We start from the raw sequence: 64,395 nt of genomic DNA on the forward strand, positions 1-64,395 counted from the left end.
GAAGTAATTCCTTCTGGAGATGCCTCTCCTACAACCCTTTCCTTAAAATAATGCAGTTATTTTAAAAGATCGTGCAAACTTCACACTTTTTCTGCCTGAGGAGTTTGAAACATGCAGCAAAAATATTGAAATAGCAGTAAATAAAACCAAAATTTTGCGTGCACAGATTGAGTGCTGTGACTGAGAGACCTGTTTATATCACTGGAGCCTATTAATCACAGTAATAAACACAGCTTTTTCCTTGCTACATCTGTGTAAAATTCATTAAATTTACTTATTAGACAGATTTAAAGGGTGTGAGTTGGGCCACACTATTGAATTGTGAGAATCTATAAAAAATATGCTCATAAACAGAACATAAAACATGTTCATGAACAGACTTTAAAGCCAAGGAAAGTTCAGCCCCCTCTCTCCCACAGCAGAATTTTTTTCCTGAGGACATCAGTACCAGGCAGCACAACCACCCTGTGCTCAAAGCATTCCTGCCCAGACTGCCTAAACAGCACAAATCAAAATACTTCAATTGTCAATGATTTTTCCCTATGGGGTGGGAAGATGAGGTGAATAGTCACTAATGCAGGGGCTGGAATCCAATAATACAGAAACTTTCATACAATATACTTTATTGCAAATCAAATGTTATTGCTTTTAGCACAGCACTTATAAACTGCTTTTTTTTTTCTCCCTCCCAAACTGCCATAACACCTAAAATTGAACCTCTTTCAGAACAGAAGCAGCAGGAAAGAATAGCAACAAATTTTTGGGGTTGGTTCTGAGAATGAATCATTTACTGAGCAAATTATGAATATATCACCGAATGCAGTCCTAGGGAATAGTAAGTGATAATCAAGCTGTTAAATGACATTTTAAATCCTCACATGGAGCTCCATTTCTGCAATCCAAGCCTGGAGGAAACCGTGCAGGATTTAGGAAGGATTCTGTCAGAACCCAGAGAAGTGATAGAGGAACTTTTTGGGTTCATTCCCACCAAAGGATCAGCAGGGCACAGCCTCCACAATCCCAGGAGCCAGCAGGGGAAGCTCCTGGCCCTTGGGGAGCCCAGCCTGGCTTCTGCCCTACCCTAAAACCAAAATCCCACCAAGATCAGCACCCCAGCCTGCCCCTGCTCCCAGTGCTGGCTGCACCAACGCCTCCTGCAAAATCCCAGTTTATTTCCCACTCTTTGCCCAGGTAAATGCAAATCAGCACAAGGGCATGGAGAGCTCTTGATTAAAGCAGAGGAAACTTCAGTCAGGGTCACCCTGGATTTATGATCTGGAAAAGGGATCAGTTCTGCATTAATTTCACCTGGAGTGGGTTTGTTTGTGGCCTGGAGCTGTCCAAATGCTGCTGTTTTCAGCCACAAAAACGTTGTTAAACTTGCTCTGGTTCTCAGGGTGTTCATGGATGTTCCAAGGTCCCTTTTTAGCTTGGCTTTAATGCTGCTCTCTTTTCCTTCAGAATGCTGCCAAGGATCAATGCTGATCCCTGGAACTCTGAATGCAACAGAGGCAGCACACAAGTGATTCCCAGAGACCTTTTCCTGTAAAATTCCCTGTAAAATTCCCTGTAAAATTTCCTGTAAAATGGGAGCTCCAGCTCTGAGCTGAGCTGATTTCATCCACCGAATCCCAGCTCAGAGACTCCAGCCCTGAACCCTCTGCTCCAGCCAGCCCAGCTCCCTCCAAACCGCAGCAAGGAGCTCCAGGAGATGCTTTTGAGGAATCCACTGAGTTTTTTGAGCAGTTTGACCTCCAGCACTGCAGTGAGCAGGAGCAATTCCAGGCCAGGCAAAGCTGACTCCTTGCTCCAAGTGAAATGTTTATTCCCCTCACAGATCCTCAGTGGCAATCACTGTGCTGCCAAGATCACTCCCTGTTCTTAAACTGGGTATTGGCTTCATTAAAATGATCTATTTCCAGTTCTGCTTCCAGCTGTGCTGTAAGTAAAAACCAGAATTAAAACCTCCCTTGCCTTGCCAGGAGCAGTTTGAGAAGAAAAGGCTGTTTGGCTGCGCTGGGGCTGACACAGATTTGACTCTGTTCTCACTCTTACAGCTGATTAGGGACAACTCAGTGCAGCACAACACACAAAAATCTCATCTATTAAATGCTCAGGAATCACATGAACAGAACCCATAAATCACAGAAAAACCAGGCTGGAGGAATAAGTAGCAAGACAAATATTTACACAGAGAATCTCTGAATTTCCCTGTCAGGACTGGTCGTAACTTCCTCAGTCAAGTTCCTTTCAAAGGGATTTATTGTGCAACAGCATCTGCAAGTGTTTCTGATGCTTCTTTCTGAGGGTGCAAATATTCAGATATTTCTAGTTTAGGTCTCAGCATATTCTGCTCCTCTGACCCTCCATCTGAACAATCATTGAATTGGGAATGGTTTTAGGGTAAAGTGCTTCATACTTGAGGCAGTGAACAAAATGCTGTCTTTTCAATTATATTGGTGAAGTGTGCGCTCTGAAAACAGTGATTTGGGAGAACAATCATGGCCACAGACACATAGCAGGGAAATAAAACAGCTTCAGGGCTGTCTGAAGGAAAAAGAGAACATCAAATCAATAATGGAGAACACACAGAGAGTCCTGATCATCCCATTGATTGATATAAAATCCACAAATGGGAACTTGCACTTGAGAGAGGAAAAAATAACTAAAAATGTGGATTTTTTTTCATGTGGAGCTTAAGTTTAAAATAGAATTAAAGCTTGCATGATGAAAATAATTAAAAATAAATTCAGTTGGATACATAGGGAAGTTCTTAACTGTTAAAAAACTCTCCTTTGAATTATATAACAAAAATTATTATGGTATTATAATAAAAACCTAACAAATATGAAGGAATAGTAGTTAAAATTCTACCAATATCTTTCAAAACCCATTAAAACACGCTAGTGAAGAATCAATACCTGCTGCTGCTCCTGCTCTCACTTTTATGAGCATTTGGTTTGTAATTTTGTTTGTAATCAGGCCTGCAGAGCATGGCCTGGTATTATTCACATCTTCTGCAGGAGAGTTTGGTGTTCAGGATGGAAATGCCTTTAACTCCATGGGAAGCTAAAACTCCTTGGCTGGGGGAGGGATGGAAATGTTCTTGGACCTAATTCTGCCATAAGAGACAGAAATCATCTCTGCCTTTCCCTCCCCCTTGGAAAGGCCATTTCTGGTCAGAACTTTGTGTTGTGGCTCCGCAGGTCAGTCACAGTTGTAACTCTGCAGCTACTTTGTTTATTTATTTCAAACACAGACATTCAGAAACACTGAGGATAATATATAATATAACATATATTAATAATATAATATAATATAATATAATATAATATAATATAATATAATATAATATAATATAATATAATATAATATAATATAATATAATATAATATAATATAATATAATATAATATAATATAATATAATATAATATAATATAATATAATATAATATAAATGAACTGAGGGTTCAGAGTCTTTCAGCTGTTAAGGAACCATTTCTCCCTGGCAGCTGAAATACTCTCACTCACACATTGCAGGAGTGAGAAGCAGCAATTTGAGGTTTCAGCAGGTTGGCTGCAAAAGCTTTTTGATTTTGTTGTACTTCCCCTGCTTCCAAAAAAATCCCTGAGCTTAAAAGGTCTCCTAGAGGTTAAAAAGAAGCTCCCCTGTCTCCTGTGCAAAGAAAACATTCACTTTATTGCACTGAGCAGAGAGAAGTTCACAAAGCTCCTGGGGGTCAAAGGTCAGCTCTCCTTGGCTTTTCCTCTCCTGTTTGGAGTTCTCCAGGCAGGATCGATGTTTGCTGGAAAGCCCAGCCCAAAGCAGGTGGATCTGGATGGACTCGGATGGGCTGAGCCCCTCTGCACCCCCCTGCTCAGATCAGATCCTGGGGCTGGCTGAGCCCGCAGGGGTTTGGGTTTGCACCCAGAATCTCTGCTCCCTGCAGAAGCGACACTCCCAATTAGCACAGCATTAATCAGCTGAGCTCAAATTCCTCTCAGTCCCCTCTTCACAGCCTGAGCAGTGTCAGAGCACCAGGAAACTCCTCAAGGACCAGAGGGGAAAACTTGGGAAAACTTCATCAACACCTCAGTGAGTGCCAGGGAGGGGCCATCACTGCCCTGGAGATGTATTGCTCAGCTCAAAGCAAAAAATTAATTATTTATCAATTAAAAAAATTATATATATATATATATATATATATATATATATATACACACATATAGATATATGTGTATTATATATTTATATATATATATATAATTATATATATGTGTAATTATATATATACACATAGATCTGTATATATATACATATATAAAAATATATAATATATTATATATATAATATACATTCTATTCTATAATCTATATTCTATATTCTATATTCTATATTCTATATTCTATATTCTATATTCTATATTATATGCATATTATATAAAATATTTTCTCTCTTCTCAAGCTTTGTCCTGGCAGCATTTTAACCTCCACCCTTTCTCACATTTCTGCTGTTTTGCAGAGATTTTGCTGTTTTGATTGTGGGGTCTCTGGCCAGTGGAAATTCTGAAATTGGGACAAAACATGTCCAAGAAATCAGGCTAAAGGTGTCTTCTGCCACTGAGATATTTCCAGCCCCTGGTTCTGCCAGCCCATCAATCCCCTACTGGGCAAGGGCAATACCAAAACTTCATTGAGGCTTGAGGAAAACCAGAACAGTTTCCTTTTTAGGTGTATAGATCTGCCTTCAGCCGTGCTGCAGAAACAGCTCAGGATTCAGTTCTGAGCCTGGAGCTGTGACAATCCATCTCATTGTGAGCTGGCAAACACGGGGGTGCTGTGCCAAATACACCTGCAGGGTCCCCCAGGGCTGCTCCTGCTCCACCCGGGGCTTTCCCATCCCATTCTGCCCAAATTCCTCAGGAGCTCTGCCCTCCCCTCTCCCTCCCGACCCCGTTGCTCAGTTATTTGTTAAACCATTTCTGTCGAGGTAATTGGACTTCCCAGAGAGGGGAGGGTTTGCTGTCTCTGAATCAATTCCCCTCCTGGCAGCCTCCCTCTAATAAAAACATTTTTCTCTCCTTGCGCTTAAAAGCTCATAAATACCTCTTTGGAGGAGCCAGTCTCTGACCTTTGGGGCTTGCAGCTGCATCTCTGTGAGTGACAGGATGAACTCCCCAAAGCTGCAGTTTTTGGAGAGACAAAGTGTGCATTTCAACAAGTCTGCCTTCAGCATTCCCTTCCTTTCCCCATTTTTCCTCCTTTATCTTCTTCCTCTCTCTACTCCCCTTCCTCCTGCCCAGAGCAGAAGGGTTATTTAAAGCAGAAAAAGACCAAGAAATCATCAGCTGGAAATTTTTCTGAGTTCTGTCTTTTATTTTCCATTTCCACTCTGTATCAGAGGGGTAGATAACTTAAATCTCCTGATTTTGCAGGAAAACATTTTATTTAACAATTATTTCCCTGTGTCCCTACGCCTCTTGAAACACATCAAAACACACACTCAAGTGAAAGCCCTGAAACACTTCAGAAAATTTCCTGTTAGGCATTTTTAAGACAAAATTTAATAAAAACAAGAAATCAAAATCTCCTATTTAACTCAAGTGTTTTTTAAGGGAATAAAAGGATTGAAAGCAACCTGATAAATGTTCCCAAACATGCTTAAAATACTTAATTTGCAAAGCTTGTGTGAATTTTTCATTTGTTTTAGGACAAAAGATTAAGTTTCATTGATTCAGTGGAAAAAACCCCAGTTTTTTGACATTAACCAGTTAGAAAGTAAATAAAGTAAATGTGACAAGTTAAAACAGCAGGAACTCCACAGTGCCTGGCAAAATCTGAGCTGTGGTGATTCTTTAAATGAATTCATGAAATTAGCTCTGATTATGCACTACAGGAGGAAATTTTGATTTACAGAATAAAATCAATGCAGAGCAGAGCTCAGTCTTGAGCTGCTACACAGACCCCTGCAGAGAATCTGGAGCTTTACAGGCAGTGTTTGCCAAAAGAAATCCTTGGGTAATACAGAGCATCCATTTTAATGACTCTCTCTTCATCATAAAGTGGCTCTGAAAGTGCAGCAAAATATCCAGGAGCACTGCTGGGAACCTGAGTGAGCAACGTGAAATTATGATTATGGGTAAGTCTACGAGCAAATTATAAAAATAAAATCTAAATTTAAAGCCAGCAGCCCCCCGTTAAGAACTTTAAGTATGATTGCAGGTCTGCATTATTGGAAAATTAGTATACAAATGACATACTAGTAGGAATAGGAGAAATATTATTTATGGGTGCTTGGTGTTAAGTAAGAAATTATTTCGGTAGGCAAAGCCCTCAGGCTGGGCTTTACCCTTTGGAATAAAGAATGATCCATCCCTGTCCTCAGGGAAATTGTGATGCAAACTGAGGCTGGTTTTTCTTTCCTTTTAAAGGCAAAATGTTTGTAAAATCAGAACTTATTGCAAAGGTGCCGTGTCAGACGGTGTCACACAGAGCCTGTGCTTTTCCTGAGGATGCAAAGTTAAGCCCAGCTTTGGAACAGTCCGGGATAGGCTGGGATGGATGAGGGGAGCTCCAGCGAGGCCCCAAGGATCCCTGGCAGTGCCCAAGGCCAGGCTGGAAGGGGCTGGAGCAGCCTGGGATGGTGGAAGGGGTGGATGGAGGAGCTTCAAGGTCCCTCCCACCCCAAACCCCTCCGGAATTCCGAGATCCCAAAGCTCAGGGTCAGGCACAGCAGTGCAAGAGGAAATCTCAGCAGGTTCAGCTTTGTTTCTGGCCTGGAGCACGGGGCTGCTTCTCCAGGGATGGAACTGCATGAATTCCCATGAATTCCCATGAATTCCCATGAATTCCCAAAAATTCCCACAGATTCCCACAGATTCCCATGGATTCCCATGATTTCCCACAAATTCCCATTAATTCCCACGAATTCCCATAAATTCCCAAAAATTCCCATGGATTCCCACGAATTCCCATTGATTCCCATAAATTCCCAAAAATTCCCATGGATTCCCATGAATTCCCATTAATTCCCAAGAATTCCCATTAATTCCCATGAATTCCCACGAATTCCCATAAATTCCCATGGATTCCCATGAATTCCCATATATTCCCATGAATTCCCATTAATTCCCATGAATTCCCATGGATTCCCAGGGATTCCCATGAATTCCCATGGATTCCCACAAATTCCCATGAATTCCCATAGATTCCCATGAATTCCCACAAATTCCCATGGATTCCCACAAATTCTCATGGATTCCCATGGATTCCCATGAATTCCCACAAATTACCATGGATTCCCACAAATTCTCATGGATTCCCATGGATTCCCATGAATTCCCACGAATTACCATGGATTCCCATTGATTCCCAAGGATTCCCACGAATTCCCATGAATTCCCAAGAGTTCCCATGGATTCAGCTGCTCCCCGCACCTGGAGCAGGAAATCCCAGGGTGTGGGTGGGATTTTGGGGCACAGGACAGAGGCAGGAGCTTGCAGGTGGATCAATTTGTGTGGCAGTTGCCTGGCAACTCTGAGCAGGGGAAAGATTTGAGCCCTTTTAAAGAATTTAAAGATTTAAAGCATTAGGAACACATTTACAGCCGAAACGACGCCAGTTTTGGTCTGTGGGAAGCAGCAGAACCAGGAGTGGGGGACAAACCCAAGGTGGCTGCCCCGAGGGGCCTGGAATGTGCAGCAGAATATCAAACTCAAACATGGGATGGACCCCCTGACATTTGAGGGCAGGTTCAGAACTGCCCAGGTTGAGCAAATAAAGGATTAAATGCCAGTGTGGTTTTTAATTAAAAAGTGCAGCCAAAGGAGGGGAGGAGTGGCAGGGTCAGATTTGGGGTGGGCTCTGCTCCACACTGAAGTCAGGAGGCAGAAATTCACATTTTATCGTCCAAAAGGCCTTTCAGGGTCATTAATTGCAGGCGCACTGAGCTAGAGGTGCTAAATATTTTCATAATGCTTTAAATAAAAGTTCAGTTTCTCAATTTCTTGTGTTTTGTTTGGTTTTTGGGTTTTGGGGTTTTTTTGCCTTGTTTGCGTTTTCTACTGGAGTAAAAAAAACCCTATGACACACAAAAAGGAATAAAACAAATGAAAGGTTTCATTTCAGGGCTTTTTAAACCCAAGTCTGTGTATTTCTTTTCCCTGGATTGATCTGGACAGCTTTGCTTTCAATCCAGTTTAATTGAAAATATGAAAATGAAACATTACACTTTTTCCTCATAAATAATTCCAATTTGCTGCTCTGCAGATGATTGGAGGGTGGCAGCTTCTCTTGTTCTGCCTGTGTAAAAACCAAATATTGATATGATGTAAATGTCAAGTTTCATTTAAAACAAAATAGATCCTGAAGAGCTGCAAAACCATTACAAATTATTTCAAAGTAGCAGACACAGGATTTTAGGAATTTTTTTTTTCCTTAACTCAGTGCTGACTTTGGCACGTTGCTGAGGGGCTGAATTTGAAAATGCAAATTTCAGGTGTCTGTCATGAGGGATGCAGGAATTGCAATGGAGCTGGTTTGTGATTGTCCAGCTGGAATTTCCCCCTGGAAAGGGGAATTTCCCCATGGAAGGATTCACACCCATGAAAGGTGACAAAATCCATGTGCTGGGCTTGGCTTTGCCCACTGGGACTACCAATGAATAAAAGATTGGTAAATTAAAAGTCTGAGGGGGAAATGCCAAAATCATTTGTATAACAAATTATTATCTCTAAGGCATTTACAACATAGTGTAGCTACAGCTGATAGGCCAGGAAACATTTATACTGTGATTAAGAAATAGTTAACTTCTGACTGTGGTGGCGTGAACCATAACATCTGTATTGTCTCACCCTTGTCATAAGACTAAAAATAAAATAAAAGTTTTTAAACACCTCTCAGTTGCCCCATCTGGGTCAGAAAAGGGCAGAATCCAACACCACGGCACTGGGACAGATTGAATTTTGAATACAGTGGGTTAATTAAATACACTGAATTTTGAATACAGTGGGTTAATTAAATACACTGAATTTTGAATACACTGGGTTAAAAATACACATTCTGCTGGGTTAATTCATTTTAGAGGCAGCTCTTTGCAAGGGGATGTTTCCAAGAGAGCAAAACCCAACATTTTCCAGGCTCCTGTTTGAAGATCACTTGGCAAAGCTTGGTAAAACACAGCTCTCTCCATGGACCTTGGGAATGCACTGAAGGAGGATGAAAACAGAATTAAAATCAAGGAGAATTAAAGGAGAATGGAAACAGAATTAAAATCAAGGAGAATTAAAACAGAAAGAGAATTAAAGGAGAATGGAAACAGAATTAAAATCAAAGTTAATGCAGAGTGAGGGATGCGCAGCAGAGCCTGGACAGGACTTGGTATTTCCCAAACAGGACATGAAAAATAAAAATCACCCCAAAGTTCTCACTGCAGCCTGTGAAGGAACCAACAGCTCAGGAAATTCCTTGGGAGGTAATTGGGAGAATTGGGCACCTTCCTCTTGTGCTTCCAGTGCTGAAAACGAAATCTTTGTGTGCAAGGAGCTGCTCTGGGCTCTCATTAATTGGGCGGCTCAGGCCCCCTGCAGAATTTTATTAGAGCAGCCCATTGACATTTATTTAGTAAATCCCCTTTTAATGAGTTTTACACTCAGGTCTACCCCAGCTAAAACTTTGGGCCAGAAAGCAAACTTTTTTGAGGGGGGAAAAAAATAAAATTAGGAAATGCAAAAAGGAAAGAAGTGATTTATTTCTAGGGTTGGCATTATCTGTAAAGATTTCTTTACAAAGCAAACAGAAGAAAGTCAACAACTTCCTCAGCACACATCCCATTTATTGTCAGGTGTCTGTCAGCTTTTCCACAATTTAGAACCATTAATATTTACATCACTAGTTTGTTATATATATATAATATTTATATTTTTATATTTATTTATATTTATATTTATATTTATATTTATATTTATATTTATATTTATATTTATATTTATATTTATATATTTATATATCATAACTTACATTAACAAAATATAGAATAGATTTTTAAAAATTATAAATATATACTATAAATAATATTAAAATATTTATATATATATAAACAATCCATATATATGACATAACTTACATAAGAATATAATATGTTATATTATATTATATATATTATAAATATATATAATTAATTATATATATAAATATATAATAATATTATTATAATTATATAATATATTATATAATTATTATAATTATATAATATATATTATAATTATATGATAAAATTATAAATATATTTTTTACGTTTTATAAAAATACTTTATATTTATATATAAATGAAAACTGATCAATATAAATACATATAAATATAAATATATAAAAATCCATATAAATATTTATATATTTTTTTATTTTTAAAAATATCTGTGAAATTCAGAGTCCCCTGTTCTTTTTCAAAGGCACCTCTCTGTCATCTTTATGAGAACCCCAGGGAAAATTTACTATCCTGAACAGTGAGTGAAGTCTGCAAAAAACACTCTAAAAATGAAAATATTTAGCACCCTATCGGATGGAGACATCTTTTTGAAGGGGAGGTTTCAAAGCACAGAGATTTACAGCAGAATTTGGTATCATCGAGAATTCAGCTCTGAAAATCTGCCTTGAAATGGATTCACCTGAGTTAGGAAATGCCTGCCCTGGGGAGCTCAGCAGCACAAAAACTCCTGATTGAAGAGAGTTTCTGCAGGAATAGTGAATCATTCTCCTCTCCCCAGCACTGGGCTTTGGATTTTTTGGATCATTCTGGGATTCTGCCACAGCCCAGACCTGCAGATGCAGAACTGGCTCTGATCCAAAGAAGTGTCTGCAGACAATGGATGGCTACCAGGGATAACAAAATCAGCTGTCAGTACATTAAACATGTTTTTCCCCTGACTGGCCATCACAAAATATCATCAGATCTGCCCTAAGAAAGGGCAGCCCTGTTATTAATGGGCTGATGAGCTTGGGAAGATCAGATCTGATTTATTTGATCATTATCAAAGCCAATGAAGAGTTCAAAGATGCAGAACTCTTTGTTGTCGTGGGCTTGTTTTCCTCACTTTCACAAAGTCAGGATGGAATTTTTACACCCAGACACAGAATATTTCAGGGGCTGTTGACTGGAAACTCACATTTCACTGACTACAGGAATTCTGAAGGACAACCTAATAAATCCCATGACCTAAAAAACGTTTTGCCTCTAATGAAAAGCTGGAAAAAGACTCTGAGATGAACTTTGCTCAGGACTTCCTGGGATGAATATGGGAAAATAGAGAGGGAAAATAGAAAGTAAAAAGAAAAAAAAACACCCACTGATTTTTATAACCCATGTCTAAAATTCCATATAATCCATCTGTAAATTCATGTATCATTCATATTCAATCCATATATTTGTGATGCCTCTCTCTTTACTTGGCCAAAGAAAATTGTTTTCCATCTTCCTGGAGGATTTAACATTCAAAAAGCTGCACAATATTTAATAAAGGTATTAATTGAGTTTGCAGTGCCTCTCTCTCCATCTGCCAGCAGCTTGGTGCAGGCAGAACAAACTCAGCTCTGGCTGGGGGACACAGGAAAATTTGTGTGCAAGATTTCAACGCCTCCAGAAATAAACAAACCACTCAGACACCTCAAATGAAGTGAATTTGTTTGCTGCCACAGTAATTTAGTAAATGGTTTGATGTTAGAGAGAAATTACAGCCTGCAGATGTTGGATCACTGCTCAGGGCATTTGGACACTTCAGAGATGCATTAAATCTCCTAAACACCTGTAATTAAAGGAGGGATGGAAATCAGGTTCAGTTTTATTTGTTTTTATTGGGAAGTCGGATATATTTGGACATTTTTTATAATTAAGATACTAAGGAGGATGTCAGGGGTTCACTTAGTGATGCACTAAGTCGTTTTCTTCAAAATTAATTCAGCACCTGTTTGATGGCTTTGCTGTGAATATTCCAGTGTCTGGAAGATCCTCAGCTTAAAAACAGATCTGCCCATAAATCATATTTGGTATTTTACAAATATTCATCCTGACATAAAACTCCCATAGTTTTTGCCAGAAATGTTAAACTTTGTGTTCCAAAAGTAGCCCAAAACTCAGCCCTGAAAACACTGAATATGGGCTAAAGAAACCTAAAGAATTTATCAAAAACCTAAGGAATTTATCAAAATTTACCAAAAACTAAAGAATTTATCTTTTATTGCCCATAGCAATTTAAACAGACTCTGCTAATTGGCTCTGGCCTTGATTACCAGAGGGTTACAGGAGGAGCCATGGCCAGAGCTGCTCCAGGAGGATTGTCCTGCACAAATAACCAAAATTATAAAGCTAATTTCAGGTCATACTTTCCCCAGCTGAAAGGGCAGGAAAAAAAATCCATATTTGTGCTTTTGCAAAAGCACAAACTCATCACAATTTGTGTTTCAGCAGTTAATTAATGACAACACCTTAATGAGAGATTCCAGCAACCGTGATCTGAGATGGGAATCACAATCCTGGGCTGAAAACTCCATTTCCACACTTTTTAATTCAAATATTCATCTCTTTGCCACTTTTTTTTTTTTTTTTATTTTGCTGCTAGTATCAATTTTGATTAATTAGAAGAAGAAAAGGAAAGTTTTTTCTCGGAGTGAGCCATGGAAATTTGTAAAACCTTGGTGCAGCCAAGTGTGTAGGACAGAAAGCCAATTAACCCCGGGCAGGCTGGAGGCAGGGCTGGCAAAGGAAAGGATTTTGTTCTTTATTCCAGCCTTTCCTGCACCTTCCCAGCTGGAAATGAAGGCTGAATATTCATCTCTGCCCTCTGAGGAAACTGGGAGGCTGTTGGGTTCCCCACCTGGCTGGGAGCTGATGAATAAATGGTGTTTTGGAGGCCTCATTAAGGCAGGGAAATAACGAGTGAGTCTCCAGCCAGTGTAGGAAATGCAATTTCCTAAAGAAATATGAATTTCTTTCAGCACCTCCATAAGATCCAGCAGGATTTTCCATTTATCCTGACGATGAGAACAGTGGTGCTCAGATAACCAATGCCACTAAACCGCTTTCATCATTTCACATTTTACCCACTACTACGCAAGACATTTTAACTCAATTCTCCCTCAGCTTATTTAAACTCTGGTTTTCCTTCCTATAAAACATCCAGCTCTGGAAACACATTCCTGGATCACCCCCCAAATTGAATACAATTAAAATCAATTTATTTTTAATAAAATCAATTTATTTTTAATAAAATCAATTTGTTAAAATATGGTTTTTCGAATCATTTTCTCTCTCAGTGTTTGAATTCCAAGCCTTTTTCCACACCTTCCACCATCCCAGGCTGCTCCCAGCCCTGTCCAGCCTGGCCTTGGGCACTGCCAGGGACCCAGGGGCAGCTCAGGAGAGGTCATTTTGTTTTAAGTTTTTATTATTTGAGGAAAGATTGGTTGTGGATTAGCTAAGGCATTAATTACGTGTCTGTATTTTTTGCTGGGATTTATAAAAGCCAAGTTTTGAAGTAGATGAGAATGTGTGAATTTATTATTGTATTTTTTTATTGTTTGAGTAAGGTGATTTATGAAAGAGGTGAATGGTTTAGATAATTCTTGTTTTATTTTTGAATAAATGTTAACACATAACAGGCAGCCACAGCTTTTCTGGGAATTCCTTCCCAAATTCCCCCCCAGCCCTGCCCTCTGGCAGTCTGAAACCATTCCCTGTGTGCTGTCCCTCCGTCCCTTGGAAATCCTCTCTCTCCACCTCTTTCAGCTCTTCCAGGTACTCAAACAGTTCAGGCATTTAAACAATATCAAACCTGGGAAATGTGCTTTATTCCTCAGCCCTGGTGTGTTTATTGCACTCTCCACCACCTCTCAAACTCTCCTCACCCCCTAAAAAGAACCTGAGCTGGATTTATCCCAAGGAAACTTTGCAGGAGTCTCACTTTAATCACTCCACCGAACACAGAGATCCTGAAAAAGCTGATTTATTTTTAAACATAATTACATCTTCCAGGTCATTATTTCCCCTTACAGCAAATGTCTAAAGTCGTGTTCCGTGTATCATCCCAGCCCACAGTGGGAACAGGGGGGTTCTGCTCCTTTCCAGAGCTCTGAAAAGCCTTTTGGGGTTTGTTTTGTTGGGCTCTGACAGCTCAGCAGAGCCGAGGAAATGATCCAGGAGCTGAGGCTGTTCCTGTAAATTGAGACTTCAGAGGAACAACAACCTCTGTGCTGCTGTTGTTGGGTTAGGGATGGGTGGATGGAGTGATGCACAGAGTTTGGGCTCTCAGAAGGCAAATGGGAACTTTATTGGACACATTTATACAAGTTTATTAGACACCATGTGTCTAATATATATATATATATAATCTTATCTATAATAATAATAATAATAATAATAATAATAATAATAATAATAATAATAATAATAATAATAATAATAATAATAATAATAATAATAATATGCATATAATATAATAATATAATAATATATAATATTATATTATAATATATATTATATATTATAATTATATAATATATATTATATATAATATATATTATATATAATATATTATAATATTATATATTATAAATTATAATAATATATATTATTATATTATAATATTATATAATATATATTATAATTATATATTATAATTATATATTATGATATATTATAATATATAATGATATATTATGATATATTATATATTATTATTATATGCATAATAATATAATAATATTATGCATATACTATTATTATTATACTACTACTATTATTATTATACTATTATAATTATAATATATACTATTATTATATATCCTTTATATATTATCTATTATATTATTATATTATTTTATTATTGATATATTATAGGATATATTCTATATATTATATAACATATAATATATAGAATATATCCTATAATATATCAATATATCTATATATATTACTATATATTATATATATTACTATATATTATATATTTTATATATAGTGTATATAAATATATAGTATATATAGTGTATATATAGTGTATATATATTTTATATATAGTGTATATAAAATATATATATAATATTCTATCTTTTATTAGACACAAAATATTACACATTTTTACATAGATACATAAAGTTGGATTTGATTGGTTTTTAATTAACACTTTTTATATTACTGGTTTATTAGGAGTAACATTTTATTTTATTTTAAAATAATAGCACTTATTTTATAAGTAAATAATATGTTTAAAACACTAGTTGTAAAGATTGAGGATGGTTTTAATTATTTTTCTGAGTTTTCTCAAAAACTTCCTAGCGTAAGGCTTGGGAAAGTTTATCTGACTCTTTTTGGACCAGATTTTCAGTATCTACATCACCGTACAGACACTTTGAGACTGTAGGAGCTCCAAAGGGGATTTATTTTAGGAAAAGCTCTGAGTTTTCCACAAACTGCAGAGGGAAATAACCCCATGGCAGGAGCACAAATCAATTCCAGCCAGGATGGGTGGGGAGAGCTCAGCTACTCCAGCCCAAGGAGGGGTGTTAAAATAAATTCTTTATTTTATACATTTTCCATCCAACTCCAGCAACTCTCTTCCTTTTGTTTTGTTTTTTTTTTGTAGTTCTTAAGTTCAATATTGAAAAGGTTTTACCCGTCCAATGAAGTTTTGAACTTGAACATTTCATCACTTCCTGAATGCAAAAAAATTCCAGCAAAAATACCACTAAAAACAAACTGAAAATGATCCTGGCTTTTAGGGACTGGCACTGAAACAGAAAAAATAAATTAAAAAAAAAAAGAAATAAGGAAATAAAGTAATAAATAAATAAAGCAATAAACCATGCAGCGATTTTTAAGGCATTAAATTTTGATTTCCACAATATCGCAGTGGGCAAAGCCCTACCCCTATCCTTGCTCACTGTAAATTGCCAGGTTTTCATATTTATTTCTCTTTCTTCTCTTTGCTATCTTTTACATAAAAGACAGAACCACTTCATCAGTTTTTTAAAAGCCTCAAATTCCTACTCATGGAAGCAGTTCCTTATCAATTCCCAAGCCCTCCTGACTGCTCACTCTCTAAAATTGATAATTTCACCATTTAGAAAATATTTATCCATTTTATACCTCTTATCATCCTTTCCCCATACAGAAATAAGTCAGAAAATTGACTGTCACACCTATTTAGATTCATTTTATGCTTGCTATGGAAGCAATTTTAGGATTTATCTGTATTTTGTATTAGAATTCTTTTATATCCAATTGTGGAACATCCAGGAGGAAAGAACAAGCCAAAAAGTTCAGTTAAATATTCTCTACATGCCCTGTATATTCTATATATTAATCATAGAAATATATATTAATAACAGAAATGTATATCTTTTAATTGCTTTTTTAGCCTTAATTCTAATGCAAATGTTAAAAATTTTATGGCAAATGAACTAAAAGCATCTTCCACTATATTCTGCTGAACTCTTCCATGAGAAAAGGACTTTTAAATCAAAGATATTTTTATCACATCTTTTCTGTCATCAGCATGTTTCAAAATGCCAAAATGGATTATTAATGAATATTTACAATAATAATCTACAGATCTAATCTAATAATCTACATCTAGAAAAAAATTAAAATCATCCTGAACCCCTAAAAATTTGGCTTTTTTATGTGCAAATCAGTGTTGACAGCTGAAAATTAACATTAGAAACTGTATTAATTGAAATTCTCTGAGTTACTTTAGTTGGGCCAAGTGTCAGATCTGACCTCAGACCTTAATTTAGCCAATTAATCACATTTTTTTTTTGCAGGCGTCCCATGGAATATCCATGCTTTGCTCCTTCCCTCCAAATTCCTCCCAAAACACGGAGTTTTCCTGTGACACAACACCCAGCCAGAGCAAACACTGAGATCCTGCAGCATTTTCCAATCCTTTCTCTTGATTTTTCCTTCATCTCCACACTCTGCAGAGAATTCTGATTTTGAATGCCTGAATGTTCCAGGGAACTGCTGGGAGTGGAGATTTCCCCGGGGCTCTGTCTTTGTTCCTAAATTGAAATAAAAAAGAGTGAATTTGGATATTTCAGTAACCACCCAGTTCCACCCAACTGAACGAGACTGGGCAGCCCAGATTCAAACCAATTCCATTTTCCTTGCATTTCCAAAACTGCAGGACACATCTGGCTCTGCTAATGAAAGGCCAGGAGATTTCAGCAGCAAGGTCAGATTTCAATTAATTCTCCTTGTTCACTGTCTGAACCTTGCTCACTTACAAGCCTTGATAGATCAAACACTGAAATATTCCCTGAATTATTCAAGATTTTCCCCCCCAGTGATGGCTGCGGTACAAAAGCTGAATATTACCAAAAGCTCTCCTCACAATTTGCTGCTTTTAATCAACTTCTCTTGGTTTTGCTGTTTTATTTCAGGAGTGATCAGGTCAGTTGTTATTATAAATGAGGGGTTTAGGTACCAAATTTCCACACAAGGAAATTTTCCCATCCCTGGAAGTGTCCAAGGCCAGGCTGGAGCAACTTGGGGCAGTGGAAGGTGCCATGGCAGGGCTGGGACAGGATGGAAACCCCAAAAAAACCTCAAAAAACCTCCCCAAAACTCAATGATTTTATGAATCAGGGGGTTTTGGGTGAAGTTTAGAGCTCCCAGTGAACATTTTTGTCTCTGAACTCATTGGCAAGTGTTGCTTTGCTTGTTGTGTGAGAACAGCAGAACAATAAGATCCATAAAGAAATCCATAAATCCAAAAGAATTGAGTTTATCCATAAGAAAATCCATAAATCCAAAAGAATGGGATTTACCATAAGAAATCCATAAATCCCAAAGAATTTGGTTTATCCATAAGAGTTGAGAGCTGGAGGAATTTGACTTTTTTTCCCTTGTAAAAAGTGATTTGTGTAATAAAGCTGTGGGGAAATTGAACTTGTCAGCGTGTTAAATGCATTTGTCTACAGGAATAAAATAAACTACACGTGTGCAATTATGGGATTGGAGGCTGAAATTCCCTGTGATTCAAACTCTAATTTATCACCAGTTTTTCTTTAATCCACTCAAGCTTTACCAGTTAACTCTGCATAATAATTTCATTTGAAATGGAAATGAAACAGAAGGCTTTGAAAACAAACATTGAACATTATTTAAATCAGTGCATTCCAGCTTTGCAGCAACAATTCCAGTGATTTACTGAACAGGACACAGCTGAAAACTGCCAGGAATTTGGCAAAAAAAAAAAAAAAATGTGTATGTTTGTCTATATATATATAGACACAGACATATATAAAATATTTGACATTTAAATATTAGTGGGCAGAGTACACTCAGCACTTAAAATATATATTTTAGGAGGTGTATTAATTTAAAATAACTCCACAGAGCAGTGTGAGGTTTGTTCTTTTGAGGTTTTCCTTCTCTCCAAACAGCCAGATCTTACCTTGAAAGCACAACTACAGTGGGAGGAAAAATAGATTTATGAGCTGTTAAAGAAGCAGATTTTATTTTATTTTATTTTATTTTATTTTATTTTATTTTATTTTATTTTATTTTATTTTATTTTATTTTATTTTATTTTATTGTTTTGGCACTGCTCAAACCCAGTTTGTCCTTCACAGACAGAGCTGGTCTCTCATTTCCTCACAGAGTCAGCCCAGCCCTGATTTCCCTGATATTTTAAAGAGGATTTGCTTGCAGATTAAGTTAATTTTCACATAATCAAGGCAATCCAGGAGCCTTAAAGTCCTTGGCTGCAGTGACATTCCCTGTCCATGTGCTCCTCTGGAGCAGCACCTCAATCACAGCTGCTGGCTGCAGGGACACATTTCCTGGGCATCAACGAGCAGGGAAGCTGAAAACAAATTTATTTCCACTGCAGAACTCTGCCCCTAAATCTTTTAAAGTGTTTTTAAGAGAAAAAAAGCACTTTAGCACTCAAAGGATGCAACAGGAGGAAGGTTTAGAAACAAAGCATTCTGGAATTAAGAGAGGTTGTGGCTGCGCTTGGTTTGGTTTGAAATACCCCAAAGCTTGGGCTGTGCAGTTCAGCAAACACATTTGGGGTTAAACAAGTCCTTTTTGAACCTTTTGGGTAGATAGCAGATTGCAGCTCTGCAGTCAATAACAGCCCCAGCTATGGCACACCAGAGAGCTCCTTTGGCTCCAGAAATAATTCCATTCTCCATTCTCCATTCTCCATTCTCCATTCTCCATTCTCCATTCTCCATTCTCCATTCTCCATTCTCCATTCTCCATTCTGCATTCTCCATTCTCCATTCTGCATTCTGCATTCTCCATTCTGCATTCTCCATTCTCCATTCTCCATTTTCCATTCTGCATTCTCCATTCTCCATTCTCCATTCTCCATTCTGAATTCTCCAATCTGCATTCTCCATTCTGCATTCTCCATTCTGCATTCTCCATTCTCCATTCTGCATTCTCCAATCTGCATTCTCCATTCTCCATTTTCCATTCTCCATTCTCCATTCTCCATTCTGCATTCTCCATTCTCCATTCTGCATTCTCCATTCTGCATTCTCCATTCTGCATTCTGCATTCTCCATTCTGCATTCTCCATTCTGCATTCTCCATTCTCCATTCTGCATTCTCCATTCTCCATTCTCCATTCTCCATTCTGCATTCTGCATTCTCCATTCTGCATTCTCCATTCTGCATTCTCCATTCTCCATTCTGCATTCTCCATTCTCCATTCTCCATTCTCCATTCTCCATTCTGCATTCTCCATTCTCCATTCTCCATTTTCCATTCTCCATTCTCCATTCTCCATTCTGCATTCTGCATTCTCCATTCTCCATTCTGCATTCTCCATTCTCCATTCTGCATTCTCCATTCTGCATTCTCCATTCTGCATTCTCCAATCTGCATTCTGCATTCTCCATTCTCCATTCTCCATTCTGCATTCTCCATTCTCCATTCTGCATTCTCCAATCTGCATTCTCCATTCTCCATTCTCCATTCTCCATTCTCCATTCTCCATTCTGCATTCTCCATTCTGCATTCTCCATTCTCCATTCTGCATTCTCCATTCTGCATTCTCCATTCTGCATTCTCCATTCTCCATTCTGCATTCTCCATTCTCCATTCTGCATTCTCCATTCTGCATTCTCCATTCTCCATTCTCCATTATTTTCCTGCCTCAGACACAGCCCCTCGCCCCAGCCACTGAATTCTCCCAGGCAAGTCTTGCTCTGGGAAACTCCTCATTAAACCCAAGAGAAAAAAGAGCCTAAATTCGGTTTAAAACACCCAGCAAAGCTAACTGGTGACATTTGGATTGTCACTGCCTCCCTAAAACCCCTGGGGCCTCAGCAGCTCCTTTTTGGGGGGGCATTTCTCATTAGCAGCAGAATTTCCCTCACTTTTGCAATATTGATTCCCTTGCCGTGGGGCAAGCTGGGGCAGGGACAGCTCTGTGCATCTCCAGCTCAGGAATTCCCCTTTTGCCCAGCTGCCCCTCTCGAATATTTGCATTCATTTCCAGGTTTTCACTGGCTCGGAGATGTAAAACTCAGGTTCTGAGCTGAGCCAAAGCAGCTGCCAGGAAAAGTCACCTGGAGCTGAGAGATCAAGAAATGAATTCCCAGGGGAGCTGAAAACTCAGCCCCTGTGGGACCCAAGCTGGGAGCCAGGGACCCACAAATCTCCAATTCCACCTGTAGGACTTGAAGAGAACACTCCATTTAACCTAAAACTGCAGAGAAAACATCTCAAATCAACTAATAACCCTAAAATTATGTGCGTAGTTTAATTAGAAGTGTGCAATATTTATTTGTGTGTAATTTATTTATTTTAACATTAATTTATTTTAATAAATGTAATTTTTTAATAATTTAATTTATTTTAATATCAAAATGGGAACAGAGGCACAGTCAGGGTCAGAGGGATGGACAAAAAGTCCTCCAGGACTTTTAACTTTTTTTGTCAATTTTAACTTTTAATTTTTTTGTCAATTTTAACTTTCCTACCCCTGTGCCTTTGGTGAGCACATTTCACCACGTGTGTGACAGCCCAGCAGCACCACCTCCAGCTCTTCCTGCAGGAAATTTGGTTCATAAATAACTTTAGAACATAAGGACATTAAAATCATTGGTGTTTACATGAAAAGTAATTGAATATCAATCAAAACACACTGGCAACCTCCTGACAGCTCCAGTTCTGCTGTAATTCATTGAATTAATCAAGGCCTGACACTGTGAGATGTTATTGCAAAGGCTGAGGAAGGAGCAGGAAATTACAAAGTTAAAAAAAAAAAACAACAACAAGATAATATTTTTTTTTCTTTACTTCACTGTATGTGAAACTTTCCAGTGGAGGAGAACAAGGCCATGAAAATGCTGCCATAGTTCAGGCTCAGCTAATTTCTATTTCAGCCCAAAGAAATCCACAAAAATGATGGTGAAAGGGCTGCATCAGGCACCTCTTGAGGTAATCACAACAAAAATGACCTTTTGGAGGCAGGAATTCAGGAGATGTTCAGGTCTGGAGGGATATTTCAGACCTTCCAGACCTATTCCAGACCAAAACCTTCTCATGTGCTGCCCCAAACTGTGAGAAATTGCATTCAGCGTCCCCGATGGCTTTGTCCACCTGAAATTGTCACATTAAATGGCCCCTTTTAATAGCCTGAATTAAAACCCACAGTAGGATTTTAATATTAACAAATCTTCCCATCACCGGGGTGGCAGTGGCTCCTGCACACAGTGACTGCGCCCAGATCTTGATTTCTCAGGAGTTAATTAGTGCAGGACTCAGGGCAGCCAGGTTGGGAATTTCCTGGGGTTTAGGTTTGGGTTAAACCTCCCCCCGCACATCATTCAGAGATCCCTGCTGCAGCAAGCACAGAACAAACAGCAGAGAGAGGCTGAGGTGCAGCGGGGCTGGGCAGAACCTTGAAGTGGTGAAAGGCAGAGAACAGAGCACAGGAGGAGTTTTCAGGAGCTCCTTCTCATCTCCAGCTCACCCACAGGCAGGGCAGTGATATTTAATATCTCCAACCCCAATCAGCAATTCCTAAAAGAAGAAGAAATGGCTTTTTCTGCAGCAACAATAGAGGCGGATCTCTTGGGAAAGAGGAAATAAAATGTTTTTGTTTGTCTAAAATATGAGCCGTGAAAATAAATAGCTGTTCCATACAGAAAATGCCATTCAAATAAAACCCTGCACTTTCCTTTTGATAGGGTATTAAACATGACACGGAGATCCCTGCCCAGCTCCCATTATCCCACAGACACCTCTTGGTTACACACATTTTGTTTCACTGGCCCTCCCATGCAATAGGAGCCTGCTCCTGCCTTGTCATTAATTACTGGTACACAATTCCCCAGCTCCAGAGCCTCCTCAGGGGAAAGGAGGACATGTAAACACCACATGTTTAAGGAGTAGCTTGATGTGTGTTTATGCAGATGGACCCTCTGGAATAATTCATACTTTGCTGGGATGATTGCTCAGCCAAACCCACCTGAGTGGATTTTGGTTTTCCAGTGCAAGACCAGCAACAAGGTCAGAGGCACAGAGATAAACTAAAGTGGCACTCCCTGGGAGCTCAGGGAGCAAAGCTGCCCTCAGCAGTGGAGGTGCTCAGCACTGAAATAGCAACCCATCAGATCTGTTATTTTAATCTGCCTCCCAAAATCTGGAGCAGCTTGTTGGATTGCCTGCCTCGAGCAGCGATGCTCCAGCACCTGCAGACTGAGAGAACCTTTCCTTCCTTCCTCCTTCCCTGCTCCAATCCTGCAGAGAGAATAACTTCAGGCTCCTGCCCTGCTTCAAAGCCCCCTGAAATTAGTGCAGCCTTTTCCTCTGGCTGCTGAACTCGCCTGTCTCCCTGCACTGTGGCTGCCCGAGGAGTGGAACTAATACAGTTTAAGGGTGCATAATTCCCATTCATGTCAGAAAGGAGAGGATTTCTGTGGAGATCAGCATCTCCTGATTGCATGGCTAATCACTGCCTCCCCACTCCACAGGCCAGGGAAATAAACATTTTTCCTGGGAGTGAATAAATTCAGAGGTGACAGCTGAAGTGATGGAAGTTAATGGAGAGAGCAGCATTTCAGTGGGAGGAGTGATAAATAAACCCTGAGCTCTCAGGACACTTCCCCAAACCTGGGGGACAAGGCTCTGCCCTGCCCAGAGGGGAGTAGCTCACCCCAAAACCAAACAAACTGAGAGGAAAAAAGGGGGAAATCCTTGGAGTGAGAAAGGGCTCTGGAATGAGCAGGGCTCTGGAATGAGCAGGGCTCTGGCGCAGCTCCGTCCTTTCTGCACTCCTGGAGCAGAGTGGAGGACTCAGCACCTCCTGCCTTGCTCTGGGGGGATACAGGGAATTTCACCATCTGCTAGGATCCTTTGGAGCTCACAGGAAAGGCAGCAACAACAGGAACAATACCTGGGCAAGCAATTCTGCGCCTTGCATATGGGGAAAATAAATCTGTGTGCACTGGCAGGACGGCCTGGGGTTTATTCCCTGATCAGGGACGGTGTTGCCCTCCAGGTTTTACTTTCCAGAAGCGTCTGAACGGTTCCATGATGGAAAACAAGTGGAGAGTGGATGGTGAGACCTGTGCCAACAGAACCCCCAAACAGAGCAGGCAGGTGACAGCCTCACCTGAGAGCACCCAGTTGCCAAATTCAGAAATCATCTCATGTAAAACCCCAGCTTCACACCTTAAACTGTTGTCTCACCTTGGTTAATCAGAGAATCAGAATCACCTGTTTTTACTTTTCTGTCCCAACGTGGTTTTTTTAAGTTTTCCTTTCCTGTTCACAGCCACAACTCCTCATCTATTTTAACCACAGCTACATCCCCCTGCCAGGGTGCCCGAAGCAGCAGCAGGTTTGGGCACTCAGCGCTTGCTGGCTCCAGAGCAGGACTCAGCGCATCTCCTGCTGGCATCCCGTGGCAGCCTCTGGCACTGCACCCGACAAACGCTCCCGGCTCCTCCTGCTCATCCATCCCCTCATCCATCCATCCCCTCATTCCCTGTATCCCGCGGCTGGAAAACCAAAAATTCATCTCACCAGTGCGAATAAAATGAGCTTTGTGATGGCTTAGAGCAGATGAACGCCTCCCCTCCTTTTACCTGCAAGATTCCCAGAGTATGGAAAAGCTGGGAAAACACTCATGGACAAAGCAACCACCCTGATGCCTCAGCACCCAATTCCCTTTTTTTTTTTCTTTTTTTTTTGGATTATCAAAACTTACTATCTTTCTTTATAAGGATTTTTAAGGTTACAGTATTTAATTAAGAAATGACATCTAAATTATTTTTACTTTTAACTTACTAAGTAACCACTCCAAGTCCACAATGTGGACTTTTTTGTCTAGTTACAACATAACTACTTCAACTTATGAAGAAGAAGGTAAAGGAGAAGAAATTTTTATCTTGTTTTTTAGATACTACTATATTTTAAAACTTTAATCTCTAAGTTTTCTACTACATGACATTACACACTTCCAATCATACTACACACTTGTAATCCCAGTTCTTCCCGTCAATTTTGGAAGCCTTCTCCACAGCCTCAGGTCAAATGTAGTGTTTTTCTTCTGGGGGTCAGGAGTTTGCCAGCACAGAAAGTCTCAGACTCTCAGCCTCCAGATCTCCAGCATCAGAACCCACAGGCAATAAAAAAGCACCACCACAAACTTTCCCCTGCCTTGGTAAATCCAGAAGAGCGGAGCAATCAATAGAGCCGAGGCCCAGGTTCTAATTAGAGCCTCCAGTCTGAAGCCAGCTTTCCTCCAAACCCTACAGGGCTCGTGGCAGGGGCAGAATATTCCCTACAAACCAGAGAATGCTTCATTAGCGTTGGTGGGAGCAGAGGATCAATCTGCCCCGGTGGAAGTTAACGAGTGCAGCAGATTTCACATCCTGGCCCTGATCTCGGTGCCCGGGGCTGCAGGGCTGTTAGCGCTCCCCAAACCGCCCAGCACCGGGGCTCAGGTACAGCTCTGCCCGAATTCATTAATTATCTCTGCGACCCTTTAACTGACTGCCAACCTGCCTGCAAGCACAAATTCTAGAGATGCTCACCTGCTTAAATATTAATGAAGCTTTTCTGCTGTAAGGTGCAAGGGAAAGGAAAGCTAAACACAATTATAAGAGTAAGCATTGACAGCAGGGAAAGCTGGAAAAATAAAAGGTGTTTCATTCAGATGAATGCTAAACCAACCCACTTCAATCACTGCCTTCCCTCAAGGAGGCAAAAAGTGCTTTATTAAATCTTTATCAAGAAAAAAAATGGAAGATCTTCATTTAAGAAAAAAAAAGGTTTGAACTATGATAAAAATAGGGATAAACATAATCCTTATTTACAATAAATTAAGTTTATCTTTGCACTGTGGGGTACCTCCCACAACGATGGCAGATTGATTTTATTTCCTTCAGAAACTCATTTGCCTGGCACCTCTCTCAGGGCTCGGCTTACCTGAGAGCCTCCCTCCCCTCCAGCTCTGCTCCCACAACATTCCTGAATGTGGAAATCCAGCATTTACCTTCTGCTATTTTTAACTCAAAGCCCCAGACAATTATTCTGTCCTAGAAGAAAATTAGCTTGTGCTAATTGAATGTCAAAAAAAAAAAAAACAACAAAACCCACTGCACCACAAATTGCGTGGGACTTTTTTTTATTTTCAATGTTTACAGAGATGGAAATAAATACAGGAAAGAGGAGATTCTTTTAAAAGAAATCAATCAAGTCTTCAAACAGGAAAAATGGTATCCAAGAGCTGCTTCAAACTGGCCACCATTCCAGAGATCAGGAACAGGGTTCACAATAATGGGAATAACTCAAGGTAAGCATTGCCACAACTCGGTGTCAGGAGCCAAAATAACCACACTACAGCAGATTCTCACATATTTACAACATACCTATCATACAAAACCAGTGGGAGTGTTTAGGGAGTGATTTCTTCTCTGTCCAGTGTATATAAAAGTTACACCAGAGGGTTTGGTGGCTTGGCTCCTCTCCCCAACATCCACAGAAGCGTTTCTGCTTTTGGCAAAGTTTAAAAAAATCCTTTGTATTGCAGGAATTCTTCATCCAGCCTGGACTTCTCTGCGTGTGCAGCCTCGGTCGCCATCGGCCCTGTCACGGCCCGGGGCAGCTGCTCAGAGGACAGAGGCTGTGAGGCTGTGCCTGGGCTCCTCTGAGCTGCAGCCTGGGAAGGTCTCGGTGCCATGGAGCTTCCGGGGGCTGGGAACACCTTCAGAGAGCCAGGGGGGGAAAAGCACAACAGCCCAGTTAAACACAGCACCCCAGGCAGGATTCACACACACATCAATTAATTCAGTCCAACCCCGCCTGATCTGCTGCTCCAGCTCAGAAATGACCACGCAGCTTTTCTTCACCCCTTCCTTCAGAACAGAAACTTATAAAAAGGAAATTAATTTTTTTTTTCAAAGTTCTGACTTGTATTTCAAACGTAAAAATGCTCTTTTAGATCTTTTTTTTCCCCAGTCTAACAAGCAAGATATTTTTCTAAATATAAAGCAAGTGGTTTGTACCCCTGCAGTCTATTTCTCTCGTGCCAGCTCCGTGCTGAATGATTGATTTAATCAAGGGGGCACAGACTGTGCCCAGGCTGCCACCAGCAGCTCCTCCTGCCATGGCCCCATCCATGGAACAGCTCTGGGCAGGCGGGGAAGCGCTGCTTCCATCCTCCATCCCTGCTCTGCATGGAGCTTTCCACGGGCTGCCTGCCCCCTCTAGTGCTGGAAAGAAAGAACCGGGAAAAATTGTTCCTTTAAGGCTTTTTGTTGTTGTTGTTGTTGTTGTTGGGGTTTTTAATTCTGAAAACAAACACAACTCCGCGGAGCTGACTTTGGGCCGGCTCCTCTGAGGTCTGAGCATCTCCTTTTATTTCCCCTCCCTTTCCCTGTTCTGGGGATGTTTTGGGTGAACTTTACCAAGCACACAAAAGGAATGATGAAGGTTCTCAGTACAAGGCAGCCATGCAGAGGAGGGGAACCGAGTGGTACAGAAAGCATTGAGGGTTTGGGGCAGCTCTGTCCTGAGCCTCCTCAGCTCCTCACGGGATTTGTGCTCCAGACTCTTCCCAGCCGTGCTGCCCTTGCTCCACCACCCCAATGTCCTTCCTAAACTGGGGACACGGCACCCAAACCGTCCCTGCTCCTGCTGGCCACAGCATCCCCAGCTGCCCATCCCAAACAGGACACGTCCTTGTCCCCAGAGAGCTGAGCAGGGTTCAGGTGAGTGCCACCCCCATGGAGCAGAGCAGCGTTCAGGCTGAGTGTCACCCCATGAATGTCACCCCCACAAGTGTCACCCCCATGAGTGCCACCTCATGAGTGCCACCCCCACGAGTGCCACCCCCACGAGTGCCATCCCCACGAGTGCCATCCCCACGAGTGCCATCCCCATGGAGCAGAGCAGTGTTCAGGCTGAGTATCACCCCCACGAGTGTCATCCCCATGAGTGCCACCTCATGAGTGTCACCCCCACGAGTGTCACCTCCATGGAGCAGAGCAGCAGATCAGGTTGAGTGTCACCCCCATGAGTGCCACTTCCATGACTGCCACCCCCATAAGTGCCATCCCCATGAGTGTCACCCCCATGGAGCAGAGCAGCATTCAGGCTCAGTGCCACCCAGGGCAGTGTCAGAGGTGTCTCAGTGCCCTCAGAGCAGTGTCAGGGCTGTGTCAGTGTCCCCAGGGCAGTGTCAGGGCAGTGTCAGTGTCCCCAGGGCAGTGTCAGGGCAGTGTCAGTGCCCCCAGGGCAGTGTCAGGGCAGTGTCAGTGCCCCCAGGGCAGTGTCAGGGCAGTGTCCCAGTGTCCCCAGGGCAGTGTCAGGGCAGTGTCCCAGTGTCCCCAGGGCAGTGCCCAGCTGGCAGTGTCCTCACCTGGCAGCCCCAGCAGGTGCCCCGTGCTGTGCTGGCGGGTGATGTGGTGCCAGTAGGCGCTGCGGGGCAGGGGCACCACGGTGCCCAGGGACACGGCCCGCTCGCTCCTCCTCAGCTGCAGCTGCAAGGCACGACAGGGTCAGCCACACCTGCAGCACGTCTGTATCAGCAATTGCTTTTGACAGGAATTCCAGCTACACATATTGCCACAAATTTTATCATTGAGCAGAATTTAATATAATAATAATAATAATAATAATAATAATAATAATAATAATAATAATAATAATAATAATAATAATAATAATAATAATATTGAACAAACTAACTTTGTACCCACAAACATCAAGGAATGTGTGTGTCGTTGTTTTTATCAGGAATTTTATCAGGAATTGTTTTTAGCAGGAATTCCGGTTATATATATTGCCTTAAATTTTAAAATTGAGCAGAATTAAATAATTATAATAATAATACAAAAAATAATAATTAATAATAAATAATATATTGAACAAACTAACTTTGCACCCACAAGCACTGAGGAATGTGCATGTCCTTGTTTTTATCCTTGAACAGGAATTCCAGTTATACAGATTGCCCTACATTTCACAATCTAGCATCATAATAATAATAGTAATAGTAATAATAATAATAATAATAATAATTAGAAAAATAAATAAACTAACTTTGCACCCACAAGCACTGAGAAATGTGCATGTCCTTGTTGTTTTTATCCTTGAGCAGGAATTCCTGAAATTCCTATAATTCCAATTATACATATTGCCCTGAATTTAATAACTGAGCATAATAATAATAATAATAATAATAATAATAATAATAATAATAATAATAATAATAATAATAATAATAAGTAGTAGTAGTAGTAGTAGTAGTAGTAGTAGTAGTAGTAGTAGTAGTAGTAGTTTAATAATAATAAGTAGTATTTTAATAATAATAATAAAGTTTAAGGATTATATACAGTATAATTCTTAAATATAACAATATAATAATTAAAGTATAATAATTACTTTATTATTAATAATAAAAAACCAATAATAATTAAGTAATAATTACACCGATAATGATGATTATGACAACAACCACAACAAGCCCCCTGAGCAGCCCAGTCTGGGTGGGTGCCTGGAGTGGACCCCCCTCCCCGTGCCCTCCCCGTGCCCTCCCCGTGCCCTCCGTACCCTGGCGTCCTTGGCGCTCTGCAGCAGCCGCTGGTGCTGCTCGGCGATGGCCAGGGCGGCTGAGTGCACCTTCTGGTAGATGGCCTCGCCATGCCTGGTCTGGAAGATGAAGAGCCCCTCTCCCGTGTCACACATCCTGCAAGGCACCAGCACAGCCCAGGGCAGCACGAGGGTCCAGCCCAGACGGAGCCAGAACCTCCCCGTGCCACCCCAAAATTCCCTCACACCGGGGGGAGGACAGCGGGAGGGAACAAAGTCATTGCCACCCTCTGTTCCTGCCTTTTCTCAGCCAGGAAATGGAACAAAGTTATTGCCACTCTCTGCTTTCTGCCTCTTCTCAACCAGGAAATGGAACAAACTTATTTCCACCTCTCTGTTCCTGCCTTTTCTCAACCAGGAAATGGAACAAAGTCATTGCCACCCTCTGGTCCTGCCTTTTCTCAACCAGGAGGGAACAAAGTTATTGCCACTCTCTGCTTTCTGCCTCTTCTCAACCAGGAAATGGAACAAACTTATTTCCACCTCTCTGTTCCTGCCTTTTCTCAACCAGGAAATGGAACAAAGTTATTTCCACCCTCTATTCCTGCCTTTTCTCAGCCTGGAGGGAACAAAGTCATTGCCACCCTCTGTTCCTGCCTTTTCTCAACCAGGAAATGGAACAAAGTTATTTCCACCCTCTATTCCTGCCTTTTCTCAGCCTGGAGGGAATAAAGTTATTGCCACCCTCTGTTTTCTGCCTTTTCTCCACCAGGAAATGGAAGTTGGGATCATTCAATAAGGAGGTAATGTAAAAGTGGATCTTTATCAGAAGGCCTCCAGGGGCAGTTGAGGAAAGATGCCCACAAAAGCCACCCCCACAGGGGTGAGGACATTTTCTAGGCTTTAGGGAATTAACATAATTAATAAAAAGCACCGATTAGGAGGACAAGTGGTGATGCAATTTTGCACTCCCCCCCAGGTGAAGCCCCTTCTCTGGAGCCCCCTGGCACTGGCTGTGCTCTGTCCATGAAATATCTCTGAGAGTTGTTCTCAGCTTTGGTTCCCAGCAAGAGCCAAGACAGCCCTGTGCCCCCAGGACCTGGAGCTCTGGAATTTGATTTGCCTTTCTGCCTAGGGAAAAGCCATGGAAAACCACTGGGAAAAGCAGCCACTGATACAACAGGCCACAGAGCTACAGATGGACGGGCAAAGAATTCAGGGAACAGAGGAAAAAGGCAAAAACTGAAGGGGATCATTTCTGCCTGTGCCTGTGAGCAGCCCTGGTGCGGTCACTGACACACCCAGCTGCTCCTCCACACGTGCAAAAGCTCTGGAGAGCTCCTGCACAAACCCAGATTTTTATATTTAGGCTCTCTCTGGAATCTGTGTCAGGCAGGATTAATTTGTCTTCCCCTTTTGGACTTTCAATGAGTTATGCAGACTTTTGTCTTCCCCTTGAAACAATAAATACAATTTTTATTTGGCATTTTTTTAGGGGTGTAGATTTGTTCCAGGATTTTAACCAGTATTTATATTTGTTTCACTATTTTAATTGGGCTTGGGGGGCATATTTGTTTCAGTATTTTAATTGGGGTTATATTTTTTTCAGTATTTTAATTTTTTTTTGAGGGGGGGTTACACTTGTTTCAGTATTTTAATTGCATTTCTTTGGGATGTTTATGTTTGTTTCAGTATTGTAATTGCTTTGGGGGGGTTGTATTTGTTTCGGTATTTTAATTTAGTTTTTTTGGGGGGGTTATATTTTTATCACTCTTTCAATTAGTTTTTTAGGGGGGAGTCACATTTATTTCAGCATTTTAATTTAGTTTTTTTTGGGGGGGTTATATTTTTATCACCACTTCAATTAGTATTTTTGGGGGGCATTCACATTTGTTTCACCATTTTAATTTAGATTTGGGGGGGGTTATATTTTTATCACTCTTTCAATTAGTTTTTTAGGGGGAATTCTTTTCTCAATCAGGAAATGGAATTTAATTAGTTTTAATTTAATTAATTTAGTTTTTTTTGGGGGGGTTATATTTTTATCACCACTTCAATTTGTTTTTTTGCGGGGAATTCATATTTGTTTCACCATTTTAATTTCGTTTTTTTTTTGGGGGTTATATTTTTATCACCATTTTAATTCGTTTTTTTGGGGGGGATTTACATTTGTTTTAGCATTTTAATTTAGTTTTTGGGGGGTTATATTTTTATCACTCTTTCAATTAGTTTTTGGGGGGGGTTCGTATTTATTTCAGCATTTTAATTTGGTTTTTGGGGGGTAATATTTGTTTCACTATTTCAATTAGTTTTTTAGGGTGGGGATTCGTATTTATTTCAGCATATTAATTTAGGTTCTTTGGGGGGGGGGTTATATTTTTATCACCACTTCAACTCGTATTTTTGGGGGGGATTCACATTTGTTTCACCATTTTAATTGCTTTTTTTTTATTTTTTTTTTTTTGGAGCAGGGGGTCCAGGCTGGCCTCTGGCTGCAGATGAGCCCCCAAACCCTTGGAACCCCTTGGGGAAGGCAGAGAGGAGCCAAGCCCACCTTACCTGCCCGCCTCGAAGGTGAACCAGGCTGGGTCCCGCCCGTAGCGCCGCAGGGCACTGAGAGGCCACGAGACCAGTTTGACTCTGGGATTCTGGATGTCCCAAAGACAGATATTCTCAAATGTTATCTGCAAGGTACATTCCCCATGCACATCTAAATTAGGGGATGGCATCAAATACACATTGAATCTCTCTGGGAGAAAAACAAAAGGTTAGTCTAAAATCCCTGCCCAGCACATGTGCAAGTCATTCAAGGAATTTCCTACTCTCCATCCCTATTGTTTTGCACTTGGAGCTATTCATTCCCACACCAAGAATTCCTCCCTGGGACTCTGCAAACCTCGTATTTGGGGCAGTCAAATGCTGCGCCCAAAGGGCATCAAATATTTGTGTGTGCACTCAGAGCCTGAGGAGAAGTGCACCAGCATAATCCTGGTGTTTGCAAACAGCTCATAAAGTTGTGAGCAATTTGTGAATAAATCCAGTGCCTGAGCAGGTAATGAGCTCATTTGCACAGTAAAGTGGAGTAGCCACGGGCTCAGGTTTTGCATGCAATTACTGTTTATTTATTATTCTCTTTACAAAGCCTCAGCCACTGACATCACACCAAAAAAAAAAAAAAACCCACACAACAAATCGTTCCCATCTCCAAGAGCAACTAACTGATCTGAGAAAGAGAAGTGCTACTCCAAAATAATTCTAGATAACTTATTTATTATCTCTGGTAGCAAGAGCCAAAAATAAACCCCCAACCAACCAAAAGCAACCCCCCAGAACAAGCAAAGTGGGCTTGGAAAAACAGTTTTGCTCCTCTGTATTTCCAACATCCATATGTACAGTCTAAAGGGCTTGAAAATAACGCAATAAAAAAAAGTTCAAAAAGTCAGTATTTCTGTACCTACCACTCTGCTCCCTCTCTACTCCAGATGCCAACAAGTCAGGCTCTCCAAGGCTAATGTCATTAATTCGTGTTCCCAGGCACTCCATCTGCAGCACCTTGCACCACTCATCTGCCTCAAGCTCTGCACAAATGCCCAGAAAATCTGCGTGTGGGTACATCGCGTTTGCAGTTCCACAACCGGCGCTCTGAGCGCGGCCGTTTGACCCACCTGAGTCGCAGGCGAAGGTCCGGGAGGTGTCATCACTGAAATAAATGCCCACCGCGTGCTTCTTGGCGCCCTTGGGCAGCCTCGAGATGTTCCTCACGTTGCTGAGCTCCGTGACCTGGAAAAGCACGATTTGGGATGGGAGCGAGGAGCCTGGCAAGGGATCTGTGCGCTCCTGGGGAGGAGAGAAGGGGAGGAAGAGGGAGAGGAAGGTGGGACAGCACCAGCAGGCAGTGAGTGGCAGGGAGGGCTCTCGAGGAGATGCAGCCCCGGCAGGAATCGCCTCAGTGGGAAACTCCACCTTCCCCTGGGAGATGCAGCAGCCACGTCCTGCAGGGTGGTGGTGTTCACAGGGTCCCAGGATGAGGGAAGAGAGGAGAATCTCGACTCCATGTTTCAGAAGGATGATTTATTGTTTTATGATAGATATTATAGTCAAAGAAAATGATGTATTAAAACTATACTAAAAGAATAGAAGAAAGGATTTCATCAGAAGGCTTGCAAGGAATAGAAAGGAATAAATAACAGAAGCTCCTGACTCTCAGAGAGTCTGAGACAGCTGGGCTGTGATTGGCCATTAATGAAAAACAACCACATGAGACCAACCACGGATGCACCTGTTGCATCCCACAGCAGAAGATAATTCTTGTTTTTCTTTTCCTCTGAGGCTTCTCAGCTTCTCAGGAGAAAAACCCTGGCCAAGGGATTTTTCAGAAAACATCATGGTGACAGTGCAGCTCTCCAGGACACCAGTGTGACACCATCCCGAGGGAACTGCAGCCACGGGAAAGGTGGAACCAGAGCTCCCTGCAGCCTGAGCAATGTTCACACGAGGGGCAGGAGAAACACCAGCCTGGGCCAGCAGAACCAGAGAGGTGGAGATGGAAACCCAAAGGATTCACCCATGTGGAGCTCCAGCACGGGGGGAAGAGCAGTGGGGAAAAGCTGCTCTCTGTATTATTCTTTATTGAGGGATTTGTTACTTGAGGATTTGTTGGACTGGTCCACTTCAAAAAAAAAAAGGCAAAATAAAATCACAGTTTTCGTTATCAGAAAGTGTTTTAGTGTTAAAGATTCAGAAACAGATTTCATTGTTTGGCAACCAAACAACAGCTTGGAAAAATAGCTTTTACACCCAAAGCCCTGAACCTGGTGCCTCACTCCTCACTCCCAGCTCAGTGACAGCAATCATTAAAATAAATGTTCAACAGCTCCTCCTTAGCAGAGTGGTCAGACTGGAAACATTTCACTTGCCAATGATACAGCTTTGCCTGGAAAACAATTACAAGTTCCACAATCCAATTTTCCAAATGGATTATTCCATAAGCAGGCAGAAAAGACAGTTTAAATGACTCCTGCTGTTCCAAGGCAAGATTAATGCAACCAGATTAAAACTCAACCCCTTGAGGGCTCAGTGTATTCCTGTCAGCAGGACACAATTAGCTCAGTTTTTATTGGGACATTGAGGATTCTTCTGGCACATCACTAAGGCAAAAGAAATAAGAATTTCTTCCTTCCTCCAGTATTATTTTGTTCAAGAATGTGGCAATTTGTGGTTGCTTATTTATTTTTAACAAGGGAAAATCAGACACACTCACCTGAAAAGCAACTCTGTGCGTATTTTGCAGCCTGAATTCTAATTATTTTCCCTCCCTTGTGGGACCAAAGGAATTATGTGGGCAATTTGCTTTGTGTATGCAAATTCCCAGTTCACTCCATAAACCCCAGCTGAGTGCTCCCACATGACCTTTATTTTAGGGCACTGTCACCTTTCCACTTTTAAAAAATAGAGCAGGATTAGATGAGAAAGGATTTAAAGGTTAATAATATTGCACCAAAAGAATTATTTCTGTTTTGCACCTGCAGTGGTGAGGATGTCCAGCCTCAGCCCCTGTGCAGAGCTGGAGACAAGGACAAACTCAAATGCAAACATTTGGGACTCTCCAAAAGGACAGGAGCAGCACCAAGACAGCACTGGGGACCCAAAATTCCCGTGGAGAAGGGAAGGAGCTGCATCCTCAGCCCCTTGGAATTGGTGCCACCACACCCAGGGCCCTGCCAGCCCCTCTGCACCAACAAAGCAAAGAAAATCTTGCACTTTAATCCACCCCAGGAAAGAAGGACAGCCCCAGAAGGGAACACTCGAGTGAAGGAGGCAGGTGCTGCTGAGAAATGAGCTCCATTCACCATTTTCCTTTTCCCCCCTTTAGGGTTTTATGATGGATTAAACCTCTCCCAGGACTGATGAGGCCTCTGCAAGTTTTGTATTTTTATCAATTATTTTATCAGTAATTTTATGCCATCAGTTATTTTATCAGTAATTTTGTGTCATCAATTATTTTATCAGTAATTTTATGTCATCAGTTATTTTATCAGTAATTTTATGTCATCAATTATTTTATCAGTAATTTTACGCCATCAATTATTTGATCAATAATTTTACGTCACCAGTTATTTTATCAGTAATTTTATCAATAATTAACTATGATTTCCATCAGAATCATTCAGCTACAGCCTCATACAGAGCAGCAGGGGCAAGTTCTCTTTTCCCAGCAGCTCATATTTAATACTCTCAGAAGCTCCACCATTCACATTTAAATTTCACACATTTACAAGGCTTATTTAACAAAAAAAACCCACCACCTGCGTTTTTATCCACCTGTGCTCTTCACAAACGAGCACATTTTGCCCAGAAATGCCATTTAATATTCATTAGCTCCCTCTCAGGGAGGTTTGTTAAAAATAGAGGAGCCCTGTCAGTTTGTTGAGCTGATGACTCTAAACCTCCCTCCACACCCCATATCTCAGCTCCCTCTCTGCCTGGAAATACACTCAAAATCCAAATGGAAAACCAGAATTTTCCCACTTCTCGTCAGCCTGGAAGCGTTCAAGGCTTGGCTGGGCAGGGTTTGGAGCAGCCTGGGACAGGGAGGGTGGCCCTGAGGAAGAACTGGGTGACCTTTGAGGTCCTGTCCACGTGATTGGCAAAGTTCTGATACAAACCACACTGAAACTGTGTGTTAGTTCTCAGGGACTGATTTTGGACTCTGGTCATCGTTCATTCCCATCAAATCAGCTGCCAGAGAGATCCAGAAATTCAACTGGTAGGAGAAGCAACAGTTTGAAATGAAGTAAGTGTTCAGCAGGGACAAAACTTGGCTTAAAACAAAAATCCCTCTGTGGGATTTTCAGGTTTTTTTTTCATGATTTTCAATTTTTTCAGATTTTCATGGAAACCTGAACTCAATTTTCAGATTTTCGTGCAGCCAGTGAGGCTTTCCATGGTGCTTTACTCTGCACATCCAGGCTGCTGTGGGTTGAACACCTGCAAACAGGTGCTAGGCCATGGAATTTCATCAAAAAGAGAAGAAATTCCAGCCTCATTCAGGCTCCCCTTGGGTTTCATACCCATTACCCAAGGTGCTGCTCATATATTGCATGGACAAAATGGGAAAAACACAGATTTGCATCGATAATCGACAGAGCTATAATAAAATATTACGATAAAATGATATTAAATAATAATAAATAGTTATAATAAAATAAATGCAGTGATTGACACAGAGCTGAAGTTCTTACACACGCTGTGCAGCCCTCCCACAACAAAGAGAAAAATCTCGTTATTTCTGAAGGTGCCTAATAGAAATGCGAATTATTTCTGGGCCTGACTTGTTAGAAAAAAGCCAAGGTTTGATGACCAACGAGTTCCAGGTTCTGTGGCATTCAGAGGAAGGGATCCCCCTGATCTCTCCACCCTGTCAGGGTGGGTGCAGAGCAGCCTCCAGCTCCTGGGAGTTTCTGCCCATAATTCCCAGCCTTCAGTTTCTGCCTACAATCATTGGGATGAATTAAAAGGTTCCTTATTTCCACCTCCATGCCCAGGAGAATGCCCCATGGAAACCCCCAGGTGAGCAGGAGCTGTGCCTCATTCCAGAGCAGCGGCTGCAGGGAAATTCTTCATTCTGTAAATACCAGTGAACCCAGCAGAGCTTTTCACTGCTGTGAAAACGCCCCTCGTGCCTGCAGCTGCCTCCTGTCTTCCCACAGAGGCAAAATCCCAGAAAATGGGAACCTCCAGGGGCCTTTGGAACTCCCACATTCCCTGGGATGGCTGTTCTGGAAATAGGAAGAGCAGGAGCCACTGCAAAGTATTTCAGGTGTGATTTTTAAAGGGCTGAGGAAAGGCCAAATGCTTTAACAAAATTAAGTAATTTTTCACCTGCTTAGCAAGACATTTGCTACAAACAACATTTATTTTGCCTCCACTGAATGAAAACACACACAGAGGTTTAGGACCTTAAGAGTTTTAAAAAAATTCAATTTTCAGGCTAAGTAATACACAAAGGTTTAGATTTTCGTCAGTAATAAAAGTAATCAAGCAATAAAAGTTGGAGAGAAGCTCGTGCCTTACCTTGTGGTAGCACCTGAAGTAAGCAGCTCGTTCATCTGAGAACTTCTCCAGCCTCTTGGGCCCTTTGCTTGAAGCCTTTTTGAACACTAGCCAGCATCTCTGGTAAATCTGGAGGCACAAAAAAAGAACTTGGCATCTGCACTGACCTGAGCATCACCAACACTCACAGAGCAGGGAAATCCTCAGTCAGCTGTGGACACTCAGGAATTCAGAGGGAACACAAGAACAAGCTGCTGGGGAGCTCCATCCTCCTTCTTTGAGTCCAGAAATTCCTGTGTGCGAGGAGGATTTTTGTGAATTCTCTGTTTGGTAAACTCTGTGCATTTTGTGAGTAAGGGTAACACGAGGGAGCAGGAACTGAATGATGGACAGTGAAAAAAGCAGATTATTTGAGTGCAGAACCCAGGGCCATCCTGTCACTTTTGCTCCCAGGGTCTAACTGAATTTAAATCCAACTCATCTGGGGCAGGCTCTGTGCAGGGTGGTTTTAAAGCCACTTTTCCCAGCTCCTGCCACCTTTCCCTGCAGCCCCCTCAGAGCTGTGGTGCTGCCAGAGCTCTCGGCTGAGCTCACCCTGCCTGCCTATAAAGGCAGGAATCGCCAGCCCTGCCAACTGCTCACAGCCCACTCCCCATCAGCAGCACCTGGCAGCTTCAAAATAAACCCAAACTGCCACCAAAATTAGTGGGATTTCAAGAGGAAAACAAAAAATAAATAACCAGACAGGCCCTCAGCAAGTGGTTCACAGCACAAATTCAGTGATCACAGCATCCCAGCCATCAAATGCCATTTATTTTACTTTTTCAAGTCCAGAAAAGCCATTCTCAACCTATTTACTTGGTTTACCAGTAAATTATTAACCAATATCACAAAATATCTCTCCAAATCTTTCACAAGTCATTATCAATCCCACTAAAAAACAGAATATCTAAACCAAATTTCTCCCCGAAACACCCTATGAACCTCAACATTTAGAAATCCCTAATCCTTATATTAATCCTTAATGTGGTTAAGTAAAGCAGAAACAACTCCTCTGATTGTCTGAGCTTTGGGGTTTGAGAACATTCACAGGCAGAGGGGGAATCTGAAACCAGGGGCTGCTGCCCTGGGGGAGACCCAAACCCTGGAGCACCCTGGAAGTGAGGGAGGCAGGGAGAGCCGGCATCCTCAGCTCCTCACTGAGCACAGAACCACCAACCCTGCCTTTCCTAGAGCCTAAAATGCTCCTCCTTATCTAGGAAACAGGAATTATTCCACCCGGTAAGCGTGGAATAGAATATTCCACATGATAAGGAATAGGAGATTTGAATTTAGAAGTTAAAATCCGCATTAGTGTGGCCTGACCCATCAAGAAAGGCTTCATAAAATCAGGCCTGCTCTGGCTGTCATTCCCTCTAAGGCAAGCTGGCACTGTGCAAGTTCCCATCTAAAGCAATCCTGGTGTGAGCAGTTTGTTAACATAATAACCTATTCCTGGGTGAAAACCAACCAGTTTTTACACCATTAGACAGAAAAATGAAAACTATCCCTCACAAACAACTTTTCCTGCATGTCCACATTGGGGTTTGAGTGACCAATCAATACAGGATAATAACTTGTTAGTGACCAATAAAGTAATTAACAGGAAAGCTCCTGACCAATTGGAGTCCCACGTGAGGTCTGTAAAACTGTATAAAAAGGAGTTATGTGAATAAAGAATGGGGTTTGTACAGGTCTGATGGCTTTTGGGGTTTTTTACGGACCATACACAGAGCAGGTCATAATTCAGGGCTGCTTAAGGCCATCAGGGGAGAGAAGAGCCATTCCAAAAGAAGAGCCAAGAAGCATTTACAGCAGAAACCCTCCCTTGCCAGGGAGAGCTGAAAAAAACCAGCCAGGCTGGAGCTCAGTATCAGATTTGGTGCCTTGAACATCTGCTAAGCTCTGTACAAGGGCACAGTTAATTCTGGGCATGAAACTGGATAGGAGAGAACCAGCCTGGGACTGTAACTGGGCAGGAGAAATAGTAAAGGCTTCCCTGAGGCCAAAGCTGGGCTCTGGGCAGGCAGCTGGTGCTGCCAGCAGCTGGATCTGCAGCTGGATCTGCAGCTGGATCTGCAGCCCAGCTGGGCCAGCCATGGCACAGCCCAGTGTGGGATCAGGGAGCTGCAGAACAGGGTTTGCAATGATTCCTGTGTGCCAGAGTATCTGATTCTCCAGCTCCACAGGCTATGGGGCACTGCTGCAGCTCATTAACAGCTCCCAGAGCTCGCTAATTAGGGCATGGGATGCTCCGGGTGACAGCCACCCCAGCCCTGCCAAGGACACTCCTGCTACAGCAGGGCAGCAGGCACAGCCTGGGCTCCCTCACAAACTCAGCTTTTCATCCCCCACAGCACACAAATATCTGCAGGGGCTGCATTTCAGAGCTGCACTTCTTGTACTTCAGAGCTGGACTTGAAATTTTAAGGTGACATCTAAGGAGACCCCAAAAAAAGGGCAGAATTTGCACAGGAATAAACCCTTTCTTTCTGCCAGTAAAGCAATTTTTCCAGCCCTGAGCTGGCAGCAGACAAAGCCAGCCACGGCAGAAGGGCTGCAGCTGCTCCATCCTTGAGCAGCCCAACCTGAAAACAGGATAAAAAACCTGCAGAACTCAGGTGATGATGCTTGTTAGGAGCTGCCCGCAGAGCTGAGGTGACAAACACCCTGCAAGCATCCCACAGCAGATGGGATAATGGGAATGACTTCCCACTCCCGGCTGTCACCCTCTGGCAGCAGCTGCGAGCTGCAGGGAGCAGCAGAGGCGTTGCTGTGATCGATGCAGCCCCTGCCGGCCCTGCAGACAGCTCCGGGTGTGCAGGTGAGCCCTGTCTCAGCACCAGGTAAATTCACCCCATTCCTCCCCCATTTCCCCTGCAGGCAGAGCTCGGTGCCCGGGGAGCAGCCGGGAAAGCCCAGGGATGGGCAGGAAGGAGCAGATGGAGCTGCCAGGCAGTGCCAGCAGGCTGGGCTGCACCGGGGACGGGCCCTGGCAGGGGGAGAGGGACCCTGCCCCTCTGCTGGGCACATCTGGGGGGACCCTGCCCCTCTGCTGGGCACATCTGGGGGGACCCTGCCCCTCTGGAGGGATCCTGTCCCTCTGTTCAGCACATCTGGAGGGATCCTGTCCCTCTGCTGGGCACATCTGGAGTGATCCTGCCCCCTCTGCTGGGCACATCTGGAGGGACCCTGCCCCTCTGGAGTGATCCTGTCCCTCTGTTCAGCACATCTGGAGGGGTTCTGTCCCTCTGCCCAGCCCCATCAGGCACATCTGGGGTGCTGTGTCCAGCTCTGGGCTCCTCAGGACACAAAGAACCTTTTCATTTGGTGTTTTGTTTTTTGTTTGTTTGTTTGCTTGTTTTCCTTTTGATGTAGATGAATGGACCAATACTGACCTAAAGAAGCACTTTAAGTCAGCCACTGAATGAAACAAGGATTGCAGAGGCAGTATTTCCCTGGTAGAATTCCCCCTTCCCCAGGCTCCTGCAGCCCTCCTGCCCTTTTCCAGGTTGCTCCATGGACAAACCCAGCTCACATGAATTTCTCATGTCCCCAGGTAATTAAAGGCAGAGTTCAGGAGTTCAATCCCATTTAGGAAGATCCAAATTGGGGAAAGCTGCATTAAAAATGTCTCTAGAAGCTTTACACTCCTCCCTTAACCAGGGAAGAGCCACTTGTCTTTCACCACAAGCACCGTGCCAGGGCTCTGCCTCTCACTGGGATGAGCCCATTCAGAACACTTTAATTCAGAGCACCAGCAAACATCCCCCCTCACCTTCCTGGAGACATCCACAGGAAATTTTCCTTTGCCAGACACAGAGAATTCATTGAGAGTTCCCCAGACAAACATTACTTGGCAAGTAAAGGGACAATTTAACCTCTCACATTGACATTACTGAGGGGAAGTACCACTCCTTTTACCCTATTGATGTTCTGAACTGAAACAAGTGACATTATCAGTAAAACAACAACAAAAAAAACCCCACCAATATTCATTTCAACAGCCTGAACTCTCACTGGCATTTCTGACAGCACTTGATGAAGCCAGACAAAAAGATAATGGAACAGTCCATCTTCCCCGCATTCCTGGAGCTACACAAACACCAAATTAAGATGTCAGGCTCAAATTAAGATGTCACTCTCAGGAGCAGCCCTTGCATCTGTTACTTTCTTTCAAGTGTTTCCACAGCCTCTGCAAAATGTTATTTATCCCTGATCTCACTGCAGGGCAATGCCCCTGCACAGCAGAGGGAGAATTTCACACTGGGAAAGGAGCTGGTGATGAAAGGGCTCCAGAACCACCACAGAGTAAATTTCACCTGTTTATAATCAGGTTTCCTTTCTCTTCCACTGCCTGTGCAATCATCCCTGACACACCTGGCACGGCTGGGGCTGTCAGAAATCACAGATTTTTCTACCAAAGGAAGAGGAAATAGGGAAAAGAGAGCCAGAATCCACAACCAGCAGGTCAGGGAAGAGTTAGGGACAAAGGAAAAAGGGTCAGACTTGCTTTAAACTTGTTACAATAAAATATAAATCTTAAACAGGGTAGCAAATGGGTAAGAGGCCCTTGTTTAGGAGTCAGTTCAGCCCATGGAAACATTTGGAATTATTGACTTCAGAAACGAAGCCCATCTTCCAAAGAACACAGAAGGTGATTTATCTGAAAACAGGCTGGAAAGCACAAAAAAACCCATTCCTCCTCCTAAATGTGCCACCATCAAAGCAAGACTTTCATACTCCAAATCATGATCTGTATAACGTTTTGAGGGAAAACCAGGAATAGTTCTGAGGTTTGTTCTTTTTGGCTTTTGGGGGGGTTCTTTGGGAACAAATTACGACCCTCATCACTCCGTGCTGTCCCCACAAATCAAACACCAAAAGAAACAAAATGTAATTCCACCACGGGAGCTGCAAAACTTCCTTGTGCCTCCTCCAGAGGCAGGCAGAGCACCCCGATCCCCCAGCCCAGGGCTGACCCCATCAGGACACACGTCACTGTGGTATTTCATGAAAAATCCCAGAAATTGCCAGGATTTCCTCTCCTGGGAAGCTTCAGCTTCTCCCTGTTTTGCAGCTTCGGAACGTGATTTGGAGAATTGTTTACCCAGCACGTGAATTGTTTTAATTTAATAAGCAATCACAGTCAGCTGTGTTGGACTCTCTAAGTCTGTCTTGGGTTTTTATATTCATTCCTTTCTGGCTTTCTGATGCATCCTCTCTCTTTCTTTAGTATAGTTTTAGAATATAATATAATATATAATATATATAATAATATATAGCATATAATATGTACTATCTAGTATATAATATATAATATAATATGATATAATATAATATGATATAATATAATATGATATGATATGATATGATATGATATGATATGATATGATATGATATGATATGATATGATATAATATAATATAATATAATATAATATAATATAATATAATATAATATAATATAATATAATATAATATAATATAATATAAATATATCAGCCTTCTGAGAACTTGGAGTCAAATTCTCATCCCTCACCTCATCCTGGGCACCCTCACAACACCACAGCAGACACAGACCTGGCCTCTCATCCCCCATCTCTGTGCCACACAAAACCCAAAGGGTTTTCTGCCCCAGTGCCCAGAGGGAGCTGCCCTGGCCTTTACTGGGATCCTTCCCCCCATCAGCTCCAGGAAAATGCTCCAACTTCCCCAGGAACGTTCTGGATCCCATCCCTGCTGCCACTGACAAGCTCCAAGCAATAAGAAATCTTAATATCTGTGAATATATTCTAACACCTTATCTGGCAGCTCGGGAGAACTCTGAATTTCCAGGGGCATTAATATCCTGCAGGTTGCACTTGGTGCCTGAGAAATCTGTTCAGTTTTTCCCCCTCTCCAACTCCCAGCCTGAAAGGAGCTGCAGAGGTGAACAGAGTTTTATTAATAAAGCTGCTTCAAATGGAGACACAGGCAACTTTTTCCCTTCTCTTTCCCCTTCCCCCAGCCTTACATCATTCTTCTTTCCAGTTTTCACAGCCCAGGCTCTGAAATCCTCATATCAACTTGCTGGCACATGTATTCAAGCCCCAAATCTCTCCCACCATATGGTTCCAGTCCTGCAGATTGTCTCTCCCCCACTCTGCCTCTCCTCCCACAGGGTTTCACAGCACCAGAGCTGTACAGAACTTGTCACAGTACATGTCACAGGCAACGTGCAGCACCAGACTGCTCAATGAGGCTGCCACAGCACTCACTTTAATTAACACCGAGCACAGCGAACCCTGAGAGCTCCAATCTCTCTGCAGCTTTCCACACCCAAACCTTTCTGCTGAACTGGACGAGTCCTGGGCTTTGTGCAGGAGTTTCTCCAAATTCCTAGGCACGAGACAGAAGTTTTCCCACCTGAAGTGAGGCTGTGCAGCCAGCACTGGTGCCCTGTGGGAACAACCCTGGGCAGAACTGCTGGATGTTCCCAGTTCAGCCTTGGCCACGGTGCACAGGGAACGCCTCACCCAGCACTCAAATAGACACAGCAAGGCTCCACACCCTCCTCCTTTCAGGTGAAAGTTTAATATTGCCAGAAAGCCACTAATCACAGCAAAGCAGGCAATCCAGAACACCGAGAACTATTTTCTTTTTAATGAGTTTTTCAATCAATCCAGAAATACTTGAGCACTGCTGACAGCACTTCAGCATTTCCTGGGAGCCAACAGCTGGCTGCAGAGCTGTGGCAGCCTCAGCTCCCTCCTGTCACAAGCTGAGGGCTCAATTACCCCAAACCCCCACAGACAGGGGCTGCCCAGGAGTGCCCTCATGCTGGAGGACACCCCTGACTCCACATTCCTTCCCCCTGACGTGATGAAGATGTTTTGGGCCAGCCAGGCCCCTCAAGCACAGAAACCTGACCCCCACAGATCCCATTTCTGTCCTCAAGGAGGGTCACACCAGGGAGGGAACAGCTCCACTGCTGCAGTCCCAGCGGTCACATCTCCCACCAGAGCTCAGCAGTGGACACAGGAAGGGGAAGCTCAGCCTGGACAGGGAGTGCAACCCAAAAAGTGAGCCTGGAACCAGCACACACTTCCCTGGAGCAGCTCCTCACGCTCAGCAGCGCTGCAAACCCCTCCACTTCAAAGATCTGCTCCTGTTTTGATTTTAGTTGGTATTTTTAATTGAGCCAGCACAACCTAAAAAGAAAGCTCAGGTGTGTTCACATCCCCCCACCCCAAAAATGGAAAGCCAAGAACAGATTTTCCATCATCTCCACCATGAACTCCCCCTCAGAAAGGTCACACCTGTAGCACAGAATGAGGCATGGTCTGAAAACCACGAGCACAAAAAGGACTCGTCAGGCAGAGAGAAGCCATAAAGCACCAGCCCTGCTTCCTGCACAGATACAAACCCCTGCATCAGCTGCAAAAGCCCTGAGGGTCCCCCTCCCCAGGCACAGCTCCTGGTGGTCCCTGGCAGAATCCCTCCTCCCAATCAAAGCTGATTTTCCCCTGCTTTGGAGCACTCTGGGAGGAGCTGCTCCTGCCCTGTCAGCATTTTCCAGCACACAGGCTCCTGTGTGTCACTGCTGATGACACACCAGCCCCACACCACCGGCTCGGGGAGTGATTTTCCTCCCTATAAGGATGGCAAGAGTCAGGAGGAGCGAGCTTTCTCCTGAATAAACCTGGCTCTGCAGAAGACACATGTGGTACAAATGTTGCTATGGAAACTATTCTATTAAATAATATTCAATTAAACTCACACGTTTGAAGCACGCAGCAAGAGTTCAGGTGCAAAGCTAATTAGCCTAAATTCAATTCTGGAATTACAAAGTAGGGCCTTCCAGAACTGCCACGTTCCTTTCAGAAGAGGCTGGGATTCGAGCAAGCTGCTTCTCTGCACCCCTTTCATTGCAGATGTGGCACCTGCACCCCAGCTCCTCAGGAAAGCCATTCCTGCAGGGAATTGGTGGCTTCCAGTTCCCTTGGAGATGGAATTGCCACAGAGGCACGGGCAGGGGCTGCATCCAGCCTGGAGAGCAATGCTCTGATTGCAGCTGTGCCACCAGCACAGGGAGTGATTTCAGTGACTGCCACTCACATCCTCCACACAGGAGGGAGTGTGAGATCCCTCTCTCTCAGTTAACCAGAGTCCTGCAGGGGCTGCAGCAGCCTGGTCCTTCCTGATGCTTTCACAGCATGGGGAAGTTGTCTGAAAGTTGTTCTTCTATACTCTGAGGTGTCTTCTTCCCTCTCTAGCACCTGGGTGTCCCACAGGCCTCCCCAGCACAAGAACAACCTGCTGGCTGTTTAAACAAAAACAAAATAACAAAATAATTTGTTCAAAAAAAAAAAAAAAAACAAAAACAAATAACAAAAAGCAAAAACTACCTGTTGAAATCAATTCCTCACCCTGTGAAGGAGCCAAGCTGGCAGCAGCCACTGAGTGAGACTGAATCCAGGCTCAGCCAGCCCCAGGTGTACCATCACACCTGCAGCCAGGAGGAAGGGGCACCAAGGAGCAGGGACAGGCTCCAGCCCTGCCTTTAGAGGCCCCAGACTGGTGATAATTACCCATTTCTGCACATCAGGGCACTGGGCTGGGAGCAGCTCACAGAAAATGCCACAGGAAGAATCTGCAGCCACATCTGCTCTCAGGTCGTGGGCCAACACTACCCAAAGCTGCCCTGAATTATAACCTGTGTATGGTCCATAAAAAACCCCAACAAGCCAGCAAACCTACACTTTGTAGGCTGTAGGTCCATGAAGAAGAGAAAGAATGTTTCAGATAACGCTCTTTTTAATGATACCACATCCAACTCATCAGTTTTGCAGGGAGAGCAGGCTGGAGACTCAAGTCTTGCTTTTAATGTCTTTTAAAAGGTCGATTTAAGAAGCACCTCCCAGTGTGCTCTGAGTAGAGGGGGGAGAGAAATGAGTCCTTTACAGCTGTCACATGCACATCCCAAGAGGGCATCCAGCATTTCCTCAGCAGCAGCACCCTCAGAGTGGTCTGGAAAGCCTTGGTAAAGGAAGGCACCAGCACTGACAGCATTCACAACTATTGTGGGGTTAGATAAGCCTTACTCAGACCTTCACTGAGCCTTGCTGTTACAGCATGGGGAAATGCATCACACTTTAATCTTACTCATCCTTTACACCAGAGCAAACTGAACACTGATGTGTGCTCAGTAATGAGGCTGAATCAGGACACAATTGTGCCCAATTTACTACAATGGCATTCCCTCAAAATGTCACAGAATCTCGTGGTTTTACAGAATGAGCTGTGCCTGCCAGTGCAGGGATGAGAAATCCAGCCTGATGGAAGGCTTCTCAATCATTCCTGTTTCCAAAGCACCACACAAGTTCCCAAAACTGTGGAAGTCATTGCCCACAATGGGTACAGCAAGAGAAGGGAACTGTAATTGCAGTGGGTTTCACAGGACCACAGACACTCCCCCGAAAGGAACAAATTCTGAACTGCCAACAGAACAGTGTTTAATAAACACAATAAATCACAATAAATCAGTTTCTTTCCGGTCCTGAGGGGCAGATACACCAATTGAAATGTTCTATACACACACGGAGCCCTCCGGTCCTTCCCCTGCCGGGAGCTGGGGGCTCGGGGGAGCCTGGGCTGGAGGAGCAGCCCTGGAATTTCAGAGCTCACGGCAGCCCAGGTCCTGCGGGGAGCTGCCCTGCCTCTCCCGGCACAGCCAGAGCCGGGAACAGGCCCCAGAACAGCCTGGAAATAACCTCGGTATTACACCAGCACCGAAAGGGATTTTATTTTCAATCCATGCAACTCAAGCGACTCTAAACGCCCCGAAAACACCGCAAAGCTTCACCCGTCCCACGGAGGAGCCCAAACCCGGAGTGGCAGCAGGAACAGGAGCACGGGAGCGGCTCCAGGGCGCTCAGCCCAGCCCTGCCCTGCCCGAGCTCCCGCACCCCAACCCTGCCCTGCCCGGAGCTCCCGCACCCCCAGCGCTGCCCGGAGCTCCCGCACCCCAGCGCTGCCCGGAGCTCCCGCACCCCAGCCCTGCCCGGAGCTCCCGCACCCCCAGCGCTGCCCGGAGCTCCCGCACCCCAACCCTGCCCTGCCCGGAGCTCCCGCACCCCAGCGCTGCCCGGAGCTCCCGCACCCCCAGCCCTGCCCTGCCCGGAGCTCCCGCACCCCAGCGCTGCCCGGAGCTCCCGCACCCTCAGCCCAACCCTGCCCGGAGCTCCCGCACCCTCAGCCCTGCCCTGCTCTGCCCGGAGCTCCCGCACCCTCAGCCCAACCCTGCCCGGAGCTCCCGCACCCTCAGCCCTGCCCGGAGCTCCCGCACCCCAGCCCTGCCCGGAGCTCCCACACTCCAGCCCCGGGCACGGCCCCAGCCCCGGGTCCCTCCCGGAGCCAAGGGACAGCGGTGGAGGCAGCGCAGCATCCCCGGCTGCTGACGGGAGAGAGAGGAGAAAATAAATATATCCATCCACACCTATATTTAACGCATATGCAGGTGCCTTCATTGTTCTCTCCTCATCTTTTTGTTTCCTGCGGAAAAACCCACCCAGCTCAGCTTGCAAAAAGAGGACAAAGGAGTGGCAGGGGAAAAGAAATAAACAGCAAAATGCCCAGCCCTGGGAAGGCTCTCCCGGGCACTCACCCCCAGCCGGCGGCTCCGGATGCGCACGTAGCCCTGCTTGACGATGTCGTTGAAATTGGAGGCCATCCTCGCCCGGGACAGGCGGCGGCGGCGCCGCTCAGCCCGCCCGCATGGCCGAGCAGCGCCGGCCGCACCCGGGAAAGCGGAACGGAACAGAACAGAACAGACCAGCACCGCCCCGGTAAGGACCGCACCGCCCCTGGAGAACTGCACCGCCCCGGTAAGGACCGCACCGCCCCGGGAGAACCGAACAGCACCGCCCCGGTAAGGACCGCACCGCCCCTGGAGAACTGCACCGCCCCTGGAGGGACTGCACTGCCCCGGTAAGGACCGCACCTCCCACCGCACCGCCCCTCCGAACACCCCGCGCCGCCCCGGGAGGGACCGCACCGCCCCCGGAGCGCCCCTGGAGCGATCCCACCGCCCACGAGTATCCCGCATCTCTCCGCACCGCCCTCTGAACGATCCGCTCCACTCCCGGAGCGAGCCCGCAGCGCTCTGCACAGCTCCGCACCGCCCCGAGCGCTCCGCTCCGTCCCGCACCTTCCCGCACCGCCCCGAGCGCTCCGCTCCGTCCCGCACCGCCCCGAGCGCTCCGGGCCGGGGACAGAGCTGTCCCAGCTCCCGCCCGCACTCCCTGTGCGGCCCCCGCTGCTCCGTGCCCGCCCCCTCAGCCCATCCCGCTCCGCCCGCAGCCGCAGGTGGCCCAGCCGGAGCAAAGTGCCTGTCCCAGAAAGTCTTTCGGGTGCCTGGAATTCAGGCGGGATTCTCCGGAATCCCCTCCCAAGGACGAGGGACGAGGGACGGTAACCCGAGCTGCTGCCCCGTGCCGGGGAAGCGTCCCCAGAGCCTGAGCTGGGTTTTTATGAGCAATGCGTGGCTGCAGGAAGGACAGACCTTGCCTGGGATTGCCTTCTGTGGCTCCAAGTTCTCCTTTTCCAAGAACGTACAAACACTGCCAGGCACTCGGGAGATGCAGAGCAGAGGGGCTCCGGTGGCTCCACACGGGTCACCTGCCAGGCCCAGGCTATAAATACCATGGCCTGGAAAAGGGACTGCTCAGCTCTGCAGAACTGCTTTTAATAGAGCCACAAATACCGCCCAAGGAGGTCAGCCAGGCTCCGGGCTTTGACTTTGGGAATTATCCTGAGGTGGAAATCACAGATGGGACGGCAGAGACGGCAGAGCAGGGACACAGCACAGAGCACACCAGGGGGAGCAGCCCCGGCTGGGCTGAGCTCAGGGCTGTGGGGAAGAGCTGCCCATAGTTATTCAGGTCACAGGATCAAAGAATCATTTAGGTTGGGAAAGGTTATCGAGGGTAAATCCACGTCTGATGGAAAGGGCCCCGGTCTGGTTTGGATGTGTGGCTCCTTCATTCTGGGCAGCCAGGAGCGATGTGGGGGCAGCGTGGTGCTCACAGCCCTTGCCTGAAGAGCTGATTGTGCTTTTTGTGAGGCTTTATGAAATATTAATTGATGGAGTGGATTCCAGAGGGCTCTCCAGCTGAAGGACTGATTCACTGGGGATAGAGGAGGCAAGCTGCACTCCTCACTTTTGAATTTTACACTTCCCGCTCCTTTTCACTGAGCTTTTCTTACAGAATGCATAAAATAAAACAGCTCCACCCAGAAACAGCAGGACCTTCCACCCCCATGCACCAAAACACACCAGAAATTAGAGGAATATTCTGAGATAAGTCTGGAATATGACCTTGAGGCCACCAGGCTGATCACAGGGATGGAGCAGCTCTGCTGGGAGGAAAGGCTGGCACAGCTGGGATTGCTCACCTGGACAGGAGAAGCTTTGGGGTGACCCCAGTGTGGCCTCACAGGGCCTGGAGGAGCTGCAGGAAAGATGGAGAGAGAGCTTGGACAAGGGCTGCAGGGACAGGACCCAGGGGATGGCTTCAAACTGCCAGAGGGCAGGGCTGGATGGGACACTGGGCAGGAATATTCTTGCCCAGAGCAGCTGGGGCTGCCCCTGGATCCCTGGCAGTGCCCAAGGCCAGGCTGGAGCACCCTGGGACAGCGGGAGGGATGGAACAGGGTGAGCTTTGGGATCCCTCCAGCCCAAGCCATCCCATGAAATCCCCACACAGCAGCTGCACAGGGCAAAGCCCAGGCTGCAGAATCACCCAGAAATGCACTTTTGTTCAGTACTAATGCTGGAAGCATCCACTGACTTCTAAGGCCGGGATTAAAAAATTACAATAATAAACAAGCCCAGAGAGGCTTGGCTGGGTTTCAAAGACATTTGGAGCAGGGAAGAAATGACAGAGCCACTTTAGATGGTTTTTCAACAAGTTTAGACGTTCCTTCTAATCCCTGGCAGGACCTGCAAACACTCTCTGCTGGTTTCATCCGTCACTGGCAAATTCCTGCAGGTAAACACATTCCTGAGAGCTTGGCTAAGTCAAGGTGGATTTAAGCCTGTGCTTATTCTTTGATGAATGAGGATATTAGAGGCCACTTACATCTTCCCTTTGAACAGCATAAATCCCTCACACACGCCACGGTTCAAAGAGAAAATGCACTTTAATTCCCATGTGGGCAATGCATTCCAAGAATGTGCCAGAAAATCTGATTGTTCACATTTTCCACTCGGTGCTATCTCCAGAAAAAAAAAAAACAACTTGTTTCCTACTTTTTAAAATGTAAGTGTGGGCCCTGGTTGGTTTGACAGGAATCCTTTCCTTTGCCTGGGCTCTGCTGACCATTAGCCCTCACCACAAGGAAATGCAGCACTAAATTCATCTTCATCCACATTCCAAACTGCCAAAAGCCTCTTTAATAAGCTGCCACTGAAACTCTTTTCCTTTTAATGCCAGTATTTTTGCCATTATTTCTGGGGAAGATGAGAGCCAAGGGTCGCTTTGAAGCACCAGCCTGTTGTTAATAATTTAAGTGGATTATTGTTATATTTTAATCTCATCAAAACCCTCATTGTGCTGCCCTACAATAAGCTTATTGCTTTTAGCCCCCTGCAAACACAAATCCCAAATTTTAACTCAGTTTTCCCCAAAATGCCATCCTGACATTTGAAAAGGAAGTTACATTTCTCTTATTTATCTGCAGCACGAGACCCTTGGCTTTTCCTAAGAAATAATAACAATAATATTGGCAATAAAAGGAAAATCATTTCAGGATATTATTTCATTACAGCTGAAATCTGCCAAACATCTCTGGGACTTCCCAAATTAAAGGATAAAAAACCACTTAATTTCAGGAAGCAATATTTACTATGGAAGTTATTTCCTAGGACTAGTCAAGCATCTCCTGATTAAAAAGAAAAAAAAAAAGAAAGTTTCTCATTTGATCACCCTGAAATTATTTTCTGGACATCTATAACACACATCAATATTTTTTTATTAAATGCTCCCCTACCATTTTGCCTCCATAAGGTGAAGATGCCAACATTTTTCTGCTTTTGTTTTGATTTTCCAGAGCAGTTTGGAGATGCTCACATCACTGTGAGGTGAGGTGTGCTGACTTTCCCAAGTGCTCAGAGGTTACTGGAATGCAGTACTTCGACCACAGGATGTCCATGAAAAGCTTTTGGGCATTCCAGTGTCTCGTTTTGTTGTGGTGTGAGGTACATTTTTGACATTTCCTCCTGATTTCTGCAGTGGGAATTGTGAATTTGGACGAGTTCTGGCTGTGAGGAGATGCAGCAGGTAAAGAGTGAAATAAGAGACTCTAATTCTTTATAAAAATGGATGGGTTCTCTCATGTTACTGCAGACTTAGAAATCCCTTATTCTCCTTCTGCAAACTGCTGCCTTGAATCAATTAAATCTGGAGAAAGACAAAAAAAGAGGAGTTCATCCCAAATTTATTTCTTTCATAATGCAGAGATTTGATTAATTTTGCCTCATGACTGTGGCTTGTTCTCCTCTGGTGCAAACTCTGGATCCTCAGCATAAAACTGCTCAGAAATTCCTTCCCCACTTACGTGTCATGGTGCTAATTAATTTTGAGTGAATGAATTCTGCTGCAATGAAGATTTCTCAGGTACTCTTCCCTGCTGTTCATCTCCTCCTGTACATTTTTCTCTGCACATCATCCTCAATCTGTTTCTAACACTCAGGCACTGTCCAGCTCTGTCAGACTGAGGAGTTGTGTGCTGGGTCACAGAATTTAGGAAACACCCATAAAATTGGGCATAATTTGAGCATTCCCCAGTGGAGTGAGGGCAGGACCTTGGTTAAAACATCTTTATTCACCCTGGGGATTTTTAAATACGCCAGGTAGAAAGCTGCATTAGTGAAATGCACACAGAATTACTATGCAGATATCAGTCAGTGCCAAAACATGAAAATTCATGAGACTGAACACTGAACTGACAAAAAACCCCATCCTAGCAGCAGCAAGGCACAGAGCTCGTTGTGCAGCAAGTGCCTGCCAGCAGGAACCACTGATAATCAATATTTAATGACAATAAATAATCAATTAACAGGGCTGCCGTGTCACTGTGCACAGAGCAGGATCCATCCCAAGAATTCTGCAAGGCAAATCCTCCTCCTGCCCCAGTGCAGCTCTTAGCATTTATTGCTACAGAAAATTTACGCTCAGAATTTTGGTTTTTTTGATCTTTTTATCGCTGTTAAGTGAGTTTTGAAAAAGGAGATGTTCTAACTATAGTCCTTGCAGATGGCACTTGGAAAAGGCACCCAACAGTGCCAGTTTACCAGACAGTTTGTTATTTTGTGCTGCCTTAGGAGCAGGAGATTTGGGGGCTGGATTTTGCCATTTCCTTGGGGCAGGGTTAAATTTGCACAAGCATTTGGGCTAAATAAAATAAATAAATCAAAGGAATGAATTGGAAAAGAGAGAAGATTCCCCAGGTCTGCAGGTAGGAGAAACCAAAGATGGCCCAACCCCTGGGGCTTGGGAAGGTGGGAAGGGTGGATTTTGTCTTCCTCCCTTTGCAGGAAACAGAATTTTGCCAGAGTGGGTTTCATTACAAAAGCAATGCACAAACTCAGGGGTTCCCCATCCCTTGGAATTCCTCTCTCCCCATCTCTCCTGCAGCTCCTTCAGGCCCTGCAAGGCCGCTCTGAGGTCACCCCTGCTCTCCTGTCCAGGTGAGCGATGCCAGCTGTGCCCTCTGCCCATCCTGGAGCCTCCTTGGGCTCCCCCAGCAGCTCCAGCTGCTGCCAGCGCTGCCCCAGGGCTGGGCATTCCAGCTGGGCTCTCACCACACGGAGCTCTCCTCCACAGTCAGACTTTCCCTGCAGGAATTCACTCGCACAGGATGGAAAACGGTCCCTGCGGAAGGAGGGTGTCGGGTCCGGCTGTCTGTCTGTCTCTGCCCCCACACGGGTAGGGTGGTTCTTGGGTGGCACGCGTTTCAAAGGACGAGTCTGGACTCTTCAGCTTTTCGGTCTTCGGATTGTTTATTGTTTCTTATCTACAAAAGTTTCTGTCTGCCCAACAGAGGTCTGATCTGCAAGGCAGCCACAGGCACTCTCTGACCACCCACGGGGCGGTCGTGTCTTTTTATACTAAAATCTACGTACATAATATTTACCTTTATTTTCCAATGCTTTTCACCCATGTTAGCAAGTGCACCTTCACCATAAACCAATCCCCAAGTGCCAACATCACCACAGGAGATGGAGGACAAGAAGAAGAAAGAAGAAGGACGAGACACGCCCTGATCCCTCCATCTTGTCTCCATAACCCCCCTGTACCAAAAACCTTAAAGTTTATATTTCACTCTCTAAATGTGTCCCTTTTACACCCTTCACTCTAAAGTGATTCTCATGTCCTCAAACTGCTGTCACTTCTGTGGATGGATCAAAATCAAGCCACCAAGCACTCCTGGCAACATTCCAGGATTTCCGAGACCCCCAAGGGTTTTCTCGGTAACTCTGGACATCCGGAGTGATGTGCTGAGTTCCCACAGGAGGGGACACCAATAATGACACCCAGGCCACCAGCAGGACCTGCTGCCAGCATTGCCCTGCATCTGGAGAGATGCCACCCACTAATCACTTTTCTGGCAGCTTGCTCCCTCTTTTCTGGGCATGCTGGAGCAGCACACGAGCCAGCAGCACCGTGATCCCTGGGTGCAGCAGGGCTGGCATCTCATGGCACACACAGAGCTGCTTGTGGCCCCTGGGCACACTCTGAGTGCCCATGGCACGGCCAGGCTGCTGTGAGGGACCAAACAGCTCCTCGAGGGTTAATTGGGAGGGTTAATTGGGAGGGTGGATTGGGAGGGTGGATTGGGAGGGTGGATTGGGAGGGTGGATTGGGAGGGTGGATTGGGAGGGTCAATCTCAGCCCAATGGATGCACCATGGATCCAGTTCCCAGCCGTGGTTCAGCTCAGGACAGCTCAGCGATGCTGGGATGGAGCCATGGCCATCGGTCAGGGATGAGGGTTTGTTTCCATGGCACTGGAGCTCTGCTGGCACCCTCCTCCCACCCTGGGACCCTTCATTTCCCTGACACCAAACTTGAACAAATGTTACTCCCTCTGATGAGAACCAGCCCCTTCTGTCAGCCCTCCTTTGGGCAGCTTTGCTAAAAAGCTTTTCTGGGGAATATTTAAGGTTGCCATCACATTTTTTGCTTTGTTTCAAACTGTTTGCCACTAAACAAAATGTATAATTGCAAATCTAATTACACAGATTGTCTTTATAAATGTGCTTAGCAACTCGGTGTTTTAATGAGCAAAACACAAACCTATTATTGCTATTATTCAAGGTTTTGTGACATTTCTTACTTTAAATGTGTAAACAATTGGTGATTTGGATGGATAAAGTTCTTTAGTGGCTTTTCTCCTGGAGCTTTTTTTCCTATACCCAACTTAACTTAAGGAATTTGACTCTACTGCATTGTGACAAACCCTTGAAACCACTGACAGGAAAGAATAAAATTTATATCCACTGGAATATCTAAGTGCATTTTAGACACGTCCAGGTGTTGTTGCCACCTCTCAAAACTGCATTGAGAAGGTGAAAATCTGACTTTTTAAAAGCCCCAGCCCATTTAACATCACCAATTGTTTTTTTATTCATTTTATAGATTACATTTCAAGGCATTTTAATTTCAGAATAACAACAGGACCCTGGAGAACAGCTTGGTCTGAAGCATCTCTTAGTTACCAGGATCAGAATATGTGAGGGAGTTTTGATTTAGTCCTGCCCATTCCTTAAAGGACATCTCAGCCCAGACCACCTCAGCAACCCCAGGAAACATTTTGCAATGGATTCACTGCCATTTTTTGCTTGTACCTTCATTTCTAGAAGAAAGGCAGAAAATCTGTTTTTATATAATTCTATATCATTTTTTTTCCTCTATAATTCTGTTGATTTTCTGACTCTTGTTGTGGTTAATGCTGGCAGCTAAGCAGGATGAGAACCTGATCTGGGCTCAGTCACTTCCCTCAACTTCAGCAGAAGCACCACAATAAACTCCTCTCACGGGGGCACTTTTTGCTCTAAAATTCCCAGCCTAATCCAAAAGGAAGATTATCCTTTCACTCAACAAGTGGCAGTGCAGAAGATAAGCAATGGTGGCAGCAGATTAGAAAGACTCCAAAATCTCCTTGTAAAATAAACTATTAAAGGCTTTGATGTGCCCTTATCTGGCAGGGGGAGATTGCCCAAACATTCCAGAACAGAAACAATTGCACTGCAGGACTGGAAGGCAAAGCAATAAACTCTGGGTGCACTTTTGGAGCTGAGTCAGTAAAAAACAGCAGCTCAACCTTTAAGGAAGCACAAACCACACGTTAAAAAAAAAAAAATCAATATTAAATAAAATATACCTTGCACATATGGAAACTAAATAGCTCCTTGTAGCTTTATGCAAAGGATTAATATTTTTACTGATAAATGTAAGAAAGGGGGAAAAATACTTCCTAACGGCTCAATAATATAATTTAACATATACATATATATGTTATATGTATATAAATAACATCATTTATACAAAAAGTATAAATGAAATCAGCCTATGTGAACTTTGCAGTATTTTCAAGGATATTTGGGCAAAAAGGTTGCTCAAAACTCATGAACCAGAAGCCAAAATCCAGTGTGGTGAAGGCAAAAGGCAGGCCCTGAAAATATAAGAAAGATCAAAAGGTTTATTTTAAAATCTGCTGAATTGAAAGCGAGGAACTGCAAACGGCCATGCTGGCAGAGCATTTCATCCAGAGAAGGTTTCAGATGGTTAATGGTAATTATAAAATATGTGACAAATTAACTCAAAGCAAGTGAAGATATACATGACAGATAAAAGCAAATATTACAGCTCTGCTGACAGCTCCTCAGTCTCAGTGACAGGAATTATAGAATCGGTCAGAAAGTGCTTGAAAAAAGCAAAAAAAGGCAGATAAAAGCAGTCATTTGGAAGATGAAGCCACTGCAAAGGAACCATCCAGTTTGATGTCCCCAGGCATTGAGGGGCTGATCAATCTTCATGGCTTTGGGGAAAATTAAGAACTTTTAAAAACCCAACCCAACAACCCTGTCAAAAAATCGTATTTGTGATTCACATTCCTCCCTGTAATTGTGCTTCACTGTCCCGCTCAGGGCTGGGAAGAGCCCTCAGCATCTCCAATATCCCAGAGCAGCAGGAGCTGAAGCGACACCTAAACCCCCCTGGCTTTCCTTTCTGCAGCAACCCTCACAACCCTCACTTGCTTTGAGTTAATTTGTCACATATTTTATAATTACCATTAACCATCTGAAACCTTCTCTGGATGAAATGCTCTGCCAGCATGGCCGTTTGCAGTTCCTCGCTTTCAATTCAGCAGATTTTAAAATAAACCTTTTGATCTTTCTTATATTTTCAGGGCCTGCCTTTTGCCTTCACCACACTGGATTTTGGCTTCTGGTTCATGAGTTTTGAGCAACCTTTTTGCCCAAATATCCTTGAAAATACTGCAAAGTTCACATAGGCTGATTTCATTTATACTTTTTGTATAAATGATGTTATTGATATATATCTCATTTTTGTCATCATTAAATGATGATAAAATGGTGGAATCTCAGCTCTTCTCCTGACCCTGGCAGGTCAAACCCAGCACAAATTCCAGCAAAAACGCGGCTGCCCTTTGGTGCTGTGCCAAATGCACTCCTGGTCCAGCACAGCCCCTCAGAGCAGCCAGGAGGAGGCAGATTTTGGTATTTCATATGGCAGAATTAGGATGGACTGTCACCAAACCAGGTCCCTCAATCCTCGCAGTCACACCAGAGCAGCCCTTTCTTTAATTTGAGATCTGCATGGCCACAAGTGTCACCTGCTCGCACCAGGGGACCTAGAGGCTGTTCTGATAGGGAAATCAGTCCTGAGGGTTGTTGTGATTCCTCCAGAATAATCAAAAGCCTCAGTGACATGGAGGTGGAAGAGGGATTCATTCAAAATTAACAATTATTGCTGTGGCATGATGGCACGAGGTTAAAGAGATGTCTCAGTGCAGACAGCTCACGTTTGAAAAAATTCTCATTACATTTTGCCCTGGAGTAATGATTTATGCAATTAGGATGTTTCCTTCAGCTAACCTCTCTCCCTCTATCCAGGTTTTCCAACCATCTTCATTATCCTGGAGCACCCTCAATGCAAAATTTACAGCAATGAGCAAATCTCCAGGAAGCTCATGTTCAGGTTTGTTGTTTTGTTGTTTTGGTTTTTTTTTTGCCTCAAATTGAGGACTGAAGACAACAAAATAATTTCACTGCTCAGTCTTAAAAATATTGGAAGGACTAATGTTAAATCAATCCATGGATCCCTCTGGTCCACCACAGAGATCGGACAGTGATGTAGGAATGCTGGATTTCTGTAATGCTGCAGCTCAGCCACGTTCCTGGGGTCCTTAAGGATCATTCATTTCTGTTTTCCAGGACATTTAAAGAAATTCTTCTCAAGCCAAATGTGTTTGTTCTCCTCCCACTGTTTGATTCTCAGTCCAGTGCGTGTTGCACAGTAAATCACAATAAATGTGAAGTGAATCACAATAATCTGAAACCACAGCGTGCTGCCACCTCCTTTTGATGGATTGTTCATGAATATGCACCAGAAACCCAGAATGTGCCTTTGGGGCCCGAGCTGATCCTCCTGTGGCTGTCACACACACAGCAGCACCCCAGACCAGGATCCCACTGAGAACGGGACCAGCAGCATCTGCCAGCACCTTCCCAGGCTTCCAGAGAGCAGAGAGGCTGCAGAATTAACAAGTCAGCACCCTGCAACCAGCCCGAGGCAATGTGAGAGCTAAAAATGACTGGAGGAGCAGCAAGGAGTGGCAGAAGGACTCGTTCTGCTCGCTCAAATAATGAATTGGCTTCAAAGAATCGAGTGGAGCTGTTGTCTTAGTAACCCAGGCCGGGAGAGAAAATCTTCTGGGGAGTTGGCAGGCAGAGCCTGGAACATCTGCACACCCAGGCAGGCTGGCACATCCAGCTTCTCTGGCAATACCTGCAGGAACTGTGCTGGAATTTGGCAAATGCTGAATTCGACAGAACTAATGAATTTGGTTTTGCTGTCCCTGTGGCACTCATTTCCCCCCCCCCCCCCCAAAAAAAACCAAACAAAAAAGACAAAAGAAACAAAAAAAACTCAAAAAAAAAAACCCCAGAAAAAATAAACCTGGCAGGTCAGTTCAGGACACATCTTGTTGGGATGTATTTCTAATAAATGCAAACTAATAAATAAGGTATAATAAATAAATATACATTCTAATAAATAATTTATATCTATTAAATATATTCTATTATATATTTATTAAATATATTCTATTATATTATATATTTATTAAATATATTCTATTATATATTTATATTTTATTATTATAATTATTTATTCCATTATATATTTATATTTTATTACACATTATTTATTAGTCATGTATATAAATATACATGACTAACAAATAATGTATTTCTAATAGATGCAAACTAATGAATGCAAACCCAAAATGCCACTCAGTCAACAAAAGTCACCAGCGACCAAAAGGTTGTGGGTGGGAGAGCATTTCCTGTCATCCTGTTTGAAAGGGTTGTCAGTGCTGTGCATTTGGAGCTGCAAAAGAGTTATCAAAATACAAACTAAAATCAGAAAGTGTGTTCAGGCTCTGAGCTGTGCACGAGCTCTGCCATGGCAATTCGTGCTGCAATTACAGTTTGTTAAAAATACATCATTGCCTGGGGCTGAGCCATCTGCAGGGATTAACTCACCTCTGTGGACAGGCCAGGATGGCATCGACCTAAAAAAACAGAAATGGAGAATCCCTGAGGAGCTGGGGAGGGAATGGAGAATTCCTGAGGAGATGGGAAGGGAATGGAGAATTCCTGAAGGAGCTGGGAAGGGAATGGAGAATTCCTGAGGAGATGGGAAGGGAATGGAGAATTCCTGAAGGAGCTGGGAAGGGAATGGAGAATTCCTGAGGGGATGGGAGGGGAATGGAGAATTCCTGAGGGAGTTGGGAAGGGAATGGAGAATTCCTGAGGAAGTTGGGAAGGGGCTGGAGAATCCCTGAGGAGCTGGGGAGGGAATGGAGAATTCCTGAGGGGGCTGGAAGGGAATGGAGAATTCCTGAGGAGCTGGGAAGGGAATGGAGAATTCCTGAGGAGCTGGGAAGGGAATGGAGAATCCCTGAGGAGCTGGGAAGGGGCTCAGCCTGGAGCAAAGGAGGATCCCCAGGGATCTTTTCCCTCTCTGGAGTTCCCTGCCAGGAGGGGACAGGTCCCAGGGAACAGGGACAGGAGCAGAGGGAACGGCCTCAGGCTGGGCCAGGGCAGCTCAGGGTGGGCACAGCAGGAATTTCCCCATGGGAAGGGGCTCAGGAACTGGAACTGCCCTGGGAGGAGGTGTTTGGGGTGCCCATCCTGGAGGTGTCCCAGGAATTCCTGGAGGTGGCACTCAGAGCTCTGGGCTGGGGACAGGGTGGGGATCAGGCTAAAGTCACAAGATTCTGTGATTTACAGAGAAAAAAACCTCCAAAACTCAATCTACAGAAACCAAACTATTCTTTTCCCAACCCCACTGTTACTGTAAAATTACAATTACTGTGGCAAATAGATTGAACTGGAGAGCCCGCAATGAACAATATTTGGTAAACACATCTGTATTTCATGGGTTTGCCCTGCAAACAGCAGAGAACTCTGCAAGTCACACAACCATCAATCTTCTGCAGCATCACTTTGATTTTTGAGTGGTCTGAAGTGAGGGTCTAAGAGCCAATAAAGCATTTCAGATCATCTGGGATCCCTTGCTGGAATTTTAAGTGTGTTCCTCAAAGAGGAGAGTGGTGCTCGTGACCCTGGACTTCAATTGGCTTTAGTGGTTTCAATGCAAAAGAAAGTTAACCAGTCATAAAAAAAATGCTCCATGATAAACATGGCAGCCCAATTTGTATTCAGATACGACTTTTCTGGTCTAAAATAGAAAGCAAAGCAATTAGCCTGCAAGGGCATTAACTGCTGGGGTTATTCAGTGGATAATGAGCAAATGCAGCCACTTCCCTCTGCAGTGCTGTTTGTCACGGCCTTTCATGCATTCCCAGCACTAGGGTTTGTTTGCCACGATGGTGATTAACAACAGGATCAAACCCCACTCTCAGCTGCCCTACAAGACCAGGAAATTCATGGCAGGAGCAGCACTTGGCCCACTGCAATCCCTGAATTTCCAGCACAGCTCGGTTTGAGCACTGCAAAGCCTCTTCAAATAGTGCAGGAAGGGCTGTGAGCTTGACTTGGTGCCTTTTAAAATGTAAATAAGAAATTATCAGAGATCTTCAGCTCAGGGAATGCATGGAAATCAACAGTGTGTTCACTGAGGGAAATGCAGGAGTGATGGGAACAGCAGTGGATGACCCAGGGGAGAAGCACTGGGCAGAGCTGGGCAGGACAAGGACCCTCAAATAAACCCTGGACCCCTCCTGGAGGCACAGACAGGCAGAGCTCCACTGCAGCTGGACATGCCACGTGCACGGTGACACCCTCAGGAGGCACCCGAGGGCTTCAGAGGCAGGAATCCCAAATCTTCAGTGATTTAACCTGATTTGAATTGCGTTACTTTTCTTCTCCCGGCTTGGAATATTAATTGGGATTTTTGACAGATCAGTTTGCTGTCAGGGAGATGAAAGATATGCCTGTCAGGCAGTGTTTACGAGGCAGTCTTCAAGCTGGGAGAGAAAATTAAAACCATTACCATGCCACCAGTCTGAAGCCAAACTTAGTATCACACCGAATATTTTGCAATTAAACTGAATTAGAAGAAATGAAGGGAAGAATCCTTCACCTTGGCTGGAATTGGAGTTTTTACCTCAGCACATTGTCCAGTCACACTTAAATCACAGATTTGAGGAGAGGGGAGAGGGAAAGTGAGCTCACCAAAACATTCAGTGTTGTAAAATCATGTTTGCAGAGTTTTCTTACTCCAAACCCTCCAGGAATTTCTGCTGGGATCAGCTGGAGATGGAGCAGGGAGTGGAATCCTCGTCCTCTGGAGGTTCTGGATTGCTCCACTGAATAACCCCAGCAGTTAATTTCGCAGGTTAATTGCTTTGCTTTCTATTTTAGACCATATTTGAACCCAAACTGGGGTGCCAGAGCATTCTCGGGATGTTCTGGATTGCTCTGGGTGTGTGCTGCCAGCAGGAATTGTTCTCTCTGCTGCTTTTGCCCAAATTCTCACCCAGTTCTGCCTGAAGCACAGTTTGAGTCTTGAAAGGAATCTCCAGAGAGAAACAACAGCACCACAGACATCCCTCAGCTTCCTCCCCTCTGCCTCTTCCTCACCCAGGGGAGGCACAGTGGGATCAGCAGGAAGGGACCTGTGCCCACCCAGCGCTGCCCAGGGAGGAGCTCCAGGAGATTCCCAGTCCAGGACAGGGCCTGGATTCCCAGCCAGCCCCAGGATAAACCCCAGATTGATTCCCAGTCCAGGATAAATCCCAGATTCACAGTCCAGGACAAAGCCTGGATTCCCAGTCAATCCCAGGATAAACCCCAGATTCCCAGTCAATCCCAGGATAAACCCCAGATTCCCAGTCCAGGATAAATCCCAGATTCCCAGTCAATCCCAGGATAAATCCCAGATTCCCAGTCTAGGACAAATCCCAGATTCCCAGTCAATCCCAGGCCAAAGCCCAGCTCCAGCTGGGATCCCAGCTCAGCTCCCAGTGAGGAATGGTTTGGTTTATCTGGAGCCACCTTTCCTGGTTTATTTGGAGCCACCATTCCTGGTTTATTTTATTTGAAGCCACCATTCCTGGTTTATCTGAAGCCACCATTCCTGGTTTATTTGGAGCCACCATTCCTGGTTTATTTGGAGCCACCATTCCTGGTTTATTTTATCTGGAGCCACCATTCCTGGTTTATCTGGAGCCACCATTCCTGGTTTATTTTATTTGGAGCCACCATTCCTGGTTTATTTGGAGCCACCTTTCCTGGTTTATTTGGAGCCACCTTTCCTGGTGCTGGGCAGTAACTGGATGAGACAGGAGGAGCCCCCGGGCCCATCTGAAGCACTGAGGCAGAATAAGGGGATTTTCAGCCCTGGTTTGTGTCTGCAGCAGTGCCCAGGTTTGTCAGCAGTGAGTCAGGGCTCCTGACAGGCACAAAGGTCGATTTTCCCCTCCCTGAGCAGAGGAAACTGAGGCTGCTGACTCAAAATCACATTTCCAGTCACTGGCTTGGCTGATTTATCATGGGTTTTGTCCCAGCTTGAGCATGAAAAGCTGGAGCTGTTGGGAAGAGAGAACTGGGGTTTCAAATGCTCTCAAAAATTAATATTTGGTGTCTGCTTGAGAGTAAATTCAGAGTAAATGGGAAGGGCAGGTAGGGAAGGACAACACTGAGGGAAGGAGGAATGGGAAGAGAAATCTGGCGGGGTTTTAGCTCAGAAAAACTCCTCAAATCACAGAATGGTTTGGGTTGGAAGGGACCCTGAAGAGGGGTCCCACCCAGTCCAACCCCCTGCCATGGGCCTTCCACCAGCACATTTTGTATTTGTGATTGTTGGTTGGAATTACATTCCAGTTTAACCAGCCCCAGCTCCTTTTTCTCCCACAGCCTCGCTAACATTTCCTAGGCTGTGCTGCCACAGATTTTAGCAGATTCACAGTTTGATTGCCACAAGACTTCCCAAAGTAAAAAAACAAAGATAAAATCCCTCTTATGAGAGCTCAAGGCATTTAAAGTCTGTGTTGCAGCACGGAATACTGATATAAAAAATCCTTTGGAACGCTTTGGAAATTTGGGAGCATAAAACAAAGTCAGTATCTTCTTACCTCAACCCTGGCAATTTTGTGACAAGAGCAGGGGAACATTTTGTGGGGTTTGTAAGAGCTTTATTTAAAAAGGATTATCTACCACTACCCAAAAAGGTGTTTTAGAGGGAGGAATTCAGGGATTTAAGTACCTTTGTGCCCCTCTTTCAGCTTCAGACCTCAATCAAACCACACGTGAGCAAAAACCCAAAGTGATTTTTGCACTTGCTCATTCTGTGACCTGAACAGAGCAGGTGAGCTCAGGCTGGCACAGAGCAGGATTCACCCCTTGCAACCTGCTGGGATTTCAAACAGCAATATTTCATACAATATATATTTTATACAATATATATTTTATACAACCTGCTGGGATATCATACAGCAATATTTTATACAATACATATTTTATACAATATATATTTTTATACAACCTGCTGGGATATCATACAGCAATATTTTATACAATACATATTTTATACAATATATATTTTATACAATGTATATTTTATACAACCTGCTGGGATTTCATACAACAATATTTTACACAATATATATTTTAGAAAATATATATTTTATACAACATGCTTGTATTACATACAACAATATTTTACACAATATATATTTTAGAAAATATATATTTTATACAACCTGCTTGTATTACATACAACAGTATTTTACACAATATATATTTTATACAACACGCTTGTATTACATACAACAATATTTTACACAATATTTATTTTAGAAAATATATATTTTATACAACATGCTCGTATTACATACAACTATATTTTATACAATACATATTTTATACAATATATATTTTATACAACCTGCTGGGATCTAATACAACAATATTTTACACAATAAATATTTTATACCATATACATTTTCTACACCCCTCTCAGGTTTTGTACAGCCCAAGGCAGCACACTCCTGCTCTCTGGGTGCCTGTAAACCTTCCCTGGAGCTCTCTGGGTGGCTCAGGAGCTCAAAAGCCAGGCCAGACAATGCCAGTGCTGTAACAGGTGGTGATTTTCTTCTCCAGCCTGTTCATTTTGAGCTCTTCCAGCCTGGATGTTTGCAGGAAGAAAAAGGGAGAATCCAAGTTCCTTGTGCCAGTGGCTCATGCATTTTCAGCAGCCAGCAGAGGAATGAGTTCATTTGGAATTGAAATTAGCTCATTATAATTTCTTTTATTACTGGCTCCTGACCAAGCAAGAAATGCTTTCTAATATTCAGAACATGCTGCACAATTCATTGCTTTACAAACAATTGGAGAAAAAACAATATTGTGATCAGAAAATTATATTCTGGTTTGGGTTCAGTTAGACTAGGAACAGGAGTTGGAAAACATAGAGAAAGTCACAGCTTT

The 64,395-nt window shown here is 43.8% G+C and overlaps 1 protein-coding gene across 2 annotated transcripts; it reads right to left on the bottom strand.

Annotated features, from left to right (window-relative positions):
- Positions 1-25,632: 25,632 nt before the first annotated feature.
- DOK5 (docking protein 5) lies at positions 25,633-47,990 on the bottom strand. Of its 2 annotated transcripts, none has more exons than XM_066561670.1 (8): positions 47,795-47,990; positions 37,130-37,237; positions 32,722-32,836; positions 32,515-32,634; positions 31,616-31,766; positions 29,078-29,213; positions 27,885-28,005; positions 25,633-26,228 (listed from the first exon to the last, which is right to left on the bottom strand). In XM_066561670.1, exons 1-8 carry the CDS (start codon positions 47,858-47,860, stop codon positions 26,134-26,136), a joined length of 912 nt encoding a protein of 303 aa, XP_066417767.1. In that variant the 5' UTR covers positions 47,861-47,990; the 3' UTR covers positions 25,633-26,133. The 2 variants fall into 2 exon arrangements, with proteins under 2 accessions (XP_066417767.1, XP_066417766.1); XM_066561669.1 differs by having other exon boundaries at positions 31,616-31,805; positions 47,795-47,989.
- Between the last annotated feature and the right edge of the window lie 16,405 nt (positions 47,991-64,395).

The sequence above is a fragment of the Molothrus aeneus genome, chromosome 17, assembly GCF_037042795.1.
Source record: "Molothrus aeneus isolate 106 chromosome 17, BPBGC_Maene_1.0, whole genome shotgun sequence".
NCBI lineage: Eukaryota > Metazoa > Chordata > Aves > Passeriformes > Icteridae > Molothrus > Molothrus aeneus.

What these genes read in the sequence shown, in the direction of transcription:
- DOK5 (XM_066561669.1), bottom strand. Translation starts at nt 47,860, where the DNA reads ATGGCCTCCAATTTCAACGACATCGTCAAGCAGGGCTACGTGCGCATC. An exon ending in TCCGGAGCCGCCGGCTGGGG is followed by an intron (nt 37,238 to 47,794) that starts GTGAGTGCCCGG and finishes TTGTGCCTCCAG; the next exon opens with ATTTACCAGAGATGCTGGCT. An exon ending in GCACCTGCTGGGGCTGCCAG is followed by an intron (nt 26,229 to 27,884) that starts GTGAGGACACTG and finishes GGCTCTCTGAAG; the next exon opens with GTGTTCCCAGCCCCCGGAAG.